This window comes from Solanum lycopersicum, chromosome 8 (genome assembly GCF_036512215.1).
Source record: "Solanum lycopersicum chromosome 8, SLM_r2.1".
NCBI lineage: Eukaryota > Viridiplantae > Streptophyta > Magnoliopsida > Solanales > Solanaceae > Solanum > Solanum lycopersicum.
In genome coordinates, this window is record NC_090807.1 from 52,078,021 (window position 1) to 52,150,109 (window position 72,089).

At 34.3% G+C, this 72,089-nt stretch overlaps 3 protein-coding genes and 2 long non-coding RNA genes across 5 annotated transcripts in view; 2 read left to right on the forward strand and 3 right to left on the reverse strand.

The window, feature by feature from the left end:
• Positions 1–4,679: 4,679 nt before the first annotated feature.
• LOC101246455 (omega-amidase, chloroplastic) lies at positions 4,680–18,770 on the reverse strand. Its single transcript, XM_004245010.5, has 10 exons — positions 18,411–18,770; positions 18,083–18,199; positions 16,827–17,051; positions 15,868–15,961; positions 15,526–15,600; positions 6,413–6,491; positions 6,199–6,214; positions 5,555–5,635; positions 5,324–5,406; positions 4,680–5,222 (listed from the first exon to the last, which is right to left on the reverse strand). The coding sequence occupies exons 1-10, from the start codon at positions 18,675–18,677 to the stop codon at positions 5,144–5,146; spliced, it is 1,116 nt and encodes a 371-aa protein (XP_004245058.1). The 5' UTR covers positions 18,678–18,770; the 3' UTR covers positions 4,680–5,143.
• Positions 18,771–36,209: 17,439 nt separating this feature from the next.
• LOC109120851 (uncharacterized) lies at positions 36,210–37,965 on the forward strand. The gene is made up of 6 exons (XM_019215100.3): positions 36,210–36,628; positions 36,731–36,836; positions 36,927–37,111; positions 37,199–37,293; positions 37,420–37,569; positions 37,659–37,965. Exons 1-6 carry the CDS (start codon positions 36,262–36,264, stop codon positions 37,794–37,796), a joined length of 1,041 nt encoding a protein of 346 aa, XP_019070645.1. The 5' UTR covers positions 36,210–36,261; the 3' UTR covers positions 37,797–37,965.
• A 126-nt stretch (positions 37,966–38,091) lies between these two features.
• On the forward strand, positions 38,092–40,022 carry LOC104648819 (uncharacterized). Its single transcript, XM_010326710.4, has 4 exons — positions 38,092–38,760; positions 38,875–39,134; positions 39,301–39,483; positions 39,573–40,022. The coding sequence occupies exons 1-3, from the start codon at positions 38,343–38,345 to the stop codon at positions 39,472–39,474; spliced, it is 852 nt and encodes a 283-aa protein (XP_010325012.2). The 5' UTR covers positions 38,092–38,342; the 3' UTR covers positions 39,475–39,483; positions 39,573–40,022.
• A 26,781-nt stretch (positions 40,023–66,803) lies between these two features.
• Positions 66,804–68,460, reverse strand: LOC138337745 (uncharacterized). Its single transcript, XR_011211138.1, has 2 exons — positions 67,941–68,460; positions 66,804–67,214 (listed from the first exon to the last, which is right to left on the reverse strand). It is a non-coding gene; the product is annotated as an uncharacterized lncRNA (long non-coding RNA).
• Positions 68,461–71,630: 3,170 nt separating this feature from the next.
• LOC138337746 (uncharacterized) overlaps positions 71,631–72,089 on the reverse strand; it is a 3,016-nt gene continuing 2,557 nt past the window's right edge. Inside the window, exon 2 of the long non-coding RNA XR_011211139.1 lies at positions 71,631–71,876. This is a non-coding gene — a long non-coding RNA (uncharacterized lncRNA). The remainder of the gene's footprint in view (positions 71,877–72,089) is intronic.

The following is a 72,089-nucleotide window of genomic DNA, read 5'->3' on the forward strand; positions in this document are numbered from 1 at the left end:
TCAAAAAATATCAAAATTAAACATATAAAACCATTTTACGATTTACCTAATTTCACTTGCCAATATACTATTTTGATTTTTATTTTATACTAATTATATTTGTACCAAATATTCATGTTAAAGTTTGATTCCACGAGAACCAAACCAACTCTTTCACCATATATAGTTACATCTTTGGTTGATGCTTCCCATCTTCTCTCTTAATTAGCACACCTTTTGCTTTGCAATTGAATTTTAAAATGTACACGATGATCGAGGTAAATAATCTATACAAATGATAATTATATTAATTAAAAGTTGAACCTAATAAAACTTGATAAGCTTCAAGTAACTGAATTTAAACCAACTATTTTGATTCAAAGAACTTTGCTCAAAAACAAATATTGTCCAAGTGAGGCCCCATCTTTGAATATAGTCATGTATTTAGAACTTAAATAGTGTAGGTGAATGGGTAAGAGAGAAATTAATATGTTTTCATGACATATAAGTGCAAAGGAGACGAGATTCATGAGTTCGGACGAATTCATTAGCTAGCTTTTTCATAAATTCTATATTTGTATCAGAAAATTAAATAAATATATCTATATTAAATTATGAACCTCCAAATAAAATTGATTTAGAAACCCCAAACTTATAACCTTAGTTCCGTCTTTGTATAAGTCATATATTAGGTATATATTGTCACTTTCTTTAAGAAATCAAAGAATAATAGTGTCAAGTGTCCACTTTGAAAGGGATGAGTCATATTTCAAATATGTAGGAGACATGGCATGGAAACTTCACCTGATCAATAAACATGAATCATGGCATATTCAATAGTGTCTTGGATCAAGAGCTAGCCTCCCCACAAACACTTAATTGGACCACAATATTTATCACTTTCTTGTTTTGATTTTCACCCTCTTTTACTTTTTCCTTTTCCCTTTTTTTTCCCCTTCTTTCTTTTCTAATTCTATTCAATTTCCAACCATAAACTTAACTACCCTTTTTTTGTCTTGTTCATCTAAATATTGTCTTTTGCACTTGTTGATCATGAAAGCAACATTATCCTCTCTAGTTCAACTCTTTAGTTTATACCCTAAAAAAAAAAGATTTTCATACATGCCCTTTATGCTTTTACTTCAAATGGATGGGTTCTTGCCTTACTTATTTTCATGATATACTTTTTTTGTTAATTGTAGTTTTGTAGTGCCTACTTTTACTTTATTATTATCCTAAAAAATAAGAAAAAGAAAGAGAAAAGTATTCATTTTCATGATATACTAAAAATAAAAATAAAATAAATTCGAACTACTGCAAAATCAAAATTCAGATTCTATATGTTGTGCTATAATAATAAAAAAATTATTTCTGTTTGAACTTAATTTATGCATATGATTTTAATCATGTAGATAAATAATTATTGATTTTTTTTGAAGAAATTTAAAAAGAAAAAAAATCATTAGTCATTTTTCTAGCAAAAAGGAATCTTTAGAAAAATATTTTCTATCCTTTTGTGTAAGAATTTTTAAAGATATTTTTTTCTTTTACGTTCTACAAAACAGAAACCAAATAAACATTGACCTAAAATAAAATGGTTGATTGAAAGGGAAAAAAAAAAGAGAGAAGTGGATTTCATTGGTTTCGATTGGCAAAGTTGAACAAGTTCTTCCATGATACATATTTGCAATCAAATTCAGATGGAAGGCAGATTTATTTTATTTCATATATACAGTAAAATCTCTTCAAATTAATATTATCAAGATTTAAAATATTATTATTTTATAAATATATTATTTAATCGATAAATTAATATTTTGTCAAGTTAAAGAGTATTTTCGAGACTATAAAGATTAATTTTTTATTATATATTTGGAGATGAAGCCTCAAAGGAATTTAAATGAACCACTTGTGGAAACGACATATATGAAAATATTGGGTCATGATTAATAATCTCAATTGCCACAATAAAGTGCATGGATGACAATAGCATATTAGATTACCCTCGTTAAATGATACATGTTAAAAAATTCTGAATTTTAAAAAAAATTATGATTACTTTTAAAAGAAATATTATTGATTATAAAATTAAAGACCATATACTATCTTTGAAATAAGTTAGAAAATATTTTTTTTACAAAGTCTCGTTAATTATTTAAAGGAATATTTTATAGAAAAATTAAATAATTAATTGGGTCCATTGTTTGCATTTACTCTCACGTGTGCATAAGATTCAAAAATATTTCATCACATGTGGTAAAATAATGAGGAATGATCTTCAATAACTTGTAAGGTCCCCTCTAGTCTACCTGGAATTTTAATTGCCACGTGCACATGACACGTGGAAGTAGGTCCCAGCGTTATGCTAAATTCCTGCAAGTTACCAACACAATCCGATCAATCTGTTGACACATGTCACATTGCTGCAATCTTGTCGGTCCAAATATTATACGGAGGAACATTTTGCATAGGCATGATTACCTTTTTTTCTTTCGAAATCTCAAAAAAGAAAAATAAATAAATTTTGAAGGAAAAAATTTGGTCAGAATAATAAGATAATATTTCACACTATGTTATTTTAACTTTTGAATATTTTTACTTTTTTACTTTTGATATCTTATAAATAAATAAAAATTTAATTTACTTTAAAATAAAAAAAATATTATAGACTTTTTAATGATCAAATTAAATAATCATTTAGCATTATCCAAAAAAATAATATTCCCTTTCATTTCAACCTGTATGACACGCTTTTTTTCTTTCTTTATTAGGATTATTGTTAAATAAAATCTTAATTTTTTTTATTTTTAATCAGAAGTCTCATATTAGAGTCGCGATATAAATTAGCTAAGAATAGAGAGCATTTATTTCCTAATTTGAATTTTTCAGTGACAATTTAAATTTAATTAAATTGCAATATAAATATCAAATGAAATATCGCGCCGTGCATAATGATATGTGATTTAAATCTATGGAATGTCATTACTGGGGCCATACTTCAGAAATGAAATGCTTCGAACTTTTTCACTTCTCTCTAATTTAATTATAATTACGATTTGGATTTGTTGTGGTTGTCATTTAAAACGTTCTAGTAATTGCTTTGAGCCTTTACAGAACTGAAAAATATTTTTTTTTCCTTTAGTCAGTTATCTGGTGATCCATCTTTTATATATGATTATTAATAAAGGGAACGTCTTCGAACGAATAGGGAATGAAAAAATTAATATTTCTTTTGAGGTATTTTCTCAAATTTAAATATTAAATCACTTATTAATTATACATACTATGCATACATCAATAATAATATTTGATGGTATTTGACGTCAAAAGGTAGAAGGAAGAATATTTTTTTTAATTAAAAAAAATGAAAAGATATTTTTAGATCAAAGGTGAAAAGAGAGGTTGTATTAAGTAAGAAAGAATAGTACAATTACATAAAAATTATTCTAATTTTCAAGTATTTAAGTAAAAATAATAATACAATTATATAAAAACTATTGATGGCCACATTAAAAAATTAAAATTATTATACTTTCTCCTAAAAAATTCTCTTCATATTTAACAATACATAGAACTTAGATCTAACTTTAGAAAAAAAAAGAGTCCCTAAAAAGTTGGGTCCCAAATCTTGGTTTTAATTGCTTTATAGTTAAACCTGGCCTCTACTCCTATTTAACTCTATAAAACTATAACAAGTTAAATTTGGCTTGATGGTGTTAAAACAGAACAATTGATTCAACTAGTTTCTCTTGACAATCACAATACATGTATCAATACTCTCTTATATGTACGTTCATTTTTGAACTGACACGTCTATTAAAAAAATAATAATTAATATAGAAAATTTATTATTTTATCACTATTAATCATAAAATGAATAAATTAAAAACTCAAAATTTTCAAAAATAACTATTTTTCTCAAAGTAATAAATTATAATAAGTATTTTTTTGATTATTTCTTAATATGTCAAAATAAATAATTAACTAAAAATAACTAAAAGAAATGGATAAATAATTAAAAATGGAGAAAGTATTATTTAGAATATAAAAAAGGAAGTAGATTTAGAAAAGAAAAAGAGAAAAGGGAAAAAGTTAAAGCAAGACTCTACTAATATTGGAGAGAGACGTGGTACAGATCCCAAGGTGGAAGAAATGATGGTCTAAATATGGAACCATTCAACTCTTTTCTAGACAAAAGCTTACACCACTAATCTCTCTTCTTCTTCTTCTTTTGTCTATATTTCTACTCTTTGCTTCACGTGCACTTACACCACACCCCCTTCTTTTTCTCTATCATCACCCTGCCCCTCCCATCAAAACAAATGGACTATTTTTATTTTAATTAAAGATTTCAAATATATTAAGTACACATTTATAATCAACATTTTTTTTTCTATTTCAGTTAGGACTCATAGTTAACATCGGCAGACAGGCCAATAGTGAAATGAGAAAACCAATTTTTATTTTTTATTTTTTTAAAAAAACATTTTGATGGAGACTGCAATCAGTATATGAGATGCCTAAAGGAGAAGTGTGTACAAGTATGTGATGTCTACCCTCACTTAAAAGGATCTTTGTTTTGACAATTAAAACTAATATTGAAAATGATCATGGATATTTTTAGAAAAAACTAATCCACTTGGAGAAGACCTCATCCCTAAATATTTGATCAAAGTTGAAGTTTCTAGCAAGATGAAATGTTCCAGCAATGTAGGGTCACTGATGTCTAAAGAACAATAACATTATTACATCTCCTGAATACACACGTCTCCTGGAGATTACTAACTGTTCCAAGTTCAGGAACAAGTTTCCTTTTCATCTTAACTTCCTGTTTATAAAATGACTCACCATGTGGCTCTTTTCAGGGAGATTGATGTTGATATCAGACCAAAACAGAACAATCACCACAGTAATAGATAATACATGAACAGTTGCAGCAGGTTACTAAATCCACCTTCTGCACAAGGTTATATTGTCATTTGCAAACCCAAACTTGGTGACTAAATTAAGGATGATTGAATAGAAGGCTCAACATCAACCACTACAGAAGAATGGACAATCCTCTTATTTTCTAGATCTGATCCCAGTTTCTGGTGAATGGACCTTCAGTTCTGGGAACTCCACTTATATACTAACATAAGACGCCTTATTTCACAAACTAGCCTTACTGAGAACTCGACCTCTGTACATCTACCAACTGGTAAAGATCACCTCGTCTTTGCTTCTCTAATGGAAGGTTTGTCCTAGATGTCAAATGATTCATATGTTAGTGAAAAGATCTCCTAACAGTTTCTACTACAAAAAATGTAAAAAGGAAACACATAGTAGGTACATGTCATCTCACCTCCTCAGTTCAATTTGCGAATAGTCGATCTCCGAGATGATTATTGCCTCGTCATGTTCAGTTGTAGCCAGCACTTCTCCGAACTGCCATATATACACATACACAATTAGTCAGAGTTATCGTTACAACTAATGGCACCCCTTCTCTTTGTAAATAGAGAAGACAATTTCTTCTCAAATCAATTTACTTTCGTATATTTCACATCACAAGGACATAAATATGCTCACTTACTGGTCCAATTAGTGTGGAATGCCCCCAAGCCACATATCCACCATCAACGTCTCGAGCAGGTGCACATGTTGCAACATATAGCTGAAACATATATATTCATTTTTTTACCACAAAACATATGAAAAATATTCAAAAGAAAGATCATACGCTTTCTCAAAGCTTCCATACATGACACTCGTAAACAAGACCATTTTGTGTCTTATGAATGGTACTGGTAGGTATTGTAATTACAATTAGACTGAGCTTCCAGTGAACTCATCGATTATACCTATGCTGTAGACCGTAGTATCCTTCCCCTATTCTCTATACTTCATTTGTCCCATTTTATTTGTTTTAAAACTCATTTCCAAAACAAAAGTTAAGAGACGATCCAAGTCACAGAGAATGACAGGAAATCTACACACCCTGGACAAACATCTATTTTTGTTCATCTTTCTCCATCATTTCCTCAGATACTTCATGCATCATATGGTTAGGTTTCACTGTCTCAGTTTATTTGGAAAATAATGCTTACAAGGCAAAAATGGTTCAAGGCATCAGAATAACATGGTGTTGCACCAAAAAGGTGAGAGGCATCTCAGGCCCTTCACTTTTAAACCTTTTATGGTCCAAAGGAAAGCGAGTATATATGCATTCCGTTATACCTGATTATCAACTGCCCTGCAGATGAGAAAAAGGTACGGATTAGTGATGTCACATGTGGCAATATGGGAGTTGGACTTGTAAATGATAATACAAAGGTATGATTTTAAGTAAACAAAATTTAATATAGCGATGCAACCATATATTGTCTACTCAGTCAAATGACATAGATGTTGAACAATTAAACAACTTCACCCAAAAAAGACATGCACAGACCTTGCCCTTTGCAGTAACTCCCAGTGCAGTGGTCCAGTAGTCATGTTGAACGCCCCAGGATAGCAGATCAGGTGAGCCCCTGGTAATCACAATTTTAAAAAGGTTCAGAGACTTCGCTGACAAAGATAATGACACTGGAGGAACTATTGACAAACAACCACTATTATTAGGCAGAGTGCTGAATTAACACAAGTTAGTGTCTCAATGAAAAAAGGACTAAAACAATTTATGCTAAGAATCTCAATGAAAAAGGACGGGAACAATTAATTATGTATGCTAAGAATTCCACATAAGTGTGCAAGTAGCTTTGTCAAGGTTCCCTTAAACTTGCAAGCAAGTTTCATTTAGGCACTCAAACTACGATCTGTTCCAATTGAGCATCCGGAAATATGATAAAGTGTTCGAATGTTGCATCAGATTATGATGACACAATTAAAATCATTGTTTCATAGTTCTTTCAAGATTGTTTCCAATTTCAAAGAATAAGAGTTGACGCCCTAGTGGTCAATGAAGTGGGTTGAGAACCATGAAGTCTCATGTTCGAAACCCAACATTAACCAAAATACTAGGTGATTTCTTCTCACCTTGGTAGATAGAGTTACCTAGCACCAGTTGCTAGCGGGAGGTGCCAGGTATCACATGGAGACAGTTGAGGAGCACGCAGGCATGCCCTAACATCATGGTTATAAAAACGAAAGAATAGTAAGAGTTGATCACAGTCAAATTTTTGAATAAACGAGAGAGGATTCATGATTTGAAGTTTCAACAGGTTTGAATGATAATTTTAGACTTGTCCACAAATTTCAGTTAGATTTTCCGGTGGTTTGGAACTGATGGAACGCAACATAGATTGTATTTCCAGAGAAAAATAAAGAACATGACTCCTCATTTGTGCATTTGAGGTCCAAAGGGTAATTTAATCACATGTATAGGCTCATAACGTAATTTGTGACTTATAGCAACTGATTTTGTCCAAATTTTGAGTTTGATTGACAAACTCAGTCCATGGTTAAAGAATTATTTCGGCTTCATCCAAATAAAGTATTGGATTCATCATTGCAGACATGCCAGGGAAATAAAGAATCATAATACTTTTTGGTTACAACCCTTCAGGGTGACCCAATGGTTTGAGCTTGAGACTTCCATGTTAGAGGTCTCAAGTTCGAAACCCCTTGCCAACGAAATCAAGGAGCTTGCCTTTTGGGTCGAACTCTAGGAGCGGAGGTTTTACCTAGAGCAATCAAAGGGTAGAGGCTGCGGGTTTCCTTGTCATAAAAAAAATTGTTTTCGGTTACAAAAGCCAATTAGTTGTATTTATGGCATGGTCCATTCAAGTATATTTAAATACACGAGTTTAGTCTTGAAAGATGGTGAAGAATATTTCTAAACAGGAAGGCTTATCTCCAAAGAGAACAAGTGCAGGCCACAAGTAATTTGGATGTGTCCTTTAGCAAGCTGGAATCATTCCACATCAAATCATCCATAAAGACCTGATCTTAACCTCCAAGGATTAAGATTGATATCCACAGAAGATCAGGAGTGGGTATGATAAGATTCCCTATATTATTAAGGCTGCATCCTGTTATGACCTTAATAGAATCACAAATTCAATTTACAATTTGAATTGAAAATCACAGAAACCAAACCAACTTTATGATAATCGAAAGTCTCAATTACACGTAATGAACTATCAACTAAGAACTTCATAACCTCCATAGAAAAGCTGTAAATGAAAAATGAAGAAGAAGGATGAGAATAAAAGGAAGTACAGAGAAAGAAAAAGATAGAAGAGAAACAGAGAAGCAGAAAGGAAAGAAACATGAGAAGCAGAAAGGAAAGAAACGTTACTACTCCCAAAAGTTAGTTATGCTTCTCTCTCCTCTAACCACTATTATATAACCACCTTCAATCTAAGTGGCATCATCCTCACCATTGCTTCCCATTAAATCCTAGCCGTTCCTTTCTAACGTTAGTTACTTCTTCCAAAATTCAGTTACTACTGTAGCCTTGTTCCGATATCGAATCCCCACCTCTCCATAATTTTGCTACACTGATCTTCACTTCATAACATTCCCCACCGCATCAAAGAATCCTTGACCTCAAGGAATAGAGTCAAAGTCGGGAAACTTAGCGCGCAAAAATTCATAATCCTCCCACGTAGCATCCTCAGGTAGAAGATTAGACCATTGCACTAGTACGCGCACCCCTGCCACATTGTTACGTTTAACCATTTGTCGCTGCAAAATAGCCACTGGTTTCACCAAGAACTGCCCTGCATCATTCGTATAAGGCAACTCCGACTGTACTACCACTCGATCGCCCACCTTCTTTTTTAACAACGATACATGAAAGACCGGGTGAATCTTAGACTGCATAGGTAGAGCTAATTTGTAAGCCACTAACCCCACTTTCTCAAGTATTAGATATGGACCGTAGTACTTAGAACTAAGTTTTACATTCCTTCTTAAAGCTAATGAAGTCTGCCTATAAGGTTGAAGTTTCAAATAAACCCAATAGCCGACTGCAAAATCACGCTCAGTTCTTCTCTTATACGCAAAAAATTTCATCCGAGCTTGGGCAGTAGTGAGATTATCCTTTAATAACTGAAGAAACTGTTGTCGATGCATCACTACATCCTCTGCTGCCTGTACTACTGTTTCCAGAAGAGGCCTGATCGGAAGTTGAGGCGGAGTATATCCATACAACGCTTCAAATGGAGTGCATTGCAAGCCCGAATGGAAGTTGGTGTTATACCACCATTCTGCAGCAGACAACCATTTCTTCCATTGAATAGGTCGATTAGCCGTCATACAACGAAGATAGTTCTCCAAACATCGATTGACTCGCTCAGTTTGGTCATCACTCTGAGGATGATAGGCTGAACTATAATGCAACTGTGTACCTAATAGCCGAAACATTTCCTGCCAGAATTTACTCAAAAATACTGTCTCGATCAGTTACAATACACTCTGGAGTTCCATGTAACCTATGGATTCACTTCCAAAACAATTCAGCCACTGTCACAGCAGTAAAGGGATGAGCCATAGCTATAAAATGAGCGTACTTGGTAAAACGATCAACCACCACCAAGATCACACTTTTATTTTGAGACTTTGGTAACCCCTCTATAAAATCCATGCTAACATGACTCCAAGCTTGATTCGGAATCGGCAAAGGTTGAAGTAAACCCGAATATGTTGCATTGTCGTCTTTGTTACGATGACATACCTCACACTGAGCCACATAGTCATTCACCATAGTCCTCATTTTAGGCCAATAGAAATATTGAGTTAATCTCTTCAAAGTACCTCGCTACCCGAATGCCCACCCAAAGGAGTATCATGAAAATTGGAAATGAGCTGCTGCCGTAAAGGCCCTTGAGAACCCACATAAACCTTGCCTTTACGCCTTAAAACACCATTAACATTATGCCACAAACTAGGCCCGTGTGTGTCTACTGATAACAAGGTCATTAACTCTTGAACAAATGAATCCTCACTATAGCTGTGCATAATTTCTTGGATCCACATGGGCGTGATCATACTCACAACCATCAATAATCCTACCTCCGAAATCTCGTCTGCCTGCAATCCTTCTTGTCGCCTAGATAGAGCATCAGCCACTCTATTCTCGGCGCCCTTTTTGTAACGCACCTCATAATCAAGACCCAACAATTTTGTTAAACCTTCCTGTTGTATAGCCGAAGTCACTTGTTGTTCTAACAAGTATTTCAAACTGTGATGATCAGTCTTGACAACAAAGTGTTTAAACTGTAAATAATGTCTCCACCTGTCCACCGCATTAAGTAGAGCCATATACTCTTTTTCATAAATCGATTTACCTCGATGTTTGAGAGCCAACACTTTACTAAAGAACGCAATTGGCTTCCCTTGTTGCATTAGCACAACCCCAATACACCCGTGGCTCGCATCAGTTTCCACCACAAATTCTTGAGTATAATCATGAAGAGCCAACACCGGTGTAGTCGTCATAGCTTTCTTAAGACTTTCAAATGCATTTTCAGCCTCACTATTCCACTTGAAGGCTTCTTTCTTTAACAAATCAGTGAGTGGCCTGCTGATGGTTCCATAATTCTGTACATACTTTCAATAGTAGCCGGTTAAACCAAGGAACCCCCTTAGAGCCCGTAAAGTCTTGGGTCTAGGCCAATCCACCATAGCTTGAATCTAATGAGGATCAAGTCACTCCTTCCTTAGTAATAACATGGCCTAAGTACTCCACTTTAGCTTGACCAAAAGAACATTTAGATCTCTTTGCAAACAACAAATTCATTCTCAAAATATTAAACACCACTTGCAGATGCTGTAAATTTTCTGCATTGTTTCTGCTATAGATTAGTATATCATCGAAAAATACTAAGACAAACTTCTGGATAAACGATCGAAAAATCTGGTTCATTAAGGCTTGAAATGTTGTTGGGGCATTAGTGAGTCCGAAGGGCATTACTTGAAACTCATAATGGCCCATGTGAGTATGAAATGCAGTCTTGTGTACATCTTCCATCTTCATCCTAATTTGATGATACCCAGCTCTCAAATCCACCTTAGAAAATATCGGCGCTCCATGCAGTTCATCTAACAAATCGTCAACAATTGGTATTGGATACTTGTCCTTAATGGTCAAGTCATTTAACCCTCTATAATCGACACAGAACCACTAGGTACCATCCTTCTTTTTTACTAACAATGTCGGTGATGAATAAGGTGATTGACTAGCCTGTATCATTCCACTGCTTAACATCTTTTTTACTTGCTTCTCCAACTCATTCTTTTGATGGAAATTATACCGATACGGTCTCAAACTGATAGGTACAGCTCCTGGTTTGAGGGGTATCGCATGATCAAACAATCTCTTCGGTGGCAAAGACTTTGGTTCCGCAAAGATGTCCCCATATTTATCTTACACTTCCTGCAGTCCCTCTTTGATTACTTCATCCTCACTGTTTTTATCATGTTCATCATAAAAATATGAGCAAATATAGCTTGACCTTTCTTCAACATTTTTCGCATTGATCCAGTAGATAGCATATTCAAACTACCTTATCATGCTATTCCTAGCAGCACCAACTTATTAGCCTTCCTTCCTATAGTCACACACTTTCTCTCATGATCGAACTTAGTTGGATTATGTTTCTTCATCCAGTCGTTTCCCAACACCAAAGCACAGCCTCCCAAAGAAATAATGAGCAAATCTTCCATGAAAATTCTTTCATGCATTTTCCACGAAAACCCTCTACAATGAGAATTACACATTACATAATTGCCATCCGCCACTGTTACTCGTACAGGCGAACAAAGCTGAGGCTTGTAACCCGATGCAGCTAATGTGTGCTTGTCGATGAAACTATGAGTGCTTCCCGAATCAATCAGTATTGCCAAGTGTCTCTTCTTTACAGTTCCTCCCACCAGAATTGTATTTTCTCCTATATTATGGCCCGTTAGTGCATTTAAACAAACAGCCTGTTGTACCTCTTGTTCAACTACTCCTTCAATGGTAATGTTTTCATTTTCATCCAATTCTGAAACTTGATCACCTTCTTTATCACCCTTAATGAAACCAGTCAAATAATTCAACTGCCTTACTTTGCAAATATGTCCCGGCCCATATTTCTCTCCACATCGGAAACACAAGTGATTCGACTTCCTAAACTCATAAATCTCAGGAGTAAGCCGATAAGGTCCATTTCGATTAACCATTGCAGTAAATGTTTTTCCTACTCCTTGCATAGCTGTCGGCAACACTCGGTTTGCTACTCTGTTTCTCCTTCAACCAGCTTCGATTGCCATTTCCTTCATTCTCGCTTTCTCTACAGCTTCCTTCAATGTCCTCGGTTTGAACATTTTCACCTCTAATCTAATCTCCTCTTTTAGTGCTCCAACGAAACTAGATAGGAAGTGAGCCTCATTCAAAGCCGGATTTCGTATAAGCATTTGAGCTTTTAGATCCTCAAATCGTCCTAAAAACTCTTCCACAGTTCCGATCTGTTGTAATTTATTAAATTCTTCCACCACATCACTCACTACAATTTCTCCAAACCTACTTATCAAAACCTCTTTAAACTCAATCCAATTCGGTATTCCTCCACTTAACACCATTGACTGATACCACACTTCCGCTGCATCGGTCAAATACAACGCAGCCTTTTCTACCCTTTGTTCATTGCCCACTCTGTACTGTGTAAAAAATCTATCACACTTTCGAATCCACACCTTCGGTTCCTGACCTGCGAAATAAGGTAACTCCCACCTAGGTAACGTCACTGCATTTGGCTGAGCTCTGTTGCGATTATCCACATTCGAAATAGGTAGTAAACCTGCTCCCACATTCGGAACCACCTGAGCTCTCTCCAACACTCCCAATCTCTCCAAAATTAAGTCCAATGTTCCTTGAATTCTAGTTTGAGCATGACGTACTTCCTTTTGTGAATTCATCAGATCAGCTAGCATTTCATCGTGCCTTGTTAGCTTATCCTCTGTAATCTTCCAACTTGTACCCTCAACCATCACACAGGTTTGAAGGCTCTGATACCAACTGTTATGACCTTAATAGGATCACAAATTCAATTTACAATTTGAATTGAAAATCACAAAAACCAAACCATCTTTATTGATAATCGGAAGTCTCAATTACACGTAATGAACTATCAACTAAGAACTTCATCACCTCCATAGAAAAGCTATAAATGAAAAATGAAGAAGAAAGATGAGAACAAAAGGAAGTACAGAGAAAGAAAAAGATAGAAGAGAAACAGAGAAGCGGAAAGGAAAGAAACGTGAGAAGCAGAAAGGAAAGAAACATGACTTTTCCCAAAAGTTAGTTATGCTTCTCTCTCCTCTAACCACTATTATATAACCACCTTCAATCTACGTGGCATCATCCTCACCATTGCTTCCCATTAAATCATAGCCGTTCCTTTCTAACGTTAGTTACTTCTTCCAAAATTCAGTTACTACTGTAGCCTTGTTCCGATATCGAATCCCCACCTCTCCATAATTTTGCTACACTGATCTTCACTTCATAACACATTCGTAATTTGTCTCCCTTTTACAAAAGCTATTTGATATTCGTTTACCAATGTATTACTCTCTTCATTCTTTCTGCTAAAACTTTGCAAATATCTTGTACGCCCTAGAGATCATGCTAATATGCCTAACGTCTCTCGACTCTACTGCTCCTTCTTTCTTTGGGATAAGGGGCCCAAAATTGGCATTAAAGATCTTTGTAAACACATGGTGTTCATGTAAATTGTGCAATATTCCCATAATGTCCTCCTTAACGAGCCCAAAATGTCTGAAAGAAGTTCATTTTGAAGCCATCTGGGCCTGGTCCTTGTCAATTGCACAAGGTTTAATGCTCTCTCACACTTCTTCCTCCTCAAGTACAGTCCATAAATTGCAGTTGCAAAAATAATACAGGGAATCTTATCATAGCCCTAAAGAGAATGAGTTATTGACTGAGAATATATATACTTTTACAAGTCCTTCAATTTATTTGCTGAAATTTCTCACAACTACGCACAAAATAGGTGGGGCCGAGTGTCCACAATGTTAAAGTACGTGCTCCTTAATGGTTCTTAGTGGTCACTTGGTTGAAGAAATTGATCTTTAGTGATCACTTGGTAGTGTCTTTTGATTTTTGTCTTGTTCCAGATGTGCGTTTCACTTCACATGTTTTACAAGTTAAAGTGTCGGTACAGTTAAACTCAAGCAATGTAATGAAAGTTAAAAAAAGGGCCTCAGTCGAAGAGGGGCAGAACTCTCATATTCTTGTAAAATATTGTGTGTTGAAATTGAACGCTTTCTTTCTAAACTTCCTCTCTTGTTTCTAACTTCAATTATGGGAAGTTGATCCTTAGTTGAGTGTAGAATCTTAGAAATCACAGTAGGTGGTGCAATCACCATGATTCAAAGATTCTTCTTGGATAAAGGCCAAGCCAAACAAAATTGTTGGCAAGGTTTGTCATGTTAATACTAAGGCTAGGCAAACCTTCATCTACAATGGCTTCCCACAATTTACATTCTACTGATGACATAATTAAATTGGGGTAATCAATTGGTTCAGTTCATTTTCTTCTCTATTGGACTTTTGGTTTACGCTACACTATAAGTTGTCTAGCTCTAACCTAAATTATTCTCCATTCCAGATCATCTTTACCTTGATGCACTAATTATGCACTAGGTCATATTTTCCCATCATATGTGGGATATGCCGTACTGAGGTTATAAAACTATGCAAAACCAAGACCTTTGCCAGTTAGCTGGAAATAGGTGATTTTGCTCTTTTTACACCTAAACTCACCATACTGCACTGAACAAAGGTATGGCATGTATTTAGTCTATCACTTCATGCATGAGAGTTAGACCTAGGATATTGCCATAATTGTCAAAACCTTTGCCTTCTGGACCTAATTGACATTAAAGAGTGATATTCTTCTTTTTCTTTTTGAGCAGTTGAATTGAAGAGTATTGTGAATAATTTTCAGTTTTAAGAAGTTAAAACTAAGGTCTTGTGAGTTAGTTTTGCATTCCTGATGATGTACGAACTGTTTTAGTTTAAGTCTCTACATCACCCTTCGATAAATGATTTTGAAGCTTCTGCTTGTATTTCTCAAAAGTACGCACAACGCTGAACCTTGTTAAAAAACACTAGACCATATTTCATTATGAAACATGAGTTGTATCATCAAATGGGGAATCTTAGTAGCTCAGTTGGTTGGCTACCTAAACTCCCACCTTGTTGGTGAGGGTTCGATTCCCCACATTGTAATCCCCTCCCATTTCCCCTCCCCCTACCCTATTTAAAAAAAATTGTATCATCAAATTATCTACACTTTCTGCTAGACCACATGCATACATTCAGAAAGGATGCAATGGTAGAAATTGGTCGTAAACATACAGAATCTTTCTAGCTTATAAAGCAATGTCATTGCTCATTAGCATTATGGCGTAAAATATTACACAACACATTATGTTGACATCAACTATTAGGTTAAAAGATGTTGACATATATAAACTGTAGTCAGCAATATATAGTTCCACCGTGATTGGAAATGTCTTATCACTTGCAGAAATCAAATAACGGAAAATACACACCTCTTGCTGCATATAGCATGGCCAACTCCTGAAAGCGAATGTCATAGCAGATCCCTATACCAATTCGGCCAACCTCTGCAGAAATATAGTTATGATCATTTCTCAAAAGCACAGGATGGATACATCAATTAACGTAGAAAAAGGAAAAGGAAGATATTCAAGCTATTCAATGAAGCAAAATCCCCTGAACTCAAATCTAGCAAAATATGGAACACAAGCATTCAGTTAAAGTAACTATATTAAATGGAAGAACTTTCAGAGCAGTCTTTTTGACACTTCCTTAGCAGTAACTTGGTCGATTTATTATCAATGTATGTTTGGGAAGTAAGAAGCAGAGAATACCTGTATCCACAACAGTTGGAGTCTCTCCTGCAGTAAGCGTCTGTGATTCCTTAAAGGTTATTTTACCAGGGATATCAATGTCAAAAAGATGTATCTGCAAAGACATTAACTGTCATATATTTTGCAGAGTATCCATTTTCTTAATTTTCCCACACAAACTACTAGATATGTTCCTTTTCCTTGGTGTCTGAATTTAGTTAGCCAATGCACACATGCCAATGATGCCGCATGCAATGCAAAAGACCAACATTTTATTTCCACTATTTCACACCAATGCTGCAACTCTTTGTGAACAGTTGCAGAAATACTTCAATTAACATCAACACGGCTTACAAAGGGACGACCCCAGACAGCTTACAGGTTGGCTCCCAAAATCTATAGTATCTATATTATTAGTTCCCAGCCTTTTTAATAATACCACCATTAAACTATCATTCATAAAATCTGAAGGAGATATGATTTTAAAAGATAAATAAAAATAAGTTCTATTGGCAATCCTCAAGTGCAGATAATAAGCAATACTTGAACAATCTTAGTTTGTCCTCTTATATTTTTGTCTCAAAGTTCGTTAATTTAAACCTGACAATCGTCTGCTCAATTCAGAGATGCTATTGCCAATCCAGAAAAGCAAAAAAGAATACAAGGAACAGACCCCTCATATCTATCAAGTGTAAGTTAGCACTTAGCAGTAGTTCTAAAGGAAAATTATGAGAAGCTGGAACAAGTAAGCAACTCACAGATCTGAACATCAAGAAATAAATGTCTGACTACAGTCTGCAACATCTTTTAATCTCCGAATCCAAAAACTATTGAACACTGTGAGAAGTAATAACCTTGTCCTATTGAAGTTTATAGTTCACATAACTGATCAAGCATACTACCATCACTTTTTTAGCTTCTTCTAGAACTTAGTGGCTGAGCTACCGGCCCTCACCACAGCAAGAGAGGTGTACGCTTACCTTTCTGTGCTTAGCTTTCAACTTTCCGTCAGCATCAAAGACGCAGCAAGTATTATACAGCTTGTCCCCACTGTGTTCAGGTATAGAGCCTCCCACTATAGTAATCTTCAGAAGTCGAGCTGCTTCAGAGAGCATGGCAGTTGACGGTGATGCATCAGGACCAGCATCAATGTCTTCAGCATAAATTGGGAAGCTATCATTTGAATATGGACTATTCCATATTTCCTAGTGAAAAACATAACCCGATAGTAAGTTTAAGTCAACTGTTGTAAATTTCAATGGCAGGTAATAGCCAAGCTATTGTGGAAAGATCTATTTTAGGTTGTAAAATCAAATAATAGAACATATCTTTGTTGCTTCACTGTCTAGTTTATATCCTTAATCTATAAGTTTAAGTCAAACAAGAGGGAGTTGCTAGGATGATAAAACCCCTCAATTCCAACCCTACGTTGTAAGTTTGAGTCTCCAAGGGAGCAAAAAGGATGGGAGCTCCTAGGGAGGGGCAATATATATATAAATGATCTAGTCAGAATTCATACCACAACCCAGAAATGGACCTGAAGGGTTACTCAAAATTAACCTGCATGTATGCGTAACAGCCCTTGTACAAAATGTGACAATAGTGCGTGCATTTCCTGTCCACTGATGAATTGGTATAAAGGTTACAAATAAGTTTAGGCATGAAAGAAGTACAGGTTTCACAGCCTTTGCGGCTAATTTAGAGGCTAATTTAAGATTGAAGGGGCAACAAATCTGGAACTCATAAGCTACTGTTAAAAAAAATAGATAATGTCGGATGTTTTCTTTATAACCTGCCAGCTTGCGTGCACATCGACTAATTTCAGAGGTACCTGCTACCTCCCACAACACAAGTACTGGGTAACTATGTGCCGCCCAAGTCTTAAACAAACAGGAATAAATCACCTAGTATACACAATGTCGTGTGTTGGTTGTATAAATTGTTTAAGAAAATTGCACTGCATACTCTACTCATTATCTTAAAATTTTGGGTTGGATAATCAGATATTTCACAGCTACATTGGATATCTCATTATTAGCAGAGAAGACATTTGATTACATAACTATATAGAACAAAAGATTAAGACCTCTTAAGTTGCTTAATAACTCTATGTGTGCACATAAAAAATTGTAGTCAATCGGGTCCAATGCTACAAATCAAACAGAGGATAACTAGATCTCTATGCATAGGAAAAGAAACCAGCTGCATCCAATGAAGAATCTATATCTGAACTCACAGGCAAAACAACAAGCTTAGCCCCCTTCTCAGCAGCCTCCTCAATTGCTGCTCGCGCATGAGCAATATTCCTTTCCTTATCTGCCGTCACCGATAATTGGCATAGGCCAATCTTAAACTGACCATTCAACATCAAGTTCACAAATCAGAAACAGATTAAACATAATTCAAAGAAAAAATCAGATCAACTTAGTCTCATTTCGGAACTAGTTTGAGTTCCACAATAAGTATCATAGTTTTTGACTATTTCTACACTGGTCCACAACTCAACTTCACCTGTAAATTCTAAATCAAATAAATGGAATATGTAGACACAAGGAAAGGGATACCTTAGTGATAGGAGGAGAGGGCAATTGGAGAGCAGGAGGAACCCTAGCTTGTTCGGGCTTGAAAGTGGAAGCCATGGAAGAAGCTGATGCAGTGAGAGTTGAACGTGGTGAAAATTGGAATGGGTTGCTGTTAGTGGTTGTACGATTTGGGATGAAGTGAAAGGGATGATGGAGCAGGAGTGAGGGTGCAGGCCGTGCGATGGACCGAGAAATGGAGGATCCAACTACTGGCGAAGAAGAAGATAAGAAGAGGAATCCAAGTCTCATTTCAATTTCAATTTCAATTTCAATTTCTCTTTCCTCAACCCCAAAATTCCATCAAATAAAATTAGAAAAACTACCTAACAACATGGTGTCATTAAAATAATCACATATTACTACTTTTAATATTTATATCATATATTTAAATTATTTTATAAAATACACAAATCCCTTAAATATAATTAAATAATTATCTTAAATTTAAACTCCTTAATCAATAGTCATTAACAAGTTAAATTTTTTCAATTCTCATCTACCGCCGGTCGTTCACATAAAGAGACTGAGAATCAAAGCAAACTTGAATAATCTTATTCAATCATAACATCAACTTAAATACAAGTAAAACATAACTAAATTGACTAATTCTAGGGAGCTAATGTAACAACCTAATATGTCACTAACTTGACTAAATTTAAGGAACTACTTTAACAACTTAATCTTATCTTGTGGAAAAGATTGAATCAAATGATTTGGACTAAATCTTCTCTAACAACCTGATAAGTATTGACAACAGACTACTGCAAGTATCTCAACACAACCCCTCAAGTTAGGTTTGGTGCAACAACACCTATCTTGGGTAAACACCGAAGGAAAGCAGGCCTGGGCAGCGGCTTTGTGAGAGTGTCTGCAATTTGATCCACGGCAGGAAGATATTTGACTATCACTCTACCTTAGTTCACACTGTTGTGGAGGTAATGAAAGTCTTCTGCAATGTGTTTCATCTTACTGTGGAAGACTGAATTTTTGCTAAGATATAAAACGCCAATGTTATCACAAAAAATGTTTAGCGTTTGCAACATTTGATATCGCAACTTATCCAACAGGTTATGGACCCAAGTAAGTTCAGAAAGTGCATTGGCTGCCAATTTGTATTCTGCTTCAGTAGAAGATCGAGCAACTCATTGTTTGCTTCTTAGAGGACCAACAAATAAGATTTGGTTCCAAAAAGAGTTTGTAACCAGATGTGGAGTGTGTGTATATATATATATATATATATATATTACTATTAGAGTGACGAGAGATTCGCAGACACGATGTTGCCGATGCCTTGAGATATCAAAGAATCCTTTTTATTGCTTTCCCATGATCAGGACTCGAGGATTGCATAAATTGAGCTAATTCAGGATGCATGAATGATAAGCATTGCAACTTACCAAGAATGTGTCGATATGAGGTTGCATCTGTAGGAGTTGAACCATCGTCTGCTTTGGGTGGTAAACTTGATCACATGGGTGTCGTAATTCCTTTATAATCGGTCATATCCACATCCTAGAGAAGCTCAAATATGTATCTAACTGTGATAAGACAATCCCATTTGAAACATGTTTGACTTCGATCCTAAAAAAAATGTTGAGTTCACCAAGGTTCTTTAGGATGAACCTGTCAGCTAGAGAGTTGATTACATGTGCAACAAGGGTTGGGTAATTCCCAGAAATGATGATATCATCAACATACACAAGAATATACATTGTGACAGCTTTATATGTGAAAATAAAATGAGAAACATCCGATTCAGACTTAACAAACTCATTTTAATCAAGTAAGATTTGAAAGCATCATACCAGGCATGTAGAGCTTGTTTTAGGTCATAAATGACCTTTTTGAGACGACATACATGATTGGAAAAATCAGAATTAGCATAGCCTTTCGGTTGCGCCATTAATACTTGCTCATGTCAGTTACCTTGCAAAAAAACATTGGTCACGTTAGGCTGGTGAACTTCCAATTTTTTGAATTGCAATGGAAAGAACAATCTGATAGTGATTGATTTGACAACCAGACTGAAAGTTTCATGAGAGTACAATTGTGGACATTGTGTGAAATCTTTTGCTACTAATCACGCCTTGAACCTATCAATAGAACCATCTCCTTTCAATGTGAAATAAACACTTACAATCAAACAACATTGTTTATCGGGTTTCAAGGTACTATTCCCAAGTTTGGTTTCTTATTAAGGCTTCGTATTTCAAATTCATGACATTCTTCCATTCAGTATGCTTAACGGTTTCCTTAAAAGTTTCGTAGGGGACGACTAGAATCGGGTAATGGGGGAGAGGCATTGCGGGCGGCATTATTAAATAGTGAAGGATATTGAGAAGCGATAGAAATTATACCTGATGAAGCGGAGATTGTTGGTAATTGCCTTTAAGTTATAGACTCTAGAGTATTTGAAAGAGAGGGAACTGTTCGAGGGATAGGAACAGGGGCGAAAGAGTTGGAACGAGATCGGAGTCCAAGTTGTATTGAACTTCTCGATGAGTTCCCTGTCAGACTTGGGACTCTATGATTTCCCATTTTAACGTGAAAATTTATTTTTCAAGCATGAGAACATTTGAGTAAAAGAAAAGATATCTTCACACAATTAAACCTCACGACTAACAAATATTTTTGAGTGCACTAGATCAAAACAGAGGTATGCGTGAGAAACAATAGAAACTCCTAAGTAGACACACGATGTAAATTTAGGCTTAAATTTATTTTGTGTATATGATTTCAGTCATGGATAAAAATGACAGTCAAAAAATTTAGTGAAAAGTATTTTGGAGGTTCGCCTAACAAATTTTATATGGAGAATAATTATTCAGAGCAGGTGTATTATAAGATAGACACCATAGTGACAGGCAAAGGACCATAATTCAGATAGTAGTGAGGCTTCATTGAGAAAAGTTGAGTTGTTTCGACAATGTGACATGTTGTTCAGCGATGCCAACTCGCTGGGTGTTTAGGATGGGGAAATTAAATACTAAATGTCATTGCATTATAGGTAGTATTTAAGACCTATGTATTCACCCCCTCCATCAGTATGAAGTGAGACAATTTTGTGTTTCAAAAAAACTTTTCACCAAAGAATGAAATTGCGCAAAAATTGAAGTGACTTCACTTTGTTTTAAATTGTATACAACAAAGTATATTTGGTGTAATGATCAATAAAAATGCAGTAACACAATTTTTTATCAATGGATCAAATGGGCGATGGACCCCATAAATCACTAAACAAAGCTTGATGTGGTGTATTACTATTTAAAGTGAGTCGTTGAGATGGAAAACAATGAGCTTAATTTAATGAGCAAGAATTACAAAATTGAAACTTTTCTTTAGTGGAAAAGGAAAGTGGAAATTTATTAGGTACTAAGTCTAGAATTTTCAGATGAGTATGACCCAAGAAATGGTTTTACATTTGACAGGAGGCTTTGGTGGAGGTGAAGTTGGCGAAATGTGAAATATGATCGTTCTGGGGCCACTCATAGAGTTCATGTTTATTTCAGACTTGTATCGGCATTCTTCGAGTTTTAAGATCCTTCACAAGAAAAGAATGTGAAAAAAATTCAGTTAAACTTAGATTTCCAGTGCAAAACTCAGCAACAGAAATAAGGTTCTTTTTTATAGCTGGAGTACAAAGAGTATTAAAGAGCATGAAATTAGAGTTAGAAGTCTTAATTTGTGTTAAACTACTGTGAGTAATGGAATAGTTTTACCATCACTCATTACACTTCCTCATATTCTTCAAGATTATATGAATCTGTTGTGACATGAAAAGTTGCTCCAAAATCAAGTATCCAATGATTTATAGCTGGATGATGATACGACACAAAATTGACCTTATCTTCAAAGTGATTGTGCGATTTTGAGCAATACACATCAGTCGTGTGACCGATCTTTTGACAAAGTTGACACTTCATCTCTTGCTTGGGTTGTCTCTCATTTTGTTGAGTGTTAGGGTATGCCTTTCGTGGAGCTTTTAGTTCCAAAGTTTTATTGGGAGAGCGATGATTACTCTGATGTTGAGGCTGAAAGTTGGTCCTTTGTGCAATTGCAGTCATGATGATGGATGATGATTTGTCAACATTATGATGTTTAAGAAAAAGTTCATGGTCCACGAGTTTCTGGAATACCTTCTCAAAGCTTAGAGATATGTCACACACTCTTATCGTGGCAGTGATTTCAGGTACTCATGACCTTGGCCACTCAAGATCTTGATTTCTAATTCATCATCAGCCACAGGAGAGCCTGCTACTTTGAAAGCATCAACAACAGTTCTGATCTGTTGTAAGTAAGTAGAAACTGTCTTGGAGGCCTTCTTCAAGTTTTATAATTGATCTCGTTAGCTGAAAATGTGAATGTGACTCCTATTGGCATAAGTTGTATAAAGAATATTCCTTGCTATTTTTGTCGAGAAAGCAGTTACAACAGTGGGAGCAATGATGGGGTCAATTGATGCCATCATTGTCTGTTGAATATATTGGTCTTGGCAAAATCACATCTTTATTCAGGATTTTAGATGGTACATATAAGTTTTTATGATAGTGGTTGGGGGAGCATATTTAACACCAGTGAGATGCCCAAGGAGCTTGTGTCCATTGAGTAGCATCACTAGTTGCACCTTTCAGGTTGCAGAGTTGATGTTACTTTGTAGTTTGATGTGTAATTGGGCACCTGGATAAATTTATATAGATGAGTGGTAGTCGTGTTGAAAATATAATCAAATAATAAAAGTGTGCTCTCTCTAACAATTTAAGCTTTTAGAAGAGATGATCATTGTCGCACCCCTATTTCGAACCAGTCGAAACAATTCACAACATAATATGGCTAACACTCTGATTTTTGGGAAAATATTTTTTATTTTAGAGTCGTCACCTAAATTTTAAGGAAAATATTAGGAAAATAATTTTTTAAAATGTAAATGTAAACTTTATTTTGATTTGCGAAATCAGTGAGATTCTGAGTAAGAGTTTTGGTTACTCGATGGGAAGATGTTAAGCATCCCTCAGAGCCTATCCGAAGATAGTCCTTAAACTCAGTTTAGGAAAAATGATTAGGAATACTTATTTATTTATTTTTACTTTAAAAAACAATGATGAATTGATTAGTTAGTTTAAGAAAAGAGTAAAACAAAAACACAAGGTACGACATATATATGTCTTATGAAATAGATTTAATAGTTGTATTTCTACTATGTAGTAAAACAAATAAATAAATGTACTTAAATGTATGATAAATTTATAGGTGTGTGTGTGTATATATATATATATATATATTTGTATCATAATAAACTTATCCTAAAAAGATATAGATGTTGAATTTTGAAAATTAGTCGCCTTGTTAAGACGTGAAATAAAAGTAAAATAGTAGTTGGGTGTAAATATGTAGTAATATGTGATGTGTAATGAAAATATATAGGATGGAGTTTTCAAAAGAAATGATACTATATGTTCAAAATATTACACAGAGTTTGTGATCTTAAATATATTTATTATAAATATATAGTATATACATGTAAGTTGTTTAAAATATGTGAATGATTATTATGTACAGATAAGTTAACGATAGGTTAGATTTAAAAGAATATGTGTAAAGTGTAGAAATTTATAAATTATAAGATAAATAAATAATATTAGTAGTAGATAAAATTAACAGATTATGCAAAAAAAATAAAGAATATATACCTTTATATGTATGACATATATGTACTTTGTATTTTGGAACTGACATATTTAAATCTTAAAGCAACATGTTAAGAGATTAAAATATTTTAGGCAATATCTTGAAAAAATAGAGATAGTAATAACAATAATACAATTTCTTCGTAAAGCGATCGATTTAAAGATTAAAAAATAAGCCTAACTATTGGGACTTGTTTTATAACTAACATTTTTTATGCCCTTTTTTTGTCATAAACATAGTACCTACTTCCCAAAATAGATTCCAAGAGAGTAATTATTCTATCCTAACATATTTCTAAGGGTGATTATTTTACTATCTAAACTAATCTCAAATTTATTTGGACAAGCAGTTAGACATACATATATATTATTCGGCCCTTTTGAAACTTCATTTGAAAAAATTATTAAACTATAAACCCCTTTCAACTTAAAAGGGTCCGAAAGAATGTTGTACATAAAAAATGTTAATTCCATTTTAAGAAGATAATTTTTGTACCAATTGTTCTAAAAATATTTCAACTAAATTTATAAGCATATAATATTAACTCACATAAATAAATTTCAAAAATAAAAGACAAGCAATATATCAAAACTTAAGAGTAAAGGTCAGACGACATATCAAAACAATATAATTAAGGCAACAAAAGAAAGACTAAAAAACATTAGACTCCTATTTATTAGACTCAAGCATCACAATAATCCTAATTTGTTGTTGGACTAATATCTTAGACTAATAACGAGTTCCAAAATAGAAACTCCAACTCTCCGATTGTACATGTAACATAAAAAGAAGAAAAGAGATAAGAGGATTAGAGTCAGCGGGCAAAAACAAGGACTAAATGTAGATATTGAAACACATGATCAATTCAACAAGAGGATTAGAATCAGCGAGCCAAAACAAAGACAATCGGTAGATATTAAAAGGACATGAACAACTCAATAGCATTTCGGAAGACATTCACTCACTTAGCTCTTTATCTAAAAGAATAAAATATACACTTACGAACAAGGATGAAAACCAATAACATTTGTGATTTTAATTTTAGACAATGACAATCCAAGAGAAGTGTATTAGTATTATGTGATACAACATGTTATTTGATAAAGAGAATAACTCCTAAGATAGAAATACATCGGTTTGAATAATCACTAAACTAGCATTATATCCATGTATCCAACAATCAGTAGCTCTAAATCACTTCAAATCAAACTAATAGACAGGGTAACGACGTTACTTAGTCGAAACATAATGAAATCGAGCTTCAACAAGTGCAAAACTTAAAACATACATAAGCTATGGACATACTATAATCCGAAGCCTTAATTTTAGCAAGAATCAGATCCTATTTAAAAAAAAAAAGAATTAAGTTGAGATTAAACAATACAATAAAAGAGCACCCAATTTATTTTGAACTCACAATTGAAGTTATAACAACGTATGAAGATCAAAATACACTCAAAGCAGTAGAAACAGTGCAAGCTACTCGATGAACTAAGTTTCGAAATAGAAATTTCTAAAGAGAATAATTATGACTAAATTTTTATATTTATTTCTTTACGAAAGACGAGAAACACAATAAGATAAAATAAATCAAGATAGGAAGAAGTTTTACTTTGTGTTGAGTAACAAACTAGAGCTTAGACATCAAATATTCTAACTTCTAACTCCCTCAAACTTGAATTCGAAACAAATAAAAAATAAAGGACGGAAAGATGATAGTACGATCTAATTTTAATACCCTGGAATGTTGTTTGATTCTTTTTTTAAAAAAATTTGTTGGCTGAACTCTGAATGTTCTTGGTTGATTTCGAATGTCATTTTTAATCCGCTTTTGGATGATTTCCGAGATCTTTTATGGATTTTTTTGTAGTTGTTGTTGGTTCCTTCACTCTTTTCTCCGAATCAATTTCAATGCGAACCAAAAGACTTTTTATAGCCAATTTTGGAATAGTTACACTCTAAAACCCATTAGATTAAGGCATAACCAATCAAAATTCAACGGTTCTTTGCATCATTCACCTTTTCAGGCTAGCACTGGCGCTTTTAGACCTGTGACCTGCTTTGGGCTAGAAAAATAGTTGGAAAAGATGATAATATTGATAGAAAATGAGAGATGTGATTGATGGACGGCGGATAGGGGGAATAGGTGATGTTGAAGACCGTCGGATATCATTGTTTTCCGACAGTCCATGTCCGTTTATTTGGCAACGGGTGATGGACGATTGATAAGAGAGGACGAAGGAACACGGGAAAGGTGAGCACGCAATATGCAGACGCCTGGGGAAGGAGGAGAAAGAGTGAGGCGTGTCCACTTTTTCTGGAAAAAGAAGAAGACGCTGCGACGTTGTAGGTGTGGGGAAGAAGCGTGTTTCTGGAAAAAATAGAAGTCTGCAACGGCTGATGGGTTGTACTATTTTGGAAAAAGATGAAAAAGTCTTATTTGATTTTGATCGTCTGATAATTTAATCAAACAGTTAAGATAAATGAGGAATTAAAAAGAAATATATATATATATATATATATATATATATATATATATATATATATCATATAATAGTAAAAACTGAATTAATTAGGACTATTAGATTGAATTGTAAAGTCGATATTTAATCTAAAGAAACACAATTCATGTGCTCGCCTACGTGGCATACATGGATCGATCGGTTAAAGGAGACATGGATTATCAAAATCGCGCAAATTAAAATCATTAAAATTATAGCATCTTCTTTATAAAATAGTCTAATTTATTAAATTAAAAATAATTATTTTACAAGAGCAACTTATTTGATAAAATTAGCCACTCTTAAAATTATATTTAATATAAATTAGTAACTCGTTAGTTAAATAAGCTTTCTAATTTTAAACAAATGAATAAAAAATATCTATTATGATCAAAAGAAATTATATTTAAACAAAAGTAGATTCTTTTTTTAAGAATAACATTTATTTTTAAAAAAATGAGAAAGTAAGTAGTAATATATATAACATATTTATATTTTTTTAATAAGAAATAACATTTATGAGATGAATTTATCAAGTAAAAATAAATAATTTAAAATCTTTTTGTATTCTTACAAAATCTCATAACATAATAATAATAATAATAATAATAATAATAATAATAATAATAATAATAATTATTATTATTATTATTATTATTATTATTACTATTATTATTAGAGCCTAAATTGGGTGTCAACATTCAGACACTTTAACATGGTATCAGAGCCGAGTTTAGGTTCTGAGATCGAATCTCACCGCCACTTAAATCAAAAAAGAATTTCCACGTGCTTAGCCCATGAAAAATAACCAGGCCCACACGTGAGGGAACGTGTTGTGAATATAATTAAATAATAAAAATGTTTTCTCTCTAACAATTTAAACTTATAAATGAGATGAGTAGCGGTGGTAGCAGGTACAACCCGCAAAGCTGAGGTTACCTTGCAGTTTGATGGGTAATTGGGTAGCTGGATTGAACTGTACCACATGAGGGTAGTCGGAACTGTAGCAGCAGTGTCACTGGTGGTAGCAGGTACAATCATGTTTTGGACGTGAAGAGATAGACAAAAAAAATTGGATTATACTCGTGAGTGTTAAAAATATAATTAACAAATAAAAGTCTAGTGTCTCGAACAACTTTAATTTTTAGATGAGATGGTTACACACTTCAACATGGTATCAGAGTAGGCAAGGTTCTAAGACGAATCTCACTGCCACCCAAATCAAAATGAATTTCCACGTGTTTGACTCATGAAAAAATTCAGATCCGCGCGTGATGAGACTTGTTGAAAATATAATCAAATAATAAAAGTGTATTCTCTCTCTAACATCTTAAGTTTAGAAGAGATGGTCACACACTTTAACGTTGAGAGTGTTAGAGAGTCTGTGCAACCATAAAGAGATTGAGAATCAAAGCAAACTTGAATGATCTTATTCAATCATAACATCAACTTAAATACTAGTAAGACGTAACTAACTTGGCTAATTCTATGGAACTACTCTAACAACTTAATATGTAACTAACTTGACTAAATCTAAGAATCTACTTTAACAACTTAATCTAATCTTGTGGAAAAGATTGAATCAGATGATTTGAAAATCTACTCTAACAATCAGGTAAGTATTGGTAACTTTCTATTATGAGTAATGTGTGAGTATCTCAACAACCTATCTCATGTCCAGCGGTAAACTTACTTTCTTCTTCTTATTCTCCCTCTTTAATTTATTCCTTCATTCTCTCAATAAATGTTTGCATATTCAAATCAACATTTTATATTTAGGTTTGTTTCTATTGTTTTATTATTCTCACTACAACATTTTATGTCTCCAACCACCCTAGAAAAGTGTGGCCTAAACTATGAAAAAGTGTGGCCTTTGGTAAAAAGCCATACTTTTTGACTTTAAGCCACACTTTTTCGGGTGTGGCCGAAAGCAGTGAAACCTTAGAGTTTAGGCGACGCTTCACAAGCGTAGCCTTATCAGCTACACTTAAAAGCGTAGCCAAAAGGAAAAAAGGCCACACTTTTTACCTACGCTTAGAAGTATTGCCATATGAGCAACACTTTTAAGCGTAGACTCAAAGTCAAAAAGGCCACACTTTGTAGCTACGCTTAGCATATATAAGATAACACAAAGATATAACCATGAAACCAAAATTATATGGTCATCGCCTAGTACACATATAATCACTCCATACTTAAAATGTTCATCTTTTGAAAAAGACAGAACTTGGTCAAAATCTCAAGATCCAATAATTTCAAACAAAATCAAACTTTGATACTTAAACATCCTATAAAAAAAAAGAAAGAAAAAACAAAGCATCTCGACTCGGCAATAACAACTCTGACCTTGTAATAAACCTTATCAGCGGAAGACCCCATAATGAGACTACAAAGTGAATCTCTAGCAATCTTAATGTCCACGATCCCAATATATGTATGTCTCTATCTGCAATTACTATCCTAGTCTTCGTCGCATTTTCTATAGTAAATTTTGTCACTATGCCATTGACTGAATAAAGGAAATGGATATCATATCCAACATATATCGTGACAAAGCAGAAACTTTCACATAATTTGATAAAGGAAATGGATAATATTAAATGTTGTATCTATCACTTATTTTAATTCAGTATTCTTTTACATACTTAATGAGTTACTTCATGTCCTAAAAGTGAGAGATGCTAGTTTTAATACCTTATTTCTACTATGTGTCCTATAAATTAAAGACATTTAAGAAGTTATATATTCATGTTTACATAAAAAGACATGGAGAATAAACTGACTCAATATACCAAAATGAGATGATTATCTCATTAGCACATGCTACACTTGTCAAGTCATATTTCATTATATTTTTTTCAATCAATTCATCTGATCCATGGAAGCTGTACAAGTCGCAAGTAAGATCAGCGTGGATCAACCTTCAAACTATAAAAAAGATATCCAATAAGTACTAGGTAAGTAACATAGCATGAATCATCTAATTAGAGCTTTTGAATTCACTATTCAACAAGAAAATCGTGAGGAGCAGAAGTGTAAAGAACAACCCCAAATTTCTCATTTTTAAATATGTCCTTGGCTGGAAGAGTTAAAACATGCGAATGAGCAGAAGTGTAAGCTTTATGTATGTATGACAAAATTCATATTAAAGAGGAACAGAACAACAGGAGATAGCAGAATATGCAATCTTAAAAGATGATTTTTAGTTCACTTTTTCGGACAGTAGACTTAGCTAGTGGAACTCAAATTTGGAGAGTCCGATTTCTAGTTCACTTATCAGCACATGCGTGGGTGTGATAACATATTTGGAGAGTCCGATAAACATAGTCAGTGAGGAAAAAAGCACTTGACCATAGACTGCCTTTACAATTCTATTTACTACTATTTTATATGGAAGAACTTGACATGTAATGAAATTGGAAAGTTACAAGCTATTATCTCATCTGTTGCATCTAACTCATCAAATAGGTCAAACTTTAACATCATACAAAACTTTCTCTCCATTTTGTTTGCACTAACTTCTCCTAATTCTTCTAAAACTTAGGTGAAGCAAGCCTCACTTTCAACAATATCCAAAATCCAACAAGTTGTCCATACCACAAAAACAAATCTTCTACTTTTATTCTGTTATTGCTAGTAACAGTTAGCAGAAAAGACTCTCACAAGTTACTGCTCCCAGTCCACCCGTTCTAGACTTGAAAAATATATCTTATATCTCCAATTTCTAAGGCATATGATTTATTTTCTATTTAGTGCAACTCAAACTACAAAGCAAGTTTAACAAATTCATAATACGAGCTGATCCCAAAACAACTAAGCAATATTGAACTAATGTTTCTGATCTATACTTGAAAAATGCACTAGACAAACAACAAAATGACTTCTAGACACTTCAAGACATGTAGTCGAAAAAAGAAAAATTTTACCAGCAAATAGCTACAAGACAGAATCAATGTTGTTAACAAAGGAACAAACCAAGCTTAAGACGAGCACAATCATGAACTCAGGAAGACTAAAAAAGACTAAAAAAACAGTAACATTAAAACATACATTAAAACTTTTTCAAATTCATGTAGAGTAGCTACTTACACTTGACGAAATCTATATTAGGGACAAAATATTATAGGTATCACCAGCTTCAACACTTCAGTTCTTCGAAGAAAGATAACTTAGCTACAACTCAGTTCTTCAGATACTTTTGACTTAGCTTCAGCTTCTACATTCAACATTTAAGAGAAAAAATTAGTCTGTCAAAGATAATCTGCCCATTTATACGTCATACAACTACAAACTAAACTCCCTAAATCAATAAAATTCGTATCAATAACACAAGTCATAAAAACCCTAACTTTAATTTTGGACTGACACAAAAGAATATCAAAATCTTAGAGCTATAATTTAGACTTTTGAAGATAAAATATCTTACCTGATAAACTCTATTCCAACAACCCTAAAGCTTTAAGATATGAAGCAAGTTGATTTGTGAAGCATTTTCTTTCAACTTTCAAAAGAAAATCTGATGGAACAACACTTTACCCAAGAATTTTTGAAGAAAATCGTCTTCTTCAGCTCTCCAATCTTGAACAACGAAGCTCGGAGAGGAGGATCTTCTTCTTCAGTTCGCCTTAGAGGAGTCACATTGCTCTTTGATTCTTCGACTGAAAATGGTGTTCTCAACTGAACTTTGACAGAATTTGTGACGAAAATCGATTTCTTCCGTTCTTCGATCCTCTTTTTCAGTTCTTGCAAATGGGTTCTTCAGTTTTGAACATAAATTTGTTCTTCAGCTGAAAGTGAAAGTTTCAGCTGAAGTTTCAGTAATGTTGCCCGTTTTGTTGTTTTAATGTTTTATTATTTTAAATATTTCTTTAATGTTTTATTTTTTTGGCCAAATAAAAATGGAGGGAGATCAAATTTTAATGTTAAAATGTTAGAGGGAATATAAAATTTTGGGAAAAACACTAAGGCCACATTTTTCATGTGTTGTATTAATAATTATAAAAATAGCACACTTTAAAAGTGTGGCCATTTATGTAAATAGTTGTTGCCAACTATAACAACACTTATAAAGTGTAGGTTATCCCATTAAAGAGTACACTTTAGAAGTGTTGCTAATATTAGTGTAATTAAAAGTCAAAAATTTTGGCTACACTTTAAAAACGTCCCCAAAAGTATTTTAGGCAACACTTTATAAGCGTTGTCCAGATTTAATGTTGTCGTAGACCTAAAATGGTGTAGTGTCTCATGTATCTAGATTTTGTATTTGAGTTAAAATTCATAATGTTCTTAAGTTCAATTTTAAAAAAGTTTACAAATTAGATTTCATATTTTAAATTTTTGTGTTTCTCAAACACTTTAATGATTGACCATTCTTAAAATCGAATAATTTTTGTTAAATGTACTACACATTGATAATATTACACTAAATCACACAACTTTTATTTGTTTATTTCTACTCATGAATTTTTCATTTCAGGGATTCAATCTTCATCATCCACATTCAAGCCGAGAATAGATCTAAGTATAGCAACAATTCAAACAAGATGAAAGAATTATATTGAGTTTTAATTAACAGAACAAATATACGATAGATATGCAATAATGTTGGATACAAAACATGTGTACATGTATCCAGTTAACAGTTCATATATCTAACTTAAGATTATATGTATCTAGAAAATATGTCAGATGCTAAGAAGAGAAGAATTTGAGGACCTTGAGGAGGAACTCCCTCATTCACAATTTCCTCTTTCACTCTCCTTGCGGGTCTTCCTCTCGTATTCATATCCTATAAACACAAGAGAAGGATTAGGAAGAGACACCATAGAACTCAACTCTAAGGCACGACTTCAACAATATGAAAGAAATGTAATTTTTAACGTCCTATAGTCTCTCGCCCATAGATGTATCGCGACTCACACTGATAAACAAGACTCTACTAGACGCGGCTTATAAGACTTTGAATCTAAAGACTATTTTCAAAACCTTATGCTCTGGTACCAAGTTTTTTACGATCGGAGAGCACCCCCAAGTTGTAACACGGCGTACTCGACCTCGAAGAGGTCTTATATAAGCCCTTAGCATTTATTCATCACATAGGCATAAAAATAGTGCAAAAATAAAAATTTTCTCAAACAAGTCAACAATCAAAAACTCATTCATTAAAATGATGGAACACTAAGTCTCAACATAGTCAATGTAGACATGTCTTAACATCAGAGGGACACAACCCTTTACAATCGAAAGAAAACTATTAGAAGTCTATTACAAGAATTTAAAAGAAACTCCTAAGGTAAGTGTGATCTAATCTTTGAGGACATACCAAAGCTTGGAGATAGAAAATCCAACCGCTTCAATATAGGAAGGATCCTTTAGTCACCTCAACCTAAACTTGGTGTAAAAAGATGAAGAAAGTGGTGTTAGTACAAATATGCACTAAGTATGATAACCATGCAAAAGCATTCTAAAAAGGACATTTAGTTTAAAGCCACACAATTATGTCATTTTGGTATATTTCATGAAATACAATATAAGAGACATGATATTCAATCATAGTTAATACATATGAATCATTGCCTTCTTCTTACCTTAAATCCTCACCCCAAGTGACTCTCAAGTGACACTTAGTGCAATGTATGGATGATGTTCCGTACCACCATCCATGATTTTTTTTGATATTAATTTGATGGGTTCGTTAAAGTCTAGATAAATTTCTCATTTTGGTAGATTGTTTTGTCATTATTTTTGTTATGAATTAGAATGTGATTATTGTGATAGATTGAATTCATTTGAATTGTTGTTGAAATTAACGATGTAAAATTTGATAAAGTAAATAAATTTAAGCAAAATTAACATGTTGGATAAAATGAAAAAAAGTTTGCCCTTGATTTTCAAGCACCGAGTTTATCCCTTAGGCGTGACCGACACTTGAAAATCGTTGTTGGTCCTAAACAAACCCTTGACTTGGCTGACTACTTAGCGGAAGACTACATACATACATATGAAAATTGTAATGAGGAGCATTCAAAAACATTTAGCTAATTCTCATAGATAATGAATTTGTTTTGAAACATCTGAAAGAAAAATAATGAAAGACTCTTTAACTTTATTCATGAAGTCTCTACTAGACTGCGGATAGGTGTCGGGGTAAGATCCACATTTATCTCAAAGTACTATCTAACTATTATAATTAATGATAAGCATAATGAATGGAGTCCTCCGAAAGTAAGGAGGTCTCATTGAAGGCTGACAAGGTAGTGATCTCAATAGAGTGCATGTGTCTGCATCATAAATGATGCATCATGGAAAGACATTCGTACATGAAATGCACGGTATGTAATAAAGCTTAATGAAACAGTATTTGAACCAAAAGAATACTGAAAATAACTTGATTGAAAGTAAAACATGCAATGTAATATAACAAGTAAAATTTTATATCTGAATAAGATAATGCATATCAATTTCTAAAATAGCACTTACTTTCTTGGGAAGTTTTTCTAACCGACAACCATCATCATGAGCCTCATGATAATACAACTATCTACATTGGCAACGCAGGTTATGGGGTTTGAGTTATCTATACTTATTCTTAAATCAGTGCTCCATACTATTTCCAAAACATGCAATAATTCTCATATTAATATTTTTGTGGACTTAAACACTCAAAAGGGCCTCTTTGAAAAAAAATGGTATTTATCTAACAAAAACTTCTTCTAAAACTATTTATGATCTTCTTGAATTAACAATTTTTTCTCAATACAAAATAGTTAATTTGTAACCATTAATATTCAACCTAAAAACTTTCTCAACTGATAACTAAATTTTTTTGAATTTACTCAGATGGTCAGAGGTCAATGCATAAAAATAGCTTCAGCAATCTATAACTAAATAGAGTTGATGTGATAAAATAAGTACGAACAACAATTTAAGAATCAACATATATGAAGTAGTATAATATCAATGATAAGAATCAGAATTCAATAACAAGAAATAAAAGTCAATTCAAAGTTCATGAAAACTTGGGTAAATTTTTTAGATTTAACTTACTGGCTGAATTTTATATATAGAGTATGACCACTGATTTAACGGTTTTAAAATTAAACTGTTTAAATATTCTTTTAATACGTGGAGCTCAACTATTGTTATAATTTAACTTATTAGTATAATTTATAAATCAATCAATTACCCACTCATTACTAATTAAACCCCACCAAATTAATAAAGCTATCACATTACTAATGCAACAACAGAAACGCTACTACAAATGAGCGTTTTATCATACATTCAAGTGTCTAAATAAAAATTAGCGATAAACTTAAAAGTCAAATAAAAATTAGCGATAAACTTAAAAGTCAAACTATGTTCATTTTAATTAATTTTTTGTCTCAATTATGTGATGTTACTTCATAGATAATTTTTTAAAAAATTAATATGTTAAAGGTTTTAAAATAAATTATAAATATTTATAAAATTATATTAAAAAAAGTGCATTAATTATTTTAGGATGTACTACTTCTTTACTTTTAATCATAAATTTCGAATTCAAGTTTAAAAGAGAATCATATTGAAATTGTCCTCCTAAATAAGCGCCTCAACCTAAATTTGATTGAGGGTTTGATTCGAACTCGAATAATTTTGAATCATTTTCAGGATCTATAATTTTGTCGTGTTTTAGTAGTGTTTATGACAATTTTGATATTATAATTGGTTTATTAATTGGGTGGGTTTAGTCAGTAATGAGTGAGTTTTAGGTCGTTTTATAAATTGTACTAATAAATTAAATTATAACCAATAGTTGAGTTTCAGTATTCAAAAAAAATTTAACAGTTTAATTTTAAAATAGTTAAATAAGTGGATGAGAAGGGCATTTTGGAGGCAATATGTGGATGAGACGGGTATTTTGGAGCCAATAGGTGGATGGAGGGTAATTTATACCATTTTCAATACTTCAAAGATATTTTAGGCCCTTTTTCGCAATTAATTATTGAAGGCGATTTCGAGCTAATATTATTATTAAACATGAATGAATCAAATGTCCAATATAAAGTACTTAATTTTTTCCGTAAATTAGGATAAATCTGAATACTATATGTCATCTTTACTAGTATGACTGTTCTTTCTCCCTAATAAAATAGATGAGATAATCCTCATCTTCAATACTCTTCATCTTGTAAGTGTATGTAATTATAATTTTTAAATCTACATAATTGATTCGATTCTATTTCCTTCCGTTATTTTTGCCTATAATCATGACCTAATTAAATTATTTGGTTTTTAATTTTTTTTTAAAAAACAATTGGTTAAAGAAGTACAAAAAATCGAAAAGTTATATGGGTTTTGTCTCTTAATAATTTTACGCTGCATTTTGGAGAATTTGCAAAATTGTAACCAAAAAAAAAAGAAGACTTAATTATTTTTGAAACCGAAGAAAAAGAGATGTAAACGATGTCGTTTAAACAAATTGTCCGTGGTGCATCGCAACACTAGAAATTCAAAGTGAAGAATGCAACGGTTATTAACTTCCACTTCCCTCCCGCCCCATTCTACTTATAAATATATTCAAATATGTTGCCTTTTCTCTGTTTTCTCTTCTCTTTCAACCCATCTGTGGCGCCGCTTGGTCTAGGCCAAGCGTTGTCGCATAAATAATGGACAATTTTGATACATCCATTGTGCCATATCATGATCCTTTTGATGATAATATTCTTACCGGACTTAATTTTTCACTCTTTGATGATGAGAACCCAACCATTGATGGTGACATCAACTACCAAGTACCCATTAATTTAAACCCAACCATAGTCGGCGGCGATAACAACAACCACCAAGGACCACCCATTAATGAAAATAAAACAAATTTGAATTATAGTTTAAGTTTCCCTGACTATGATCCATATTTGCTTGAAATTTCATTCGATAGTGGAGATGGATTTATTGGGGGTAGTACCAATCCAGAGGGTGAAGTTCCGGGGAATAATAATTGCCAAATTCTAAGAGAAATAATTCATGACAATGGTATGGGAACTGTTTGTTTAAATTTCTATTTGGTTTGGGGGCGTTGTACGAGTAAAATATTTTTTTAATTGGTTTAGTTAATTACTTTTATTATTATTATAGGTATGATCTTATCTAAGATTGGAATATTTGGAACAATAGGAAGGATCAGTCATGCAATTGTTGAGAAATCCACAATGGATGATCATATGTCATCAGATACAATTGAGTATGGAGTATTCTTCGATTTTATACTACTTTTTTCACTTGTTTGGCGATGATATTAACTCTAGTTTTTATTTTTTTCTGATTGAAACAGTTTTAGCAATGACAGTATAAGCAAAGTGAAGGAATTTTTAGTTCAATATTTCGAGGGTTGTAAGAAGGATGGTTACATAGTGCTCGAAGATACACTCTCTGAATTCTACCAAACTTTAAGTGTTAATTCTGGTGTCCGTACTAATGACATTAATAATCTACTTCAGTTATCTACAACAAATTTGCGTAAGTAACATCTTTGCTTAGTCCTGTCATCTGATATAAAGGATACAATTTTTTTGCTTTACTACTTTCATCTGTATCACCGAGCAGATCATAATGTTCTAACGGAACAGCAAGGAATGGCAAATGAAAATGAGGGCACTAATAGTGGCGTGAATCGTGGAAAGATCTCTCTTTCAGAACAGGTTTAATTTGTTGTTTGCTGCACGCGGAGAGCTTATTACTATGATACTAAAAAAGGACTTGATTGTTCGTTATCTTTGGTAGAGATTTTGCATTCTGATCACTCTTTTTTTTTTTTGATAGAGCAGAGGAGAAGAACTAAAATGATGAACGTGAAAGACTTTGAAGACTATCTTCATCTTTCCATTCAGGAAGCAGGTATCAAATTGAACTTGTGTCCTACTGTGATGAAAAGGGTTTGCCGAAGGGATGGCTTGCGCAGATGGCCATCGAGAAAGGTCTCTTTCTTGTCTCCCGCCCCTCATTTCTACATTGCCTTGATCATTGAGGTCACGGAATTTTCACATTGCCTTGGAAATGATTGCAGATTAATAGCATTAAGAGGAAGATATCGAAGCGACAAGAGAGTTTAAACTCTATTCATGCTGGAGAAAGGAAGAGTGCAAAGGCTGACATTGCGAAGCTGGAAAAGGAACTTGCAGCCATTTACAATGACCTCACATAGTAACTAGTAATTTTCAATCATTTTTTCTGTACAGATTTAGCTTAGTACATATATTTATAGTTGAAGGCAGATTTAAATGTACAAAATGAGCTATATTGTGTATGTACAAAGCTTAAGAGTTTGAAATATTTTTTCTGTAATAAAGTTTGTTATGTAGCATAAGCTAGGATTTCCAAGTGTCTTAAAGTTAATACAGCTTTGTTTCCATGTGATATTTTTGTTTTTACTCATGCCAACATCCTAGTAGTTAAAGGACAAAAGTGTAGCTTGTTTTATTCTCAGAATATACCATGTTGTGGAGCAACTTCCATTCTAGTTCAGCTTGTTGTTTTTCACTTTGTTGCCTTTTTGCTCACAAGAATCCATAGAGCCGGCCTGTTTTATAAATGATGACCCTTCGGATACATCAAACCAGAGAATATTTCACTAAGCAAAATATTGAAGACCATAGTACCTTTCTGACGTTCACACCTAGAAATCTACTTCACTTTGAGATGTCCGTGCTCGAGTTCATTAACAAAGAGGGTTCATCAGTGCTTGATATATATGAAGCTATTGCGGCTACTCAAGAAATACTATTGTTCCATCTTCAAGAAAAAGATGGCGAGTGTTGAGAAAGTTGTTGGTGTGAAGAAAGTGAGGCAAAAAGATTCAGATGGATGGGATGTGAGCATGCCACTACCAGGGGACATCATAGAAGGCGTTGCTGAGTTAGCGTCTGATGATGACTCCTTTATTCAGGCCAAAGCATGGTCAGAGTTAACCTTATTTCTCGGTAAAATTGCTGGACATTTCATTTGGTTCAAGGTTAGAAGGGGAGAGAGTACACTTAAACTCAAAGGATATGTCTTAGTTGAACGACGATCAAATCTCCAGAAAAGGTTTGTTGTTAGAGCAGCATCTGATGAGAGACATCTTGCTGTTATAGCAGAATTAACTTTGGGACGTTGCACTGAACTCCAGGGTATGATTCTTCTTTTCCGCTAGCTATTACATAGCATTAAACACCTTAATACTGTATTCTTGCAGCAGTACACCAGAAACTTCATTGTAATGAACTGTTTGTTTGATTATGCAGAAATGAGCAGAAGAATGGTTAATTCAGGATCACGTGGTTATAACCAAATGGGATTACAATATGACTGGAAGATGAAGGTGGGAACTTATCTACCTGATTCTCATTCTACAGTTGTTAGCTCCATAGTTTTTATGCCACTGACAAGGGAGTATAGAGTAGAAGCCACATTAGTTCGTACCATGGCCTGGTTTTCAGCAGCAGTATCTTCAGGAATCCCTCTTGTATTCGTTAACATTCAAACCGAGCAAATCAACAATTTGGTATTCCTCTCTTCCTTTTCTGGTTGAGTTTAACTTGTATACACTGACAGTTTAAGATAATTCTTTACAACATTAGGTCACCGCGAATATGAAAATTCTTTAACTAACAATGTATATAACTAAATGAATAATCTTTTCGTTCTTTTTCATGCATTTTTGTGTTTAGGAGAGGAGAAACACAAGTGGGAAAGATGTTTGTAGTAGGCAACTAGATGGCTATGTTGGTTATCATCAATCCGCACAAGGTGTAAGGCTATGGTATCTACCAGGAATTGAAGAGGTTCCACTTGAATTAACACCTGAACCAGGAGAATCCAGATTCGGAATAGACATTAAATGAACAGATGAAGTAATAGTTATCACCTTTTCTTTTCGGAAAACAGCAAATTGAATAATATAACTATGAAGTGATGATTTTCTTAACATGTTCATTTTCAGGGATTTGTCAGTATTTATTCAGTAGCAAAGGGGACAGCAGCAGAACGAGCCGGTTTAGTGCATTTATTTGAGGAGGCAAACAAAAGCAAGCATCATGTTGTGATTTCAAGGCTAGAAGGAAAGAGTGTTTTGCCATCAACAGTTAGCTCAGAAGGTCTAATATATTGCTGCGATCATGCTGATATTAAGGACACACTCGATTTAGCAATGGAAAGAAGTGAAAGCATTAGACTGCATATCATGTCTTGGCCTAATCAGATAACTCAAAATACCACAGGATTGTTTGGCGCTGCTGCAGCTCTTATGCCTCCAAATTGACTTTCCAACACGTACACTCCGCTATATGAATACTCTTTACTTTACATCTCATCTCAGTCAGCACTTCAACACCATGTATAGCAATAACGTCAATTTTGTCGACTAATGGAATGGACATGAAAGAGTTATGCATATCTTGGTCTAAGATCAGACAACTCACATGATCTATTGGCACTCTTATACCTACTGATTGTGTTTGATACATAAGGCTTAACAACATAAATAATATGGTCTGTTTGTTTGATATTTGATGGAAATATTTAACTTGTCCACTAAAATATATTATCATCCCATCAAGAACTTATTAATTAAAATGTTAGAAGTAACATCAGAATTATGTCTGGCAGGTTATTGTATCCCATAAATTGAAGTTCGTAGGTGCACATACTTCCCTCTATATAATGTGGATCGGGCCTGATTACAAGTCCCAACCCTCACCACCCACCCAAACATTAGTGGGCCTTTAATCTTATTATTGTATCAGCCAGAGCTAAGAATTAATTAACTAAGCAAACTTAAATTAGAATCGTGCATGGTGATGTTTTTATTACTTCTCCATCATCGAAAATTGATTAGGGCACATTAATTAATTTTTCATCAATATTGCATTTCCACAGAGCAGGCAAACGATTAATTTTTTTCCTTTTGGTAAAACAGGACAACTCCCATGGATGGAAGTTCCTCAGAATTTACTACTATATACAACAAAAATTACAAATATAATTAAATTCCCATCCTAAACCTTATTCTATATAGATTTGTTCTAGTTTTATTGCTTTTGGTACATAAAACTTCATATTAAAATTCTATACACTTTAACTAGAATTTTAAATTTTATCAACAAATTGTGGTGGTTTTGCAAGGTGATTGATAATTGATCAAAGAATGGATCACAGAAAATGACTATCTGTCCAAAATTGAGAAGAAACCTGTGAATTGTCCACATTATTTACACTAGAAACAATTTTTTGATAATGATCCTTCATCCAGCCATCATTTAATTTACACTTTGTTTGGATCATTGTTACCCATTGTTTCATATTTTTTTTGTATTGTATTGTACTCTATTGTAGTGTATTGTATGATAGTTACAATGTTTGGCTAGATTGTATTATTTGTTATTGTTTAATAACATTTTAATTGTAATTTATAAATTTACTTTGATTATCCTTAATTATTCTAGGATAGGAGGCTTGACTATGTTTAAATAATTAAAGTAAAGGGTAAATAGTATTTTGAAATATGATGTAAATATATAATTGAAAAAAGAAATTAGGTAACAATCGGAACACACCAAATTGACTGTTCCATAAAATAGGGTTTCCATTGTTACATAACAACAAAATTTAACAATACAGTACAATACATTTTAAGTAACAATCAAAACAAATATTATACGTATAGTAATGGTACAATACTGTTGACACCCAATTTTGACCCTCCTCGATAGTAATTAACTAGCGAGCTTCTCGAGTTTAAACGGTTTAAAATAATTAATTTCATTTTTAAAAAATGAAATAAATAATAATTAAAAATTTAACGTGCAAGTTATTTTAAGTAAGGTTTTGATACTTTTTTATATTGTTTTAGATAATGAATATGTCTCACATAATTATTCATATAATTATTATGATTTTATAAGTATTCAAAATAAAAAAAAATAAGTAATACTTCATTTTATATAAATATTTGGTTAATTATTTTAAGCTTATATTTTGAATCTTTAGTTTATATTCGAATTAATTATTTTATTTACCTTAAGAAGCTTGTTAATTAATTATATTAATTCGTCTCTTTTTAAAATTGTAATCTAGTTGGCCAATTACAATTTGTCTAAATTGGCAATACTCTAAAAGACCAATTTTTGGGCCATTTACTAGCCAATTTCCAATCGTTCAGCCCATTCCCTCATATTCCAAACCTCAGCCCACTTAATAACAGCTGCCCCAGCCAATCACTTTAACTCAAAATCAGGGAAAAATCATAACCCAATGTAATTTCCAGCATAACCAGCCCATCAGAAAGCACTTTCAGCAGCAACCCAACAATTTCCAACCCGACCCAATTGTGCTCTCTCTCCTTCACGCGAAAAAAGCAGCAGAAGGGAGGTACGACTTTTCGTCGGCTTCCTTAACGTCCCTTTCATTCGTACGGTCACAGCTGCACTAGAGACACGCGAGAGTCGTCCTTGAGACGACGAGATTGCTCCACGTCGCCCTCCCAAGGACGGGTGAGTCGATCTTAAGCATTGATCACACTTTTCTTTCTTTAGGAATGAGTTGAATTTTCAGAAAAGGTGGCCTGTCCAAAATTGGTGAAGATTTTAATTTAAAATTTAGAATTCAGGGACCTTTAATCAAATTTTTCATCCATCCCCCCCCCCCTCCCCCATTTATCAAAACCCTAATTCATCTAGATATATATTCTTTACAGTTCCTTTGTTATGGGGGGAGAATTTTTTTTTTCCTGAAGATTATTCTTAAGCAGAGAACATTCATATTAGTTGAAGAAAATAGACAAGAATATACACGAAAAACACATCTTAGCTCTATTTAGGTCTAAGATAGTGCTTAGTATCCTCGATCATTGTTCGAATTCAAGTCGCAAAGTGGAGACAAGCCCCCCATTTGCTCGCCTTGTCCCTAGTCCGCTGCCCGAAAAAGGTAACATCTTCCCTTTGGATATTTTTCTCGTCTTTATTGCTTTAATGTGATACTGTTATTATGTTGGTCAATGTAGTCGAGTTTGATAGTTTAAACGTGATGTATGGCTGCCCTTGATCGATTTTTTTATTTTTTTGTATCTTGTTTTGATCAAGCATCATGGGAATATTTCAGATGTTGCATATGGTTGGTTTTGTGCTTGTTAGGTCGGTTGAGTCATTTGTTAAGCATGTTAGCATCATCACTGATCCTTTATTTTAGTTGGTAACGGAGTATTCGTTTCTTTATAGTATAAGGTTTATGTTGGGATTATTTTGGTTGCCTGTGTCCTAAAAAATGTATTTTTTAGTTTCTTCGACTATAGCTATACGTCTACCTAAAATCTAAGCTTATTGGTCCTTTGAGTTCTTAGTTGATAAAATCATTTCCATTGTCTTGTTATGATCCTTAGGCGCTAAAGATTTGTTCTACTGTGCTGTGCATATTCTATGATTTCGTTTAATTTTTTTTATTTTTCTTGTCTACATTGCTGGAATTTAGTTCTTCCGAACACCTTTTGGTATGAAGTTTCCTTTCCGATATATAATATGTAGTTCTTAAGTCGTCTGGAGTTTCCGCCGTTACAAGATTTAGTTCGTGGGTATTCTCTCTAGTTGTATGCTTTTGTTCCGGATGATTTTGTATGGCAATCTGTTAAGTTTGGATCGGCATAAGTGATACTCTCTAATGGGAAAATAAGCTTACTTTCCTCTCTTTATTGTTTATATGTTGTGTATTTTAATAATGGGCAGTAAATGCCTTTTCTTGGCAGCAACATTTGACTATAGTTTTCTCCCAGCAACAAGCGACATGCTCCCTTTTTTTTTCAAATTTTTATCACTTATATCCATTAGTTTAATGGCTACCGTTCACCTGTTGTTTTGTTGTTTTTTGATTTTTTTTATACTTTAAAGTTTGACATGGTTAAACCCAAGTTTATATGATTCCTATCACCCCTTTTAGTGTTATATTACAAGTTTTCATCGATTAATATCAATTGAACCCCGTTTTAGTCGAGATTGGATTAAGAATTTTGTTGGTTATTTCCTTTATTTTGCCATTTCGAGTAGCTGCTAATTCTTGTTCATCTGTTCCCTTTCATGTGAAATCTCCTCTGAATCCTCATGGGTTATATCTCTTCTCCTCGCATTTGTGGCCCAATACTCTTGCTTATCGAGTCGTCCAGCCTCCTAAAAAATGATGTACAGATTGAGAGCGGTAGCATGTTGCTGGAAATTCAATTTCCTAGCCCCGAAAAGTCAAAAGCATGTTGATATACCGATTATATACAACGGTATACAGTTGGAATATACTATATGTAGGCGCAAAGACGTGAAAAAGCAGATAAAAAATACAAGGCATAAGTTTCAACAAAAAATGCCGATCTTGGAAGGCCCAAATGGGTCAGATATCCTTGTATACATTAGTATACACGAATTGTATACATATATTTTCGAGGGCAAATGAGCCCAATAGTTTTAGTGCATGTGTAAAAAGGAAAATGGCAAGGGTCAAGTCCCACTTAGACCTAGGACAAGGGAAGAAGTTGGGCCCATCAGATTTGTGGATTTGGGCTGATTAGCCCAAATTAATTTTTCTCTTCCTCTTCCTCTCTTTGACTAACATTTTGGTTTCAATTTAATTGATTCTCAACGATAGCCATTCATTTTCATTTATATGCATATATTCAAAAATTTTGTATACATATAATTTTACTTGGTTTTATTTCTACTTTTTGATTTTGTCAACCCTTAAGTTTATCACTTTAGGTTATCCCCTTAGTTATTTTTCCTTAAAAAGAGATGATTAATTTAAATGATAAATGATGAATTAGTAATGTAAAAATTTATTTTTTATAGATTACTTAACCTTTATTTTATCATTATTCTAATTCCAATCAACTACCTTTAGTCACTCTCTATTAAAGTAATCTCTTTCTTTTCTCTAATTAATTAAAAAATAATAATAATTTTAAGTAATAGAATGGATAAAAAATCTTTATTTGATAAATTTTAGAAAATTCAAGGTCATTTACTCAAATCGTCGGTCAACCGTGAGTTAGCGGACATCCCGAGTGCCTAACACCTTCTCGGAATGTATATTTGAACTTCGGACCCTTTTCAACTGATTTTTATCTGTTTTAGATCTTTTGAAAAATATTTTAAAGTTTTCTTGATTTTTACTAAAATCAAGTGTCGACTCTGTTAATTCGGAAAATTGATTTCTCTTAAATCATAAGATTAATTGTTTTTTCGAAACTTAGTCATTTTTACTATTATATATATTATATATATTTTTAGGTAAAACAAAAATGACGACTCCGCTGGAGATTAATTAAGTTCTAACCAAAATGATTTGACTATTTGGACTAAGTGTTATTATTGAATTGTTTATATGTGATTAAATTGCTTAAATTATAAACTGACATTACATATAATGACATATTTATGATATATATTGTATAGTATATTAAAGGACGGTTTGCGGAACCGCAGCCGGACTTTTTTATACTCGCCCTTTTTCGGAATTAACGGCAATTTATTGGTTCGTCATGCGTCCAATGGTTGTTGCGAGTTTCAGCGCAAATTGTCCGTTTGGGTTCCCGATCTTTTCAAAAGTCACTCCTAGTAAATTAGCGTAGAGTTGATCCAAATGCCGAATTTAGGAGCATTTGAACTAAGATGACCCAATGCCCAAGGTGTGTTGGGCTTGGGCCTATTAGAATCTTACCTTGTGTCTACTTGGCCCAAATTGCCAAAAACAAACAACATGCTTGCGTGTTGATTGAAGGATGTATGTGAGTTTTAAAACAATTTATTGTCTACGGGGTGGGGGTTGACTTATTTTTACTTATTACTTTTGTAGAATGAATCCGACACACGAGCCTTTGAAAATAAGAAAGTTTACCATCCTCGATCCCTTCCTTAAAGTATGGTGGAGGTTCATGAAACGACAAAATGATCGTTCAAAAACAAATAGGTTACCTTCCGTCGCTGCTAGAGATGAATGCTTAGCCTGGACTAATTGGGGCGATGGTGAAATTATGGGATAGTGAGAACATGGTCTTTCGGTTCGGGGAAGTGGAGTTGACGCCAACTATAGAAGAAGTTCTTATCACCTATGAAAGTGTCGCCACGTGCAACAAAAGGAAACGACATCCAGATACAAATCTCCTAGATCCTAAAATATGGAATTTCGCCAAAATTAGACAAAAGTTGTCATTGGTTAAAGCCGAGTGGATGGACAAGCTCCCTGTCCCAAATATACCTTTCCGAAAACTATACGATCGGTTCGGGCGTGCAAGGGCTTATGAGAAATATAAAGACGAGTTCATTTCAAAAGAAAAATTAAAAGAGACGCGTCCCCTCGCATTTGCAATATGTTTGCTCGGAACGATGGTTTTCCCTCAAGGACAAAAATACACTATTCATCCTAGTGTGTTTATGGTCACTCATGCCATCTTCTGTGGAGTGGATTACAAAACATCAACAAAGTACTACACTTTAGCGCCTATGATTTTGGCCGACATCTATAAGGCTTTAGACAAGTGTGAGAGAAGAGAACGTTTTTTTCAAGGGTGTAATATGATACTACAGTGGTGGATGATGCGACATGTGATCAAGACTCAAAATCCAAAAGAATCAGATCCCCTAAGGCGATCAGATGAGCTACATGGTCATGATTGGTGGTTGTATCACAATTGTTGCAATAAGACTGGAGGAGAGAGTTTTTGGTATTCGAGGCTTGGAGTGTTGAGAGAAGAAGACGTACAATGGTCAATAGATAGTTTGGTGGTAACTAAGGATATGGTGGTGTGAACAGAAAATGTCCCTTATTTGGTATTTGCAGGGTTAAGAGAGACTAGACTATATGCTCTCGGTCGAGTTTTGAGACAACTAGGAGGGAAACAAGAGTCGCCCCAGATCGCAGAGATGAGGAAATTTGCAACTGACCACGAGAATGGATGAGTTGCTTTTGCTGAAGACATATGTAGGATGTGAAGATCTCAAAGAGTGTTGGATGAACCTGTACCAAACAGGTTTCGTCCAGAATGTTCGAGAGAGTACAAAGAATGGTTGAAAAAGAGTCTCTCTGGAACTATTGAGCATGGTCCAAATGTTTCCTCACATTATTGTAGATTTTGGAGCCAAACATCGAGTCTGACTTCAAGAGAACTTTGATAAAAATGAATTAGAGCATCAACGTCATCACTCAGAAGACGCCAAAGTCATCGCTCGATTGAAAAAAGAACTATGAAGAGCCAGACAATGCATGGCAAAGTTAGATGATAGTATGGAACAACAGATTCAATCAATAGAGGGGTTCAGACATCAAGAAGGATCTTGATTGACGAAAGATCATCTTTGGGCAAACAAATATGCTATGTGGGAAGAGGTCAACATCGCCAAGAGAATCAGACTTGATGAAGGATCAGAGGAGGCGTGAGTTTTATTTACCATCCCCTGCGTGGGACTGCTTTATTTGTACTTTGCTTTGTAATTTATTTTCAGAACTATCTCTTTATTTTATGTTTATCAGACATTTTCGATGCTATTAATGAAGTATTTTGGGGATAATATATCGAGTTTAAAAGGCATATACATACTTTTATTCGTTAGGTCTACCCTTGGCATAAAAGGGTCACAAGCATGTTTAGGACGCGATATGTGTGTTTAACTGCTTATGTGTTATGTTTATATGAATAAGGATATCATAAACCCACTCCTATCCAGAAATTTGAAAAAATATACAGAAGTCACTATTACAAATGTCTGACCAAAACTATCTGAGTCATAAATTTCTCACTGCTATAGACAAAGGTAAGAACATCTAGATAGAACTCACTGAAGAACAACTACAAAGAAACATCGAACAGATCACTTGAGAAATTCAAGAAGCCGAGGAGGAGGGGCTTAGAGTCGACATGGCCACTGCAATTTACGAAGCTGCAACCGTGATGCTGGATGAGGATCTGGCATCACAGATGAAGAGAAATGAAGATGTTGAGATGGAGACAGAGGACTTGCGAGAGAATTTGGACACGCTTCGGTTGAAAGTACAATAAAAGAAGCGAGAGAGGCGAAGATAGAATCTGATACAACCGCTCTGTTAGATAAAAACATATCACTTGATGAGGAGCTGACAGTGGAAATGGAAGAATTTGCCTTCATGAGAGAAAGGATGGTCGCACTGAGGAAGAAGAACAATGCCTTCCATAGCAACATGATTGATAAACTTCAGAAAATGGGTGAAAAATATCCCTTCTATGAGCAAGGAGCTAATAATGGTCTCGAAAACTCTCACCCTGAAGCGACTGAGGAAGACGACGAGGAGGAAACTGTTTACAAGCTTTCATTCCTAGGTCGTCTGAAAGGAGGAGAATAATGCCGCAACAAGATGGGAAATTACTAACGTGTCGTCATCATTTTATCTTTTAAAAGCTCTATTGTTGCCTTTCAGTTCCCTTGTAATCGTAACGAACAAATGAATGAAAATGTTTTATCTTATACTCAAACTACGTTGGGACTGAATTCTCAAGAATGAGATACGTAGGCAGCCTTCCGAGGCCCGGCCCCTATCTTTAAAAATTTTCATTCCCCCCTTCATGTTACGAGAAGATACGAAGACCATACCAACAGACATCGAAGAGCAGCTGCAAGAAGACCGTAACTCAACGTGATTTAGCCTTTCTGAGACAGAGTCAAAACTAAAACAAGCAAACTCCTTCTTGTTAAAAAAATGTGTTTCGGTCTTCACTCGTGGGTTGAAGATACCCTCAAACAAGACAACTTGTGTGTTTATCTGCTTCCTATGTGATATTATGCATTTTGTATTCTGAATCTACACTGACAAATCTGCCTTTGAGTTGTTTTCCTTCTCAGGTACTTTGAAATTGGTCTGTGTCGATCAAAAGCTCGCAGATCATCCCTATTCATCAGATCAAAAGGTCCTATAGGTTCCTTCCCTAGATAAAGCTCAGACAAAGGAAATATTGTTATGGGGGATAATAACTAAGAAGTGAGTCTTACTGATGTTGTAGTGGCTCAACCCACCATAGCGGACCAGAATGAGTTGATTTTACAGCTGATGCAACAGATTACGAGGAACAAAAAAAAGAGTGGAGGGCAAAGGAAAAGGTAAAGTTCGTCATAAAAGAAGAGATCAAGAAATCCATGAAAGAGATCCAATGCATTCCTGATATCGCCGGGCTTAGTTATGAAGACTTATGTATTCATCCAAATTTGGACCTTCCAGAAGGATTCAAAATTCCGAAGTTTGACACATTTGGAGGAGTGGGCGACCCTATGTCTCATTTGAGAGCCTACTGCGACCAGCTCGTTGGAGTTGGAAGGGATAAATCTTTATTGATGCAGCTCTTCAGTCGAAGCCTGTGTGGAGAAGTTCTTGAATGGTTCACCTCGCATGAAACCAGACAATGGCCCAGCTGGAATGCATTGGCCAAAGATTTTATCGATCGATTTGCTTACAACGTAGAAATTGTTCCAGATCGATACTTTTTGGAGAATATAAAGCAAAAGTAAACCGAGAGCTTTAGGGAGTTCTCCTATAGGTGGACAAAAGAAGCGGCAAAGGTGAGACCACCCATATCCGAGAAAGAAATCGTTGAAGTATTCGTGCACGTGTAGGAGCCTAAATATTATGATAGAATTATGTTGCTCGTTGGAGCAAAGTTTGCCGAGATAGTCAAGATTGGTGAGACTATTGAGGATGGTTTAAAATCAGGAAAGATAGCCCGTGTAGTGGTATCGCCTGGATCTTTAGGGTTTTGAAAAAGAAAAAGAGGAAATTGGTGCTATTTCATATTTGGGAAGGAAAACCCCTAGGAGCTCGTCATATTCCCAAGGTCGTTCCTAGCCTTCCCTAAAGTCTAACCAAGCTTGCTACGTACAAGCTAGTCATCCCAATAATCCTTCAGTTTATTAGAATGCTACCACCACTTATCCAAATATCCAAGCTCCTCTATACCAAAGTCCACCCCCAAATTACCAAAATTCATCTCCTATTTACCCAAATCATCCTCCACCCTACCAAATTCCATCTCTCTACCAGGGTGTTGCTCCCAACTGCGCTAACGTGCAATCAAGCTACCAGGCACCCCTTCCTATTTATCAAGTCCAAGCTTCATTATACCAAAATTTTCCTCCGAATTACCAAGCTCCATCGCCAAACTACCAAAAAAATTCATATCCTAGAAGCCAAGCTCCCGGTCCAAATACCATAAGTTATCAGCAGGTGCCTCCTTCTCAACAAGGCAGTTATGACCCTTCCCAACCCAGATTCGAGAAGAAACTTTCAATGAACTTCACTGCACTCGTTGATACCTGAACAAAGTTGTACGAGCGACTGGCTGCGGTCGGATACATCCATCCTGTGAGGCCCAAACTCGTGGATGTCAATTCAAAATTCTACAGACCCGATCGGAGATGTGCTTATCATTCCAAAAGTGTTGGTCATGATACTGAAGATTGTATCAACCTCAAGAAAAAAATTTAGGATTTGATTGATCAAGAGGTAGTCTCTCTCCAATCGTCGGCACCGAATGTCAACACCAACTCGTTGCCGAATCATGGAGGCTGCAATGTCAATATGATCGAGGCAAATGATGATTGGTGTGGAACGAAACTGATTACTCCCACCGTTCACGATGATTTGGAAAGGGGTGTAGCTTCTTTAAGCATCATAGAAAAGAAAGAGTTCGTTATTTTGACACCTGCAAAGGTTGTTGCTTTGGTGCCATCAAAAACTCTCATCAAGCCTAAGTTCATTATTGAAACTGCTATTGCTCAAGGCATGAACAGATCCGGAAGATGTTACACTCCCGACGAGCTTGCTCTCGGAGGTCAAAATAAGGATCAGGCTAAAAGTCCAATAAGCGAAGGATAAGCGGAGGAGTTCTGAAGATGAATGCAACCGAAAGATTATTTTATCGTCAAGCATTTGGAGAAGACTGCAGCCCAAATCTCCGTATGGGCCTTGCTGATGAGTTCAATCCCACAGGCAGGCTTTAATGAAGGCTCTCGATGATACGTATGTGCCCACGGGCATAAGCAGCAATAATGTGGCCGCTATGATTCACCAGGTTATTCGGGGGCATCTAATAAGCTTTTATGACGATGAGCTGCCTTTCGAAGGGAGGTCACACAACAAGGCGTTACATATCACTGTGGTATGCCATAAAAAGTTTGTCTATCACGTCTTAGTAGATGATGGATCTGTTCTGAATATCTGCCCGTTGTCAACGTTGAAACTGCTAAGGTTTGACCTAAAGAAGATGGAACAAAACCAAGTCAACCTAGGAGCCTTTAATGGGGTTCAGAGAGATACGTTGGGAGCGCTTAATCTGATCATTCAAATGGGTCCAATAGAATTCAACGTGCAATTTCAAGTATCGAATATTGATACCATTTATAACCTTCTTCTGGGAAGACCTTTCATCCATATGGCTGGAGCCGTCCCTTCTACTGTCCATCAGACGATGAAGCTCGTGTGGAAGAACGAAGAGCTGGTTATTAATGGTGAAGTCAATCACTCTGGCACACAGGTGCCGATCATTGATGAGATATCGCGAGGTACAGATTTCTACACGGTGGAGTTGGTGAATGTCACCGGTGAAGACTTGGCCCCGCAAACTCCCATGCCTGTCGTATACAAGATGATAGGCACTGTGATGGTGCAGAATGGTTTTGAACCAAGTTTCGGATTGGGAAGAGATCTCCAAGGAATTATTGAGGTTGTTCCGGTCCTCGTCAAGGGAGCCAGATATGGTTTGGGGTACATCCCCACAGATGATGACTTAAAGACAAAGAAGAAAAATGATCAAGCATTGGCTAAGCCGATCCCATATTTGCATCAATCTTTCCCAGTCCTGGAGTATGCCGAGCATGAAGACCTTGGGGAAGGAATCTGTGACCTCTTAGTGGAGATCGATGCATTTGTTGAGGAAGAGGTCAAGCTAGATGGTATCCTCGACGCTAAACTGGGAGAGATGCTGCAAAACTGGACCTCTATGCCCATCCTGATCCCCCAAACTCCTTGGTAGAAAGGCATCGTTTCATGCACATTAAAATTGGTGGTAGTCCGGAAGAGGCCCGAGACCCACCATTTTGCATTTTTTTAACTGTTTGAATTTTTGAATTTTCATTGTGATGTTCAAAGAAGCCAACATGGATGCCATGTCCAAAGTTTGCATTGTTTTTAAATTTTAATGAAAGCTTGTTTGTTTTTAAATTTATTTATTTAGTCGTTTGTTATACTTTACATTCCTAACTTTGTCTGTTTATGGTTTCAGTAATGGAAGTTTTAGACCTGCCAATATCACGTCATGTTACGAGCGTATGAACAAAATGAGGCTGGTAATGACGAGGTTGATGATTACAAAGAAGAAAGTGAGGAACCAGAGTATGTCACCGAGGAATTTCGGCAGTTCAAAAATCAGCATAAACCAAATCTAAAGGAAACAGAAACAGTAAATCTGGGAGACCCAGAGGGTGTCAAAGAGGTTAAGATCAGCATCCACTTAAATGAAACTCAGAGAGAAGGCCTGGTTCATTTGCTTACTGAATATATTGATGTGTTTGTTTGGGAAGTCGACATGCAAGGGCTGAGACCAATATTGTATCTTATAAACTGCCGATCAATCCGGGGTTCGATCCGTTGAAGCAAAAAACTCAAAAATTCAAGCCTGAACTAAGTTTAAAGATCAAAGAAGAGATCACCAAGCAAATTGAATCTTTATTGGTGGAAGTGATAAAATACCCAACTTAGTTAGCCAATGTCGTTCCGGTTGCCAAAAAAAGACGGGAAAATTAGGATTTGTGTCGACTATAGAGACCTCAACAAAGTTAGCCCGAAGGAAAATTTTTCATTGCCGAATATTCATATTTTTATTGACAACTTTGCTAAACATGAAATGCAGTCATTTGTGGATTGTTACGCAGGCTATCACAAAATTAGGATGGATGAGGAGGATGCAGAAAAGACAGTTTTCATTACACCTTGGGGTGTATATCATTACAGGGTGATGTCGTTTGCACTCAAGAATGTCGGTGCTACCTACATGAGGGCTATGACGACCATATTTCACGACATGATTCATAAGGAGATTGAAGTGTATGTGGATAACGTCATAATCAAGTCCTGCGAGCGTTTGGACCACTTGACACATCTAAGGAAATTCTTTGATCGTTTGCGTCGTTACAACTTAAAGTTAATTCTCCCCAAATGCGCTTTTGGAGTTCCTGCCAGAAAATTGTTAGGTTTTATAGTCAGCAGAAGAGGTATTGAGCTCGACCCTTCTAAGATTAAAGCAATTCAAGAGTTGCCTACATCGAGGACGAGAAAAGAGGTGATGAGTTTCTTAGGGAGGTTAAACTACATTAGTCGATTCATAGCTCAATCAACCATGGTGTGTGAGCCTATTTTCAAGCTGTTGAAGAAAGACACCCCGAAAAAGTGGACTGAAGAGTGTCAGACTGCTTCTGATGCTATCAAGAACTATATGTCCAATCCGCCGGTATTGGTTCGTCCGTGAGAAGGGAGTCCTCTATTGCTATACTTGTCTGTCTCAGATAATGCATTCAGATGCGTACTTGGTTACACGACGAGACTGGAAAGAAGAGAAGGGTTATCTATTATATAAGCAAGAAGTTTATTCCATACAAGTCTGGTTACACTTTGTTAGAGAGAACGTGTTGTGCTTTGACGTGGCTTGCCCACAAGCTGAGACATTATTTGTCTTCCTATACTACATACCTCATATCCAGAATGGATCCACTAAAGTACATTTTCCAGAAGGCGATGTTGACCAGAAAGTTAGCTAAGTGGCAAATGTTGTTGAGTGAATTTGACATTGTGTATGTGACTCAAAAAGCAATAAAGGCACAGGCTTTTGGCTGATCATCTTGCAGAAAATTCTGTTGATGAAGAGTATGAACCACTTAAGACTTATTTTCATAATGAAGAAGTGTCATTTGTGGGTGAAGATATTCATGAAGCATATCCAGTTTGGAGATTATTCTTTGATGGAGTGGCAAACAATCAAGGTAAAGGTATTGGAGTAGTCTTAGTTTCAGAATCTGTTCAGCACTATACCATGGTGGCTAATATTCAATTTAATTGCCCAGAAAAAAATGACCGAATACGAAACTTGTATTCTTGGTTTGAAAATGGCCATCGACATGAACGTCATTGAGTTGTTGGTTATTGGAGATTCAGATCTTTTGATTCACCAAGTTCAAGGAGAATGGTCTTTGAAGCACCCAAAGATTATACCGTATGTGCAATATGTGCAGAAGTTGTGCAAGAGGTTTCGTAAGATCAAATTTAAGCACACTCCCAGGATACAAAATGAGTTGGCTGATGATCTTACCACCATTGCTTTGATGATTAAACATCCGGATACAGATTATATTGATCATTTCGACATAGAGTTGAAAGAACATCCAGCCCATTGTTCTCATGTTGAAGCAGAACCAGACGGTTTACCTTGGTATTTTGATATAAAAAGTATTTGGAGTCTGGAACTTATCCCAAAGATACTACGTCGAATCAAAATAAGTTGATACGTTGTATGGATCTCAATTTCTTTTTAAGCGGAGAAATCTTGTATAGAAGGACTCAAGACTTAGCTCTTCTCAGATGTGTTGATCTGGAGTTTGTGGCACACATATGAATGGGCTCACTTTGGCAAGAAAGATCCTACGACTCGGGTATTTCTGGATGACTATGGAGAATGATTGTTTCAAATTTGTGCAAAAATGCCACAAATGTCAAGTGCACGGTGATTCGATCTAAGTGCCACCTCACGAACTTAATGATATGAGTTCACCTTGGCCATTTGTAGCTTGGGGTATGGATTTCATCGGTCTGATAGAGCCATCCGCTTCAAATGGACACAAATTTATTTTTGTTGCTATTGATTATTTCACCAAGTGGGTGAAAACAACTTCGTACAAGTCGGTAACCAAGAAAGTTGTGGCTAATTTTGTTCGCAACAATTTGATATGCAGGTTCGGATTACCAGAATCGATCATTACTGATAATGATGCAAATCTTAATAGTCACCTGATGAGAGATATATGTGAGCAATTCAAGATTACTCACCGAAACTCAACTGCTTATCGCCGTCAAATGAACGAGTTATGGAGGCCGCTAATAAGAATATCAAGAAGATTCCGAGGAAGATGATTGACCATCACCGAAGTTTGCATTGGGTTATTTAATGACCGCCAGAACATTGAACGGAGCTACTTTGTACTTACTAGTAAATGGAACAGAGGTAGTCATACCTGCCGAAATTGAGATACCATCATTGAGAATCATCCAAGAAGCTGAGTTGGGTAACGCCGAATTGGTTAGGAAGAGAATCGATTAGTTAGCTTTGATTGACGATAAGAGAATGGTTTCTGTTTTTCATGATCAGTTGTATCGACACAGAATGATTCGTGCTTTCACAAGAGAGTAAGAGCTAGAGTTTTCGAAGTTGGTCAGTTGGTCCAATAAGCACATTTTTCCTCATCAAGATGAATACAAAGGAAAATTTGTGCCAAATTGGCAAGGATCATACGTAATTCGCAAGGTATTATCCGGAGGTGCTTTGGTCCTATCGTAGATAGATGGCACCGCATGGCCAAAACCAATCAACTCGGATGCTGTCAAGAGATACTACATGTGAAGCTTTGGTATACGTTTCTATCATTTACTTGTCATTATTCTATTTTCTTGTGTTGGTTTTGATTAAAGTTTTATCCCTCTTGTAATGAACTACGTCTGACCTCAATTCTCAAAAATGAGATACGTAGACGGCCTATGTCGGCTTCGGTCACCCTATTTACCCCTTTTATATTTCCTTGTATTCGAATTACGTTCGACCTAAATTCTTAAGAATGAGATACGTAGGCGACCTATGTCGGCCTCGGTCGGTTTATTTTAGATTTTTAATTTTGTTAACCTTTGAGGGGGAACCACGTTTGACTTGATTCCTGCCTCAACGAGATACGTAGGCGCCACAAGGGTTCGGTCTTATCTCCCATAAGATTTCTATTCCTCTTTACAATAGAAACTGGGACAGAATTTTTGAGAGGGACTCAAAAATTCTCAAAAAAAAAAAGATTCTTCCTCAGCAAGTCAAGACTGAAGCTATTTCGAGATTTGCAACTAGGACAAAATTTTTGAGAATATCTCAAAAATTCCGCGATCTACTCAGATACAGTGGAAAGATAAGGAAGACAGTTAACTCGGACAGAAATTTTGAGGATGGCCTCAAAATTTTAGCACGGATTTATCTGCAAGTCCGGTGCGACTCTGAAAACTCCCCAACGAATAATCAGATAGACCTCCAAGTATCAGACTCTAAGAAGTTTGTTAAGCCTGATATGACATGACTTGGCAGAGACCTTTTTTAGATACTATTTCTCAAAATTTATCCCTCTTAAATTTTCTTTTTTATGTTCCATTTGTTTTGGCATAAAATATTTGTCTTATCTATCAAGAGTCGGGAGATCGAGAAATCAACCAAAAATAGCGGGACAAGAAGCAGATAGCTGAAGAAATTGACACAGATTAGTTCGTTTTTAAAACTAACAATTTTTCTGTGGACGCAGGTTAATAGCTTTGCTCTGAAATCAGCAAATTCTTCTGGTGGATGAATATGGAGAAGTCAAAGGAGGAGAAAACTATCCTAAAATCAATTATTTTCTAGAAGCAGGAAGCATTTTATATCGCTTATGTGGGATACTTGGGAATATGAATTGTTTATTTGAATCAATTTCCGACAACATGAAATTTATAAAGAACATCCAGCTAGATTCGAAGGTGAATCAAATGAAAATCTCAAGGAAGAGTTTACGATTTCCGCAAAGGACGTCATTTGCATCATAACGTCGGATATGATATTCTGCATTACCCGGAGGGGTCAGTTATTTTATTTTTGATCAAGACGATATACTATCTGGAAGTCATTTTACCGTTATCATCATTGGAGACGATATGATTATCCAGAGAGCACCCCAGAAGATAACTATGTTGCTTCATTGAAGCACTATCCTCATTTGCTACCAAGGATGACATCAAGAGTCAATATTCATGCATCGCAGAAGATCATGCATCGCGAGTCAATATTCATGCGTCACGGAAGATCATGCATCGCGAGTCAATATTCATGCATCGCGGAAGATCATGCATCGCGAGTCAATATTCGTGCATCGCGGGTCAATATTCATGCATCGCGGAAGATCAGACATTGCAAGTCAATATTCATGCATCGCGAGTCAAAATTTGTGCATCGCGAAAGATCATGCATTGCAAGTCATTATTCATGTGTCGCGGTACATCGCAAGTCAATACTCATGCATTGCGGAAGATCGTGCATCGCGAGTCAATATTCATGCATCGCGAGAAGATATACATGCCTAGCCGAGAGTTATGCATCGCGGAAATTTTTCATGCCTCACAGAAAGTTGTGCATCGTGAGAAGATTTCATGCCTCGCAGAAATTATGCATTTCGAGAAGATATTCATGACTGGCAGAACTTTACGCATCGCGCGAAGATATTCATGCCTCGCAAGAAATCACGCATCACGAGAAGATATTGATGCCCCGCAAGAAATCATGTACCGCCAGAGAAGGAATCATGCATATCAAGGGAATATTTACCCCTCAACATCAACTGCATCTTTATTTGGCAAAAGTAAATGCCAAGAGAATCATCGAAAGCAACGAAGAAAACATCAGCATTGCATCAGATTTATTTATTTTGACATCCAATGAAGAGTGCATTGAAGATTATATTGCAAACACCAAACATAATCTTTATTTGCTTTACGTCAAACCAATTGAGTTGACGTCCAATGTTGAGGAGAACGTTTAAGTGTTGACATGGTAAAAGACACTGTCTCCCATTTAAATTGCATTTTTATGCTGAGAATTTTTATCTCAGTCTTTGTCGAGAGCATCCGAAAGGACAAATTCTCCAAAACATACCATAGGTGCGGACAAGCCTCTTTTTCATGTCCGTGTGATTTCTTAATTATGGGTGTGAAATGCACTACATTCATGGCTAAGAGATTACAAGCCTCTTTTTCATACTCGACCTATTTGTCACTCTTCCAGAACCAAAGGTTATCTAGCATAATAGATTTCTTTCTCAACCGATTGAGTCGAACTACAGGCAGTCTGATTCCTAGGTTTAAGGATATGTAGGCGAGCTCAATATCAAAACTCGTTGTATTCCAACATTTGCTCTTAAATCTTATTCTTGAGCATCTCGATCCTTTCATAATTCAGTATCGAGATGACTTTTGAATTCTTTAAAATCGTGTGTTAAATCTAGCTTATCGAACTACAAGTGACCTATTCTAATGTAACCTTCGATATGTAGGAAACCCAGGGTTCGACCATAATTCTTAAAATCCCTACTGAATCCCTTTCCTACAGATGGATTTGGGGTTGTTCAAAATTGGATCGGTCAATTTCATTCTCCTCAAATTTCTTGCATCAATCCGAGTAAAATGAGGAACAGTTGTTGACACCCAATTTTGATCCATCTAGATAGTAATTAGCTAGCGAGCTTCTCGAGTTTAAACGGTTTAAAATAATTAATTTCATTTTTTTAAATCAAAATAAATAATAATTAAAATTTTAACGTTCAGGTTATTTTATGTAATTATTCATATAACTATTATAATTTTATAAGCATTCAAAATCGAAAAAAATAATGATAGTAATACTTTGTTTTATATAAATATTTGGTTAATTATTTTAAGCTTATATTTTGAATCTTTAGTTTATATTCGAATTAATTATTTTATTAACCTTAAGAAGTTTGTTAATGAATTATATTAATTCGTCTCTTTTTAAAATTGTAATCTAGTTGGCCAATTACAATTTGTCTAAATTGGTAATATTCTAAAAGACCAATTTTTGGACCATTTACTAGCCAATTTCCAATCGTTCAGCTCATTCCCTCCCATTCCAAACCTCAGCCCACTTATCAACAGTTGCCCCAGCCCATCACTTTAACTCAAAATCAGGGAAAAAGCATAACCAATGTAATTTCCATCATAATCCCAGCCCATCAGAAAGCACTTTCAGCAGCAGCCCAACAATTTCCAACTCGATCCTATCGTGCTCTCTCTCCTTCATGCGAAAAAAGCAGCAGAAGGGAGGTACGACTTTTTTGTCGGCTTCCTTAACGTCCCTTTCATTCGTACATTCACGGCTGCACTAGAGACACGCGAGAATCATCCTTGAGACGATGAGATTGCTCCATGTCGTGAGTCGATCTCAAGCATTGATCACACTTTTCTTTCTTTAGGAATGAGTTGAATTTTCAGAAAAGGTGGTCTTTCCAAAATTGGTGAATATTTTGATTTCAAATTTTGAATTCATGGGCCTTGAATCAAATTTTTCATCCATTCCCCCCCCCCCCCCCCCAATTGATCAAAACCCTAATTCCTCTCTATATATATTCTTTACAGTTCCTTTGTTATGGAAGAATTTTTTTTTTCTGAAGATTATTCTTATGCAGAGAACACTCATATTAGTTGAAGAAAATAGGCAAGAATATACACGAAAAACACATATTGGCTCTATTTAGGTCAAAGATAGTGCTTAGTATCCTCGATCATTGTTCGAATTCAAGTTGCGAAGTGGAGACAAGCCCCCCTTTGCTCGCCTTGTTCCTAGTTCGCTGCCCGAAAAAGGTAATATCTTCCATTTGGATATTTTTCTCGTCTTTATTGCTTTAATGTGATACTGTTATTATGTTGGTCGATGTAGTCGAGTTTGATAGTTTAAACGTGATGTATGGCTGCCCTTGATCGATTTTTCTATTTTTTTTGTATCTTGTTTTGATCAAGCATCATGGGAATATTTCAGATGTTGCATATGGTTGGTTTTGTGCTTGTTAGGTCGGTTGAGTCATTTGTTAAGCATGTTAGCATCATCACTGATCCTTTATTTTAGTTGGTAACGGAGTATTCGTTTCTTTATAGTATAAGGTTTATGCTGGGATTATTTTGGCTGCCCGTGTCCTAAAAATGTATTTTTCAGTTTCTTCGACTATAGCTATTACGTCTACCTAAAATCTAAGCTTATTGGTCCTTTGAGTTCTTAGTCGATAAACTTTGAGTTCTTAGTCGATAAAATCATTTTCATTGTCTTGTTATGATCCTTAGGCGCTAAAGATTTGTTCTACTGTGTTGTGCATATTCTATGGTTTCGTTTATTTTTTTTCTTTTTCTTGTCCACATTGCTGGAATTTAGTTCTTCCGAACACCTTTTTGTATGAAGCTTCCTTTTTGATATAGAATATGTAGTTCTTAAGCCATCTGGAGTTTCTGCCTTTACAAGATTTAGTTCGTGGGTGTTCTCTCTAGTTGTATGCTTTTGTTCCAGATGATTTTGTATGGGAATCTGTTAAGTTGGAGTCGGCATAAGTGATACTCTCTAATGGGAAAATAAGCTTACTTTCCTCTCTTTATTGTTTATATGTTGTGTATTTTAATAATGGGCAGTAAATGCCTTTTCTTGGCAGCAACATTTGACTATAGTTTTCTCCCAGCAACAAGCGACATGCTCCCTTTTTTTTTCAAATTTTTATCACTTATATCCATTAGTTTAATGGCTACCGTTCACCTGTTGTTTTGTTGTTTTTTGATTTTTTTTATACTTTAAAGTTTGACATGGTTAAACCCAAGTTTATATGATTCCTATCACCCCTTTTAGTGTTATATTACAAGTTTTCATCGATTAATATCAATTGAACCCCGTTTTAGTCGAGATTGGATTAAGAATTTTGTTGGTTATTTCCTTTATTTTGCCATTTCGAGTAGCTGCTAATTCTTGTTCATCTGTTCCCTTTCATGTGAAATCTCCTCTGAATCCTCATGGGTTATATCTCATCTCCTCGCGTTTGCCTATTGGGCCATAAAGGCCCAATACTCTTGCTTATCGAGTCGTCTAGCCTCCTAAAAAATGATGTACAGATTCAGAGCGGTAGCATGTTGCTGAAAATTCAATTTCCCAGCCCCGAAAAGTCAAAAGCATGCTGATATACTGACTATATACAATGGTATACTATTTAAATATACAATATATAGGCGCAAAGACGTGAAAATGCAGGTAAAAAATACAGGGAATGAATTTCAACAAAAATTACAGGTCTTGGAAGGCCCAAATGGGTCGGATATGCCTTGTATACATTAGTATACACGAATTGTATACATATTTTCGAGTGCAAATGAGCCCAATATTTTAAGTGCATGTGTAAAAAGGAAAATGGCAAGGGTCAAGGCCCACTTAGACCTAGGGCAGGGGAAGAAGTAAGGCCCATCAGATTTGTGGATTTGGGCTGATTAGCCCAAATTAATTTTTCTATCCCTCTTTCTCTCTTTGTTTATATATGTTTGACTAACATTTTGGTTTCAATTTAATTGATTCTCAACCATAGCCATTCATTTTCATTTATATGCATATATTAAAAAAATTGTATACATATAATTTTACTTGGTTTCATTTCTACTTCTTATTTTTGTCAACCCTTAAGTTTATCACTTTAGGTTATCCCCTTAGTTATTTTTCCTTAAAAAGAGATAATTAATTTAAATGATAAATGATGAATTAGTAATGTAAAAATTTATTTTTTATAGATTACATAAACTTTATTTTATCATTATTCTAATTCTAATCAACTACCTTTAGTCACTCTCGATTAAAGTAATCTCTTTATTTTCACTAATTAATTAAAAATAATAATAATTTTAAGTCATAGAAGGGATAAAAAATCTTTATTTGATAAATGTTGGAAAATTCAAGATCATTTAGTCAAATCGTCGGTCAACCGTGAGTTAGCGGGCATCCAAAAGGGCCTAACACCTTCTCAGAATATATATTTGAACTTCGAACCCTTCTCAAGTTATTTTTATCTGTTTTAAATCTTTTGAAAAGTATTTTTAAGTTTTCTTGATTTTTACTAAAAATCAAGTGGGGACTCTGTTAATTCGGAAAATTGATTTCTCTTAACTCATAAGATTAATTGTTTTTTCGAAACATAGTCATTTTTTACTATTATATATATTTTTAACTAAAACAAATACAATACAATGGATAACAATGATCCAAACATAGTGTTAGAGTTGATTACACATCAATTCTAGTTCATACTTCCTCCGTCCACTTTTATTTGTCATATTGAGTTTTTCGAAGTCAATTTAACTAATTGTAAAATTTAAATTTGATTACATCAATTCAATATTTTATGCAATAAATTTAAATATTCAAAAACTATACAGAAAGTAGTATAAATTGCATTTTTTTTGTATATCAATATGATAAAACATACATTGTAAATATTAGTCAACTTTTTTATAATTTAACTTTACAAAAAGAACTATAACAATTAAAAGTGGATGGAAGCAATAATACTAAAATGTGAAATGAAATAATAATCCTGGACTAACTTGGGTTATTGCACTATATTTCTAGAAAAACTAGAAAGGGGACCCGTGCTTTGCACGGCCCAATCATCATTATTTGAAATCCGTAATATTTATTGAGGAACTTTTACATGATGTCACTCAAAAAGTAGCCTAATTATTCTCTATAGATATAGTTTGATAACTAAATTATTAGCTACATGTTATAGGGAGGAGAGGCGAGCGAGACTGGGAGAGAGAGAGGAGAGAGGCATGTGAGAGGACAAAGAGTGGGAGAGAGGTGAATTGTATATGTATATCGGTTAGATAATTGTATATTATACATATATATTTGTATATATAGCAAGCTAGATTGGGAGGGGGAGGGGGAGAGGCGACCGAGATTGGGAGAGGGAGGAGAGAGACTGTCGAGATAGGATGAGGGAGAAGAGAGGCGAGCGATATTGGGAGAGGGAGGAGAGAGGCGAGCGGGATTGGGCAGAGAGTGGGAGAGTGTGAACTGTATATGCATGTCGGTTAAATAATTGTATATAATGCATTTGTATATATGGCAAGCGAGATTGGGAGAGTAAGGAGAGACGCGAGCGAGATTGGGAGAGGGAAGAGAGAGGCTAAAGAGATTGGGAAAGGGAGGACAGAAGCTATCGATATTGAGAGAGGAGGAGAGATGCGAGCAATAGAGGACAAGAGTGGGAGAGAGCCGAATTGTATATGTATATCGATTAAATAATTGTATATTACACATATTAAATGAATGTCATATTTTTAATGGAATGAAGAAGAGGCACCATATAATAGGTTTTTTACCATTTTTTGATTGGATAAAGAAGTGGCCTTATGCAATTTTTAAAAAAAATTAAGGGCACAAGGGGAATAAGCAGGCAGCACAAGCAGACATGTTGACGATCTTCTCCCTGCTATTCCCCTTTCTTATATAGTAAAGTAATACATATGTTATACGTAGGACCTGCTTAGCTAACATAACATTTATCTTTAATTTGATATAACCAAAATGTCCTTCACACCTATAAATCCAAAGATGTACAAGTATTATAAACTCATTGATAGGTTTGGTTTAGAATATAATTTCGATTATTGAAGAAAATATTCATTAATAAATGTTGGAATTATTGGTGATAAACAAGGAAAGAAGACATTAAAAGGGGAAGGAACAAACAAGCAGACAAGGGTTTCATGTTTGTTCTTAATTTCATTGAAAAAGTCTAATTTTGAGATCTGAAAAAGATAAAAATGGAAAATTAGCAAACTAGTCACAATCCGTAACTTAATTAGTAAAAGCATCTACATTTTAAAATAATTATTGAAAATATCAAAATGTCAATATTTTAGAAAGTGATTTGTATTCAAATTTTATTTTTCAAAACAGTCCAACTTTAAATCAAGTTGTACATCAATTACCCATTTACACTTCTTCATATGTTTTACTACCATTAAATTTATTTTTCATCTTTCATCAACTTTTCAGTTTTCACCATTCCCATCATTCACTTTTCTCTTTTTTTTCTTTAATCAAAATTTCAACATTATTCTCTCATTTTGTTGAAGAAGAACTAATTATTCAAGTTCGTAACAATTTGTTCATATCTATCAATTAATCAAAATATCTCTCAATTGATAAAGGTACTTTTGATTTCATCATTTATTTTGCGAGATTTTGTTTTAAAATAACACATTATGTTAAATTTTTTTGGATTGTATGTATTAAGGATATTCTGTCATTTTCTTTTTATTTTTATGTGAATTTGTTAACATACTCATTAAATATTTATGTATTTCAGATTTTTAGTATTTAAAATAATTTTTGTTGATCGTTTTTTATTATTTGTTTTTATATTTCAAATTTATTAGAATCTACATTAGCATTTAAGTATTTAGTTGTTTCGCAAAAGTATTTGAAAGTATTTTGAATGTTCTTTAGTTTGTAGTCAAATTTGTTTTAACAAAGTGACAATTTAAATACAAACCTGTATTTTGATTATTTAAAATTATGAATGAATACGAAATCAAAGATAAACTAGTTGATATAAACATATAATGAACAAAATAAAATACAAAACTATTTGACTAATGCAATTAGGATGAATACACATATAATGAATACATACATAAACTGTATTTTGGCAATTTATAGTTGAGAATGAATACGAAATCAAAATATAAATACAAAACTTTATGGTATAAATTAGGACAAATATGAAATCAAATCTAAATAGAAACTTTATGGTATACATTAGGACGAATACAAAATCAAATCTAAATACAAACTATTTGTTATACAAAGTGATATTGAAAATAAGCAAAATAAATACATATGTAAGATGGATTAATACTTATATCATGAATACATGAGTATTGTATTTTGAATATTGAAAAATTTCTTAAAAGGAGATACATAAACTTCATAACCTTAACATGACAATCAAATAACTTCATACAATTTCAGACATTTTTAAAGGCAAATTATAATTTCATAACGTCAAAATAATGCCTTAGTAGAATAAACTACTTCAAATATGATAATGTATGGTAAATAAACGTGTTTAGAAATAAAAAAATTAAGAAAATTGAATATTGAATTTTTAGAACAATGGTGGTAGGTGTGTTTTTTAAAACATTGTGAAAGAAGAAGAAGAAGAAGAAAGAGATGAAAGTTGTTGTATTTTGTAAATTGTCAATTAATTCTTTGTTTTTGAATTTTAGTAACTAATAAGACTTTTACGCAATTGTTTCTTTTTAATATTTTTCTTTCCCCTTAATTTCTCCTTTATGTTTTTAACAGTTATTTCTTTTTTGACATTTTTACTAAATATTGAAAGTATTGACAATGAGTCCTATTAAATGTCAAAACATTGACATTTTGAAAATTTTCCCAAAGATAAATGGGTTGTATATTCTAGGTTGAAGAATCGTTTTAATATTGGGCTAGCAGAAAGCTCACCTCAAATAAAAGAAAGGAAAATTTCTCAAAACAATAATATTTAGCATCTAATAGGACTCCCAATAATATATTTACGCATGTTCAAATGTATAAAACATACTCTTTATCTGATTTGAGATAATTGTTCAAACTGTCATCTTAAAAGAGATAATTGCTCTGAAATTTCTATGAACTCATTGCTCACTTAGAAAACAAAGTTGCTCTTTGATCAACGTAAAAAGTGATACATTTAAAAATAATTAGTTTCATTATAAATTTTGATTAAAACTCTTTCTCAATCTTCTCTTTACTTTCTTAAAAACTCAGTTTGAACCAATTATGATTTTGTGTAAAAGATTTTCAATAAGAACTTCATGAAAACTCAGGAAAAGGGTTAATAGACGTAAACAATCAACTCAATAATTTCAATACACAATATATATACAGCGATTCAATAGTTAGAAATAATATTTTTTTTAAAAAAAAAGAATATGAACTCAAAAACTCAGAACTTAACATCAACTCATCTAAAAAAATACTTAAATCTAAGAATAGAACCCTAGATTATTCTTTTACTAGTTTGAAAGTAGATGTAGGGTGTGAGGACGAACTTGTCCAACACTATGATAGCCTTACATATCTGGAAGACCAAAGCTCTTGAAGTGGTTAAAATAAAAACTTGATTAGAAGACTTGAAACCCTAGCTTTTGTCTCTGCGATTTTCTTAGAAATGAAAGGTGGAGAAGAACCTTGGATTGAAAATCTTAGAATTCTTAAAGAGAATCTTGGATTTAGAGCCTTTAGATTTTTAGAAATTGGAGGAATTTCTTTCGTGGAGTTCTTGATCTTTGGAAGAAGGAGAATTGAATTTTGAGAGTTGTTACACGTATAATGATGTTATTATGTTGTAGGATGGACTTAGAGAAACTGATTTAGGGTAAAAGGTTAAGAATATCCTTTTAGGATCGTAAGAAAACAGTATAAATCAAAGAAAATGACCTTTTAATGAATATTGTCAATCAAATCGGTGATCTAGAGGTCTTATCACCAAAAGTATTTGATGGATCACCCAAATGGACAAAGCTTAAGGTTTTCGGGATAATTCGACAACTCATTCGGCGGATACCCAATTGTGCGATTGTGCAGGTGAGTTCGCTCAATTTCCCAACCTAGGTATATTCAAGTAACAATCGTAACTTTTTGCTCCGAATTCAAAATAAGAAAAAATTAGTGGTGTGTGAAAGAAGACTCGTAGTCCTTTAATTTGATAGGTCATAGTCTACCTAGTTTATTATATGGTGAGAGATATGTCTGTTTGAAGTTGGCTTTTATATAAACTCATGTGGAAACTTAGTTAATAGGAATGCTTTGAACTTTGCTTGGCATTTGAGGTTTCTTATGACCCTAAATCACTTTTAGATAATCTAAATACACTTGGTAAAGGACTTTATAACACATGAGTGATTAGTACATCACCTTATTCAAGATCATATACTAACGTTGAACGATTCACATTTTAAGGGTTGAGTCACGAGGTGCTATAAAATGATTCAAGTGTTAACTTAGAATTTTTGGAATGTTATAAAATTAATCGATTGCATTGTTATGTATTCCACAATAAAAGTAATTCTAAAAAAGTCAGATAAAATTTCATTCCAAGCAATTTCATTTAACTTGGACAATATGAGCAAATGATAATAGAAGAAAATGGACTAAAAATGTCACGAACCTACCCGATGGGCCGTGACTAGTGCCCGTTTTGGACACCCACATACAAACCTGCTAAGTATAATCAACTGAAACTAAGACAATATGGAATTTAATCAAATCAAGCCAACCCCAACGACATATATATATAAAGAGGACCTGTCTCATAAGGAGTCATAACCATTCAACCATAACAGCATACGTGAGCCAACAAGGCCGCCACTACACAATACACCATGATGTACGCAGCCGACAAGGCTGCCCCTATACAAGCGGACATCCCAAATAAACCATGTCTAGACCATTATCCAAAACATATATATACAACCCACATAATGTCCACAGACCTCTAAGAGTACATTAGTGAAACTCGACGGGACAGGGCCCCGTCATACCCATAGACGAGCAAAAGACTACACAAAAGTTATGTACCAAAACGACTGGGCTCCGGAACAGTGGAGCTCTCCCAATCAGCAGAGTAGATATCCTAGGCGGGAGGATCACCGAACTGTGCGTCTACACCTGCGGGCATGAAACGCAGCCCCCCGAGGAAAGGGGGGTCAGTACGGACAATGTATTGAGTATGTAAAGCATAAGGTAAAGATGACAGGATACCAATATGGCAAGTCGAAACAAAATATCGCTACACATGCACCCTTTTAAGTGAAAATCATGCATATCTTTAACATATAAGGTGCCCAGCTTCCCTAGTAAGGGGCTCGACAAAATAATCATCACGTCATCTCCGTCATCATCATCATCATAACCATCCTCATCACCAATCATATATATAATATACATACCCGGCCCTCTAGTGAGGAACTCGGTGACATATGCAAGAAACTCCGCACGAACATTACCCGGCCCGGGACTCGGTGAAATGATAAATGACTCTATGCACGAGCAAAATATTATGAGCAACCATATGCAATTAAAATCATTTTTTTTATAACTCAATAGAACAATCAACGTGAACCAGCAAGGAGTATTACCAAAGATTAATGTTTTATCAAGATTATGAACCTTTAATACGAAATGGAAACGTAAAATCTCAATGACTCTAAGAAGCACTACCATAGATATGAGAGATCATCATAGCCTTAGACATAGCCGATATATAGAGGAATAATTGTGGAAGCAAGAATATACGTCACCTAGACGCTCTAGAGGTAAGTATCAAACCTGTCCATTATTCGCTTATTTTTAAAAGTCATGCCAAACAAAGAAAGAAGGGACAGCGTTACATACCGTATAATCGAGCCGCACGTCCAATATTTACTGCTCAAGCTATTAATCAAATTATTTGCAGCTGCTGGCCAAGAGTTGCAGGGTTGGTTTCTCCATTTCCATGGCTGCCTAAGACAAGTGGTGAAGAAGGAGATGATATGCAGCAATGCATTTCACCACTTTATTTAGCATGGAGTGGATTTCTCCACCTCATTTAATAGTATGAAGTGGAGACAGCCCCCCTCTACACCTGTCCACTAAGGCCAGCTCACAATCTGATCCCTTTTTAATTTTTGCCTTGAGTGGTGGGGCCCACTGGATTAAATTAATCCTAATCAGCCACCAATTATGAGTGGTGGGGCCCATTGGATTAAATCAATCCAAATTAGCCACTAATTAATCCCTCACTTAAAGTTAATGACACTTACATTAGTCAACTCATACTTAATATCACATTTGGAAATAACATCCTTGCCTAATATTTCTTTAATCACTTGGAACTTAAAATAAAATCTCATTCCCCGGACTTACGTCTACTAGATCACGATGCGCACTACGTATAAAAAAATACGAGGCATAACAAAAAATCAAAATCAAAGCAATCAAGTAAGGATAATAGGGTTCATTTGTTTGTTATTAATGAACGTTTGAATCTGAATATTCAGACCTAAGGTAATTAAATGCATTTGTTTTTTCTACTTAAAAATCTATTAATGAATTTGATGAATCAGAGCTATGATAAAGTCTTGTTCTCATTCAAACATTTTTAAAGAAACTCTTATCTTCAGAAAATAAAAAAGTTGTGTTCCATATTTTTTTCTTTAAAAAATGAGTTTCTCTCATTCACAAACTTTGATAACTATCAAAGTTATTTTCCTTTTAGCTTGTTTATCAAATCTGATAAAATTCACTCTAGAAACTTTATTTTAGTGAAGTGCAAAACAACTTCATAAATGTGTGTTGTTGAAATCGGATGGTGATGTCTTTATCAATTTGTTTAAAATCATTTAAATGTATCATATTCATTATTTATTTTAGAAAAGCGTACATGAAAAAACACATTAAATATAGAACATAAAGACGTTTCACTTATTTAATTAAGATTAATTTGTTTTTTTAAAAAATAAAAAAATTTATATTTTCGTCCAATAATTATTTTTATCATCATAATTTATATATGTAGTCTATATAGTTCCATTTTATTTTTATCAAGATTAAAATATTTGTTTATAATTCAAATATTCTAATATTTTGTTTATGTAATATTGAACTATTTTTTAATTAGCATATTACATAAACATAACTCTTGACTTAGCGTTAGTTGGCAACTATGACCTTTAACTTTAGATGTGCACAAGTAGGCACTTAAACTTGTATAAAATTGAACAAAATTTGACACACTCATCCTACAAGGCATCCTACATGGAAAATTTCTGTCCTACATGACGTCCTACTTGTATCATTCACATTTTAAGTTAAGGGTCATAGTTGTAAACTAACACCAATTTAAGGGTCATATTTATGTATTATGCCTTTTTAATTTGTATTATAATATTTATTGCGTTTACATATTAATAAACAACTGTTTAAAAATAGAAAGTCTTAATAATTCAATGATTAAATTACAGATAAGATCTTAATAATTCGAATGTGCATTCAAATTCGAACGTTTGAATTTTAATGAAATCAAATGAGGTGTTTGCAAAGTACTCTCATTTGAATAAATAGACACAATTATGGTCATCCTTTCAAACAATCAAGTTTAGATTTGATAAGCTAAAATTAGGACGGATCAGGGAGAATATTTGTTGATAAATATCTTTATTATCTTAAAAATTATTAAGAATAATATTTGAAAATAATTTATTATATATTATTACCTTAATAACTTAGCTTATTAATATTATATTAAGGTTTTAATTTGGTAGTCGGCCTTTTGATTTTCTTACTATGGCAATGCCTAATTGCCTTTATGGCATTAATTATTTAATATATTAATTTGGGAGTTACAAACATGGAATATTTGATTGACAACTACTATTGATAGTATTAATGGCATATTGAACATTACAAAAGATTTTTGGTGCACAGGAATGAAGAGGTATGGTATTTACCATATATCTGTATATCTATATATAGTACTTTGGTGTGTTAAAAGGATAGTATGAGATATTACATTAAAATAGTTTTTCTTTCTGATTAATTTGTTGGATTTTCTTAAGTAAAATATATTATTTGTTAGATTCTGGCTCCTACTTTTAGTATGGGAAGAGATTGTTGAATCTTGATGGGATACACCTTCATTCCTGAAATATACTTAAGGACAGTGTCATAGGCACGCCTCAAGCTATGTGATTTCCAATAATCTTACAACAATCTTAAGAATATTTCCATTAACATGGTTCACGAAAATGATTTACCTGCTATTGTTACTAATAATACCACTATTGATGCTCAAAAATCTCATGGTGTTGTTCCTACTATGCCTTTGCACAACTTTACCAAATACTTTCCTGATGATTCAAACGTGAGTTTTTTGTGGACAAAATTTTAAGAGATGGGATGAACAAATTTTCTCTGCTCTTGACATGTATGAAGTGATGTCGGTGCTTACAGAATGAAAATCAAAAGAATCTACTTCTGAGCAACTAAATCAATGGATATATTTATGCAAATAAGGTACGTAAGCATACAATACTAAGTTCTCTTTCTAATGCATTATTTGATGTCTATTGTTCTAATAAGAAAGCAAAGGAGATGTGGGAATCACTACTTGCTAAATATACTACTGAAGATGCTACCAAACAAAAGTTTTTTGTTGGTAATTTTTACAAATAAGAGATGACCGATGAGAAAGATGTAAAAGTACAAGTCAATGAGTTTCACAAACTAGTTAAAGATCTTAAGTTGAAGAAAATCATTTTACTGGAGCAGTTCGTGGCGGGTATATTGATTGAAAAACTACCTGAATCTTCGAATGACTACAAACAGATTTGAAGCAAAAACAAAAGGTATTATATCTAAAAAATTTGGTGAAACACGTCATCATCAAGGATACCAATAGAAAGCAATCATATTTTCCTAAAGCAAAAGTCAATCTTGTGAAAGACAATCGCAAGAAAGATAACAAATATGGAAAAATATTTTGATTGTAAACTCAGTCAACAATCAAAATTTCAAGAAAAAAGATAATTATTTTGTGTGCGGCAAACCAGGCCATCATGCAGTTCAATGTAGAAACAGAGTTGGGAAAATGACAATCATGTTAACCAAAAAGTAAATCTAGCTGAAACAGATGATATCATAGTGGCAGTCATTTCCCAAGCTATTCTTGTGGTCAATATGAGTGACTGGATGATAAATTCAGGTGTTAGTAGGCCTATTTGTGCCAATAAAACAGATTTTGTTCTTACACCCAAGTCAATGAAGGAGAAGAAGTTGTGTATCTTGGTGATTCTTCAACAACTCAAGTCCTTGAAAAAGGAAAAATATCACGATCGGAGTCTAGACCCTAGTTGAAATCGACATCGTTGACTTCTCAAAGGTCGCAAGCCTACATATGTCATCGTTACATATCTAAGTTAATTTTAGTTGAAAATTTAAGCCTTTTGTTTACTTAGACTTCATAGTGAGAAATTTTGAACTCGCACAACACAATCTACATAAACTCATGAGCGTTCACAACAACCATCTATTATCAAGATGATCAAATGAAAGACATAGTCAATATCTGTATAAAATATAGAGTCGCCAAAACGGCACCAATACAATATCTGAAAATAACTGGAAAAAAATACTAGTATAACATACTCCACTAGCTGATGTATACGTCTAATTCTAGAATAAAATAGTAAGCATCCTCAAAAGCATGAGGGCCTACAGAATCCGGATGAAAGCTTCACGTTCGGATAACTTCAGCGTCGATTCATAAGTTCTAGCGTCCAGCTGCACCTTCACCTAAATGTAGAGAGTTGTATAGGATTAATACACACTTGTACTAAGTATGGGTATATGAAATCACACACCAAGGACATGCATGATTTAGAAGAGATCTCTCCTAACAATATGAATTATGGAAAGTCAAGTCAGTGGACTTGCCAAAATTGGATTAGGAAAGTCATGCCATGAGAGTAAAATTCATCATCATACATATCATTTTGCAAACAACAC

Bases quoted from the DNA above. Each gene is read 5' to 3' on its own strand.
- LOC109120851 (XM_019215100.3), top strand. From the start codon at position 36,262: ATGGACAATTTTGATACATCCATTGTGCCATATCATGATCCTTTTGAT. The intron at 36,629-36,730 runs GTATGGGAACTG...TTATTATTATAG, and splicing joins AGAAATAATTCATGACAATG to GTATGATCTTATCTAAGATT. The intron at 36,837-36,926 runs GTATGGAGTATT...TGATTGAAACAG, and splicing joins ATGTCATCAGATACAATTGA to TTTTAGCAATGACAGTATAA.
- LOC104648819 (XM_010326710.4), top strand. From the start codon at position 38,343: ATGAAGCTATTGCGGCTACTCAAGAAATACTATTGTTCCATCTTCAAG. The intron at 38,761-38,874 runs GTATGATTCTTC...TTGATTATGCAG, and splicing joins ACGTTGCACTGAACTCCAGG to AAATGAGCAGAAGAATGGTT. The intron at 39,135-39,300 runs GTATTCCTCTCT...TTTTGTGTTTAG, and splicing joins CCGAGCAAATCAACAATTTG to GAGAGGAGAAACACAAGTGG.
- LOC101246455 (XM_004245010.5), bottom strand. From the start codon at position 18,677: ATGAGACTTGGATTCCTCTTCTTATCTTCTTCTTCGCCAGTAGTTGGA. The intron at 6,492-15,525 runs GTGTGTATTTTC...TGTGATTACCAG, and splicing joins CATGCTATATGCAGCAAGAG to GGGCTCACCTGATCTGCTAT. The intron at 5,223-5,323 runs GTGAGATGACAT...TTTGACATCTAG, and splicing joins TCGCAAATTGAACTGAGGAG to GACAAACCTTCCATTAGAGA.